The 51,718-nt window shown below is 40.9% G+C and overlaps 1 protein-coding gene across 7 annotated transcripts; it reads left to right on the top strand.

Moving 5' to 3' along the window:
* Positions 1-6,500: 6,500 nt before the first annotated feature.
* ppfia1 (PTPRF interacting protein alpha 1) lies at positions 6,501-51,434 on the top strand. Of its 7 annotated transcripts, none has more exons than XM_087842616.1 (31): positions 6,501-7,545; positions 8,766-9,035; positions 22,850-22,951; positions 23,324-23,488; positions 23,602-23,676; positions 26,636-26,737; positions 27,694-27,927; positions 28,262-28,408; positions 29,022-29,156; positions 30,950-31,033; positions 31,126-31,257; positions 31,435-31,497; positions 31,660-31,739; positions 34,658-34,808; positions 35,249-35,472; positions 35,554-35,785; positions 38,168-38,197; positions 40,175-40,299; positions 40,403-40,575; positions 40,683-40,776; positions 41,835-41,916; positions 42,018-42,218; positions 42,526-42,588; positions 43,324-43,350; positions 46,852-47,027; positions 47,242-47,339; positions 47,432-47,607; positions 49,009-49,077; positions 49,188-49,356; positions 49,521-49,585; positions 49,846-51,434. In XM_087842616.1, the coding sequence occupies exons 2-30, from the start codon at positions 8,766-8,768 to the stop codon at positions 49,574-49,576; spliced, it is 3,735 nt and encodes a 1,244-aa protein (XP_087698742.1). In that variant the 5' UTR covers positions 6,501-7,545; the 3' UTR covers positions 49,577-49,585; positions 49,846-51,434. The 7 variants fall into 7 exon arrangements, with proteins under 7 accessions (XP_087698742.1, XP_006808291.2, XP_087698736.1 ...); XM_006808228.3 differs by having other exon boundaries at positions 49,824-51,434; XM_087842610.1 differs by lacking the exon at positions 49,521-49,585.
* The last annotated feature ends 284 nt before the right edge of the window (positions 51,435-51,718 follow it).

Below are 51,718 nucleotides of genomic sequence, written 5' to 3'. Positions count from 1 at the left end.
CCGCCTAGTGTCATGGCTATAGTTTTAGATATAGTTTTAAATAAGTGCTGCTGAAGATTTTACCATGTCTTTTGATAAGGCCGAGGCCTATCAGCTTCTCATTTGTGATGATGATGTGATGACTACAATTGGTAGTTTTTCTTTGGTAGCATAGTTCTTGACAGTGAATACGTTACAATCTAAGAGTTATGTAATGAGTGGAAGAAACTTTAGCAACAAGCTCAACACAAATCTCTCCAGATCTGTGGCGCTACCAGAGGTGGCGTGCATTACGGTAACCTATGCCGCCTGAGATGTGCCTCTAACCACGACCTGGCGTTTTTGGCCCAGATGGCATTATTAAATGTTAGGTCGTTGATGAACAAGACATTTATCGTGAATGACTTTTTTACCACTACAGGTCTGAATTTACTCCTCCTGATGGAAACCTGGATTCGTCCTGGTGAGTCCAGTTTCCTTTTTCTGAGCTCCTTCCCCCAGACTGTGCTTTTTTCAGGTTTTCTCTCAAGGATTGGACATTTGTGTCAAGGACACTAGCAACACTGGGATCTCTGATCACTTTCCAGTCATTTTTGATGCTGATCTATGCAAAACTGATCTGAAGCTTGGAGGCCCTCGATGCCTTGTGCATATCATTGATTATGGGACTGCGGCTGAATTCTCGTGTCTTTCTCAGAATCTGTCCTCCCTGATACAGATGGCATCACACAGTCTTTATTTGATGATTTTGCCAACTGCTTACTTACTTGCACCCCGATACTGGATACTCGCCTATAAAAGTGAAACGTCCTAGAAGCTGTTCCCGACCTTGGTTAAATGACTCTACACGAGCCCTACGCCGTACCTGCCGTCAAGCCGAGAGGTGGTGGAAAAAGGATAGGCTCCAGGTGTCCCTTAATATTTTATGCAGGATGCCCTTCCAATTCCAGAAATCTGCTAAGATAGCCAAAGCTGTTTTTCTGTCGGCTATCGTTACAAATAAGTCATAATCCACGTATTTTATTCAATATTTTTAATTCCCTGGTTAACCCTTATCCTGAAGCATCGAGGCTGGCTTCTTCGGCCATTTGTGAGGAGTTTTTAAATCACTTCACTGATAAAACTGCTACCTTAAGAGCCTTAAAAGCTCCGGTGATGAGCCAAGCCCCTGCTTTACACTGCTCTATGACACTTACTCCGTTTGAAGCAGTGCCACTTCCTACCCTTAAGGGAATTATTGACCATTTAAAAAATTCAAGTTCTGTTCATAACATTCTCCAATCTCACATTATTAAGGAAGGATTTAATGTAATTGGGCCTTGTATATAGGCAGCACGGTGGCACGGTGGTTAGCATTGTTGCCGCACAGCAAGAAGGTCCTGAGTTCAATTCCACCATCAGGCCGGGGTCTTTCTGTGTGGAGTTTGCATGTTCTCCCCGTGTTTGCGTGGGTTCCCTCCAGGAACTCCGGCTTCCTCCCACCGTCCAAAGACATGCAGCTTGTGGGGATAGGTTAATTGGATAATCCAAATTGCCACTAGGTGTGACTATGTGAGTGCGAATGGTTGTCTGTCCTTGTGTGTTGGCCCTGCGACAGACTGGCGACCTGTCCAGGGTGTACCCCGCCTCTCGCCCTATGACAGCTGGGATAGGCTCCAGCACCCCCCGCGACCCTGAAAAGGATAAGCGGATGCGAATGGATGGATGGATGGATGGGCCTTGTATATTATCACTAATCAATCTTTCTTTGTCACTGGGTTGTGTTCGGGCTGCCTTTAAACATGCTGTAGTGAAACCTGTTCTTAAAAAGCGTTCCCTTGATCACTCTAACCTCGCTAATTACAGACCTATCTCGCATCTTCCGTTCCTGTCAAAAATCCTCGAGAAGATAGGTCTGAAGTTGTGATAGGACTATCTGAATACGAATAACATCTGGGATAAATTCCAATCTGGGTTTAAACTGCGCCATAGTACAGAAACGGCACTTTTGGGGGTCTTCAATGATCTTCTTTTAATTACTGACTCTGGGTGCCCTGTGGTCTTAGTTTTGTTGGACCTGTCCTCTACTTTTGATCTGGTGGACCATAATATCCTCTTAATGAGGCTTGAACATCTGGTTGGCATTACGGGTATGGCTTTTAGTTGGTTTAAATCCTACTGATCGGAGAGATCCTTCTCTGTCAACATGGGTACCTACTCCTCTTCCATTGCCCCCGTTATCTGTGGTGTTCCTCAGGGGTCTGTGCTGGGTCCTATGCCGTTTTCTCTATATATGTTACCCCTTGGTCGTATTATTGAAAAGTACAAACTCTCTTATCATTGCTACGCAGATGACATTCAAATTTATTTTTTCTTTCCGATTCCGCAAGTAATTTGGATGTTTACCTGGACGAGTCCTTTAAGTTTGAGAAGCACGTGTCCTCTGTTATTAAATCTTGTTTCTATCAACTTTGTTTAATTTCTAAGGCCAAGCCATACTTACCACATGAGGATCTAGAAAAGCTTATCCATGCCTTTGTCACATCCAGGTTAGACTATTGCAACTTCCTGTTCACTGGGCTTCATTCTGCCCTTCAGATTGCAACTCGTCCAAAACGCCGTGGCTCCCCTTCTAACTGGTACTGTAAGGTTTGAGTCTATCACCCCAATTCTCACTGGCCTCCACTGGCTTCCAATTAAATACAGCATTGATTTCAAAATTCTACTGCTTACCTACAAAATCCTAAATAATATCACACCTAGCTACCTTATTGATCTCCTCAGCGTGTATATTCCCAGTAGAACACTGTGATCGTCTGACCAATTGCTCTTGGTGCAACCTAGGTCACAGCTGAAAACCAGAGGTGACCGTGCCTTCGCTTCAGTCGCACCTAACCTCTGGAATAACTTCCCTCATGCTATTCGCGCGTCTGACTCGATCCAGACCTTCAAGTCTCAATTGAAAACCCACCTTTTTAGTCTATCCTTCCAGGCTTCCTAGACCATGCCTTTTAAGTCTACTTTCTTGCCCTCCCCTTTTCCTCCCTTTGCTTATATTGTTTTATCAATTTTATCTTTAAGTCTTACTTGCTTATCTGCGTACTTGTATGCTTGGTTAATCAATGCCTCCCACCTGCTAGCTTATCTGCCTTTGTACTTTACTACTGTTTTTGTCACGGCGAGTGAGAAGAGCCGTGTGGAAAAGGAAAAAGAGGATCCAAACGCAGGCAGTCGTGAAGGTGTGAAGGTGATTTATTGAACACAAAATATAGAGAGGCAAACGGCAAAACGGAAAACTAAACTATACTGGGACAACTAAACTACAGAGCATGAACAAGAACACGAACCTGAACATAAAGGAAGGAAGACAATGGTACATGATGGTGACGGCAGGGAACACACAGATAAAACATGGTGGAAACACAGACGGACCAGCAACTACAATGACAGAGGACACGACTTAAATACACACAGAGAAACACGGGAATTACACACAGGTGGTGGACACAGCTGGGAATAATCAACAAGACGAGACAGAGGGAAAACTGAACACACTCACATGAGACGCAAACCTTCACAATAAAACAGGAAACGAGAACGAGAAACTAAACGTGAGATACAACCGAGAACAAATCCTTAACATGAATAAACAGAAACATAGAATTCTAATAATAATCATCATTATAATAATAATAATAATACTCATAGTGCCCAAAACCACGACAATTATTCAAAAATAAACTAACAATCAAAACTCAAAATACTGGGTCAAAACTGACCCAGAACCGTGACAGTTTTATTGGATTATGTGAAGTACTTTGGCTACCTCTGGTTTTAAATGTGCTATACAAATAAAGTTGTATTGTATTGTATTGATCAATACAGGTGTAATCAGATCAATACTTTAGTTTCGGGGGGGGGGGGGGGGGGGGGGGGGTTCTGTATGTACTGCTGTGGTCATCATAGAGGCAGTCTGGTCTGCTACTGCATTCAAGTATCATAGCACAGAAGAGCCACAGTATGCTCCTCCTCTCCTCTTGTGCTGTGATGTTGTACTATCACGTGACTCAGAAGCACTAGGCAAGCAAGTAAGCATGCTCACACTGAAACATGTTATTTAAATAAAAACATTTACTGGAATTGATACAAATATACCAAATATAATATGTTTCAGATTTGATTGAATATAACTACCCTTTTGTGTTAATTGTGAAAGGGATACTCCGTGATTACCATATTTAAACTACAAGTAGATGTTCTACAGACTTGATAATTTTATTGTTTCTGTTCTGGGTTTTAACTAATTAATTCAGATTAAGCCATTTGATGATGAATCCACCTTTATTATTAAAAAGTATGGTATCGTATTGGTATCTGCCCTGTATTTACTGGATCAGTACCAAATCTTGCAGTCATTGCTACTGACTAGCTTAGCGGGTTCTAACCCTAACTTTTCCAGTGGTGCATCGGTAGTGGACAAATCCCCACAATTTGGAAGACATCCACTATCATACCTATTCCTAAATATTGAACGAATTAGCTGATTTCAGAGCAGTTGCAATTACATCACTTGTAATCAAAACCTTTGAAAAGATCTTAAAAAGTATGATTATGTCCTCCAATAATAACAAACTTGATTCTTTGCAATTTGCTTTTCAGTCAAGTAAAACTCTTTAAAAACAAAACAAAAAAAACACAGTTTAATTTTTGAGGTGCTTTTAGAAGCACCTCAAAAAACCTAGTTCTCATGCATCCTCATATTCTGTGGGAGAGACTGGCCTCCCAGACCAGTTCCCGATTTTAAACTTTCTTACTCTAAGGGTCCAACAGGTCCTCGTTAGTGGACAAATCCTGTAGGATTGTGTTGAGCTCTGATTCACTCCAGTGATGTGCTCTGTCACAACTTATTTTTATTATGTACACAAACAGCTGCAGGACTTCTTATGAGAACAGATTTAGTCAAGTTCTCTGATGACACTGTCCTCTTGTCCTTGCTTTATGACCCTGTTTTACCTGAATTTGTGAAGTGACGTGATGATAACTATTTGAATTTAAATGTCCATCCATCCATCCATTTTCTTTGTTTGGGAATAGTGTGCTATGGTTTTTGGTGTCCCTGGTATACTTTTCCCCATATATACTTTTAGTACACAAGGAACCAGCAGTCACCCACACTTTGAAAACATCTACAACACCGACAGAAGGAAGATTTGGGAACCAGCTTTACCTATACAGTGTCAGCAGAGACTGGTGGGGTCTCTGAACCATCTTTGTTCTCAGCCTATAAGGGACACAAGTGGTCAAATGAACTGCATCACATTTTAATTGGGTTTGATTCATTATCTGCCCCCCTCCCAAGTTGCTGCTACTGCTACAGCCACCACTACCCCTTCTCCACCTCAGCACGTCTTCACACTCCCAGTTCATTTCCACCCTGTTTCTAACATGTTTCTGACTCTAATGCCCAAGAGGCTCTGCAAGACTGCCACCAAAACACTAGGTGGAGGTAGGGAGTATATAGCATTGTTGGCCAATCTTTACTTCTTATTTGTACTTCCTGTGTTTATTTTAACACCTTACTGATGTTCTTGTACCCCATTCCAACCTTGTACAGGCCTGGAATGGAACAGATTGATTCTGTGGTGTGCAATGAAAATCTCTACATCTCCAGCTCTGCCAACTCCAATTAAGCCTCATGTCTTTTTGTCAGTTGCACCTGTCTCCCTCTTATTCACACACGTATTCTGTCTTGCATTTACCTGTCAAACTATACATCACAAAAGGACTCACTGCCATGTTTTAAACCTCAGACCTTTCAAATTGTCCATTATTTATTAAAATGCATTAAAGTTATAACCCAAACATTTTCTAGTGAACTTCTGTAAAAAATAAATTCTCAAAATATCACATCAAAATTTACAAAATAAATGAATACAAAACTTGTGTTGATCCGTCACAAGAGGGCGTAAATGTTCTCTTTATTGCAAGAGCTTGGTTTACCAGTGACAACTGAATGTGGGCCAAAGAGTGAACTAAAGAAATTATTTGGAAAAAAACAAAAACGTTTGGCTCTTCGATACCTTCTTCCACAAGTTTCATTATAAATTATAATGGCTGAATTCGGTTAAGATTACCTCGGGCCTTTTAAATCAAACTGTTAAATGTTCCTCTTAATCATAGTTAAGTTTTATTATTGTTATTATTGTTATTATTGTTATTATTATTATTACTGGTTCTACAAGCAAAACATAGCCAAAATACAATATAAAATGTTAAATGTATGTTACATGTGTATTTAAAACGTATCAGAATACAAACTATGGTAAAATAGCCTGTTTGATATTGAGAACCTTCACAGACATACAGATATTGTAACCTGTAAATTTAAAGAAATAACGGGTATTGTTGATGGAAAAGTCGTGCTTTGTCTCTGTCTTTTCAATACACAAGTGTAAGCTTATATCCCTACAGGAACTGGACGTACTGCTACTTCTCCACTTCCTCCTGTTGCCAACCTGGGAAGCGCTCTCTTCCCGTAGACTGGCAGGCTAAGTGCAAGCGACACTTAGCCCACCATTGGCTGTCCCGACTGCCGAAGGTGGCAGGCAGTGGCGACAGGGAAGGACCGGACCAACGGACCTTTTTGGTGGAAATACCGACATAACGCCGGGAAATCGGGCGGAAACAAAGGGAATATATGTTTTTATAAACGGTCTGGATTTCCTAAACAGACTGAAACGCTGCTAACGTTGAATGTTAGCTGGAAGTTTCCTAGCGGGTGCCGTGATGTGGTGACGCGACTCCACGGAATCGACGGGAAGCTAACGTTAGCTGATGCTAACGCTACTTGATAAATGAATAATTTTTAACAGAGCTTTTAAGACTCATTTCAGGATTTTAGCATTTTAGATAGTGTGAGAAACTTTTATGATAGATTTTATCATGTTGTGTACTTTTATGTTAATGCTTCAATGACTGCCTGATGTTTTTAAGCTAAAATAGAGCAGCAAACATTAGCTTCCTAGCTGGCTAGTAGCTAACATTGGCTAGTTGTCGACTTTAAACTGTCTTTAAGCCAAAGAATCCTGTTTCAAATGAGCTAAACCGACTACGGCTGCTTATTTTTTTCACGTCACTTAACTGTATCAGTTAATGTTCACTAGTTATATATAAGTCAAACTTTATATCTGAGGATGGTCGTTCGTTTTGAGATGCAAAAATGAACGCTTCGTTCCAGAATCCAGATATGCAATCACCGAATCACCAGCTTACTTAGTGCTTGGTGGCTAGCGCAGAGTTAGCCAGTCAAACTTGGAATACTGCCCCCTGCTCACTTTATGCGAGTGTCGCTTTGAGGCCTTTTCTGAAATGATCTTTTTTCTTTTTTTTTCCACCAAGAGGACCCTTTCACTGCCTTAATGCATCCCTGCCTCCGAATGGAATTTCTGTTTTGAATGACTCTGGATACTTGTAAAGCTTGACAAGGCTCTAATCCACAGTTGGAGTTAGCTGGACTTGTTGACGTTTACTTCGTCATAGCATAACCTGGATTTACGAAGGAACTTGGAGTAATAATATTCTTTGAAGGTGAGAAAGAACTTTAACACGAAAATACTTGAGAAAACAATTGTAGGGTTTAACCTAACTCCCAGACGTATCTGATAGCATTACAATGGGCAAGCACTATACTGTCGATGCATTTCGGCTTCCAGTCATCCTCTTGATGGGGATCTAGTTCTTCATTAAAAATAATCATTTAAAAAATGCTAAATACAAAAATACTTTGAATAGATTTGTAATTACTTTGACAATTGGTGGCCCCCTTAATCGTTTGCTATACCTCATTTACTACCCAGCTAGCCCTTATCTTCACCTCTGCAAAAAAGAAAAAGCCTCGAGAATCGCTCCTCTGTAAGTCAGCCAAAGTCCTCTACTTCCACTTGTCATCCTGTAGTTTTTGATGCATGGTGCAGTAGGTATCGGTAGTGCCCCCCGCCATCTGTCACTACCTTTACAAAGATCCTCAATGTGACCATCCCCCTCTTAAACATGGTTTATCCAGAGGGGCTTGACCTCAATAAAAAGCCTTAGTTTGGATTTTGCGTTTCGCTTTGCAGGGGTCTAGTAGGTAGATTTGTTCTAAATAATTGCCATGTATCAAGAATGGTTCCCCTCAGTTATAGGAAAGTGCAGTTGACTGTTTTTGAGATTTTGGTGTACCTAGCTGCTACTTGTTCCCTATTGGAAGTTGTTGTTCCTTTTAGGTTGGTTAAATCCAGCTCACATGATTCCTGGTTTTCTGTCCAGGAGCCTGTCTACAGGACTTGAGCCGCTTGATATGGAGAGCGGCCTTATTACCCAGACCTTCTCAGCTTTTTAGTAAATTTAACTAGAATGGGTTAACGTAATTGTTTTTCTATAGAGTACTATCAGCACAAACTAGTTAACCATTACAGTAAGTCAACTAGATTGAATTGATTTTGGTCTTTGTCCCTTTTGTTAGTCAAAAAGCTACTGTGAGGGTTAATTTAAACTATGGAGATTAAATTACCCCTCATGAGGACTTTCAGACTTGCCCACTGTCTAATCTTATATGTCAGTTTGTTAATAATTTTGTTAATATAGGATCTGTGTGTGTGTGTTTTGTTTTTTGTTTGTTTTTTTGTTTTTTCTTTGGTGTTCTTCAAAGTGGTTTTGGTATTCTGTTTTAACACGTTAATATGCTTTTTGACTTTTTTTGCTTTATTGACGTGACAGTGACGGAGGTCCTTGTTTCTCCTGTTTTCTCCTGTGCTTTATTGTTGCAGATGATGTGCGAGGTGATGCCCACCATCAGTGAGGCCGAAGGCCCTGGTGGTGGAAATGGCGGAGGCCGTCGAGGTTCCGGTTCACCACTTCAATCTGACTCAGAGGGTCACTTTGAGTCGTTGATGGTGTCTATGCTGGAAGAGCGAGATCGTCTTCTTGAGACCCTGAGAGAGACTCAAGAGAATCTGGGCCTGACCCAGAGCAAACTGCATGAAGTTAGCCATGAAAGGGACTCGCTACAGAGACAGCTGAACACTGCTTTGCCACAGGTAAGTGAGAGAGACTTTTTTTCTTAAAGGAAAATCCTATTCTTAGTCCAGGTAGATTAATTCTTAAAGAAATTCAGTGTTTGCCATTCTACAGTTTTTACCTGAGACTAAGCCTTTACTGGAAGAAATAGTACAGAGAATGGTTTGGTTTGGGGAATTGTATGGCTTCTGGATTGTATGTTACAATGGGGTTTAAACTATCAATGCACCAATATTTGGATTGGCTTTCTGCCAGATGGTAACTTGAAAAGCTGGATTGGATATCAATAACAATGAGCCTATGGCCAGTTAATTCAGCTCAGGTGTATGCCGCTTACTAAACCACTTTGGCAGCAGAAGGCAGGTTGCTAGAGGAGGAACTTACATTGTGTAGAGGAATCGAATAGTTTTTATTTTTTGCAGTAGTTTATAATGTAATCACAAATAGTCAAGTAAGAAGACACAACTGAAAAGCTGACAAAGTTGCTCTCTTTCTCTCTTGCTCTCACTGTTATGTTCGGTGTATTACTACTTTGGAAGATTTTACTACAGCCTAACATGTTTCAGCATCCACAAGTCTAATAGGGTCCGTGTGGATGTCCATGTGCCTACCTGTATTTTGAGACCAGGTAGTCTTGTTCACAGTGAATTTACATTATAATGCACCAACTACACATGCGCTCCAAACAATAGGTGTCAATTGGACTTCAAAGAAGTATAACAGGAATGATCGTTTGGCTATGCGGTTTTCAGCTGTCTGTCTGTGACACCTAGGAGTGAGAGGGTAAAAACTAGTGGTCTTACTGCACAGCGTCCTAATAACTCAAACTGAGTGCAAACAAATTGGGCGAACAGCAAGAATATATTTATTTGATTGTAGTTATTATTGTCCTGTTGACCTATTGTCCAGCTTTTTTTTTTCTCTTCCTTAAAGCGTCACACTGCCTCCAACAGCTTGCCTTCTTTCCTGATGCCAGGTGTATTTTTTTCCACACACGGACAGTAGAGAACAGAGATGTCAAACTCATTTTACAATTTGGGCCACATACAGCCCACTTAAGGGGGCCAGACCAGTGAAACCCCCTTTCTGTCAGTGTAAAGAAGTGACATGTTTAACTGTTCACTACATGATAAAGTAAAAGCTGCTTTGACAAAGAAAGAAATCTGTTAGTACGACTCTTTGGACTGAAATGTGTAAAATTATAGAAAGGTTCTGGAAGCTTATTGTCCACTGTCCAGTTTTGTTTTGTTTTTGTTTTGTTACTGTAGTTGTAAAAAACAAAAAAACAACCCATTGTTATAGTAGAAAGTGAAAAATGGAAACATTTCTATCATTTCATTGTTTATTGCTTAATTACTTTGTAGTATAAATGGTCATAACGGAGTATTTTAAGCAGTAGGAAATATGCAGTCATTATAGGATACCCCTCCTTGCATGTTCCTCAGAAGCATTTATCTCATTCCGCCAATCCTGATTGACTGATGATCATGACAACCATGTCGCGTAGAGCCGCCCACCCTTGCACTTTTACATAGTCGTTATTCAAAAACCTCTTCTCGCAGCGATATCTCTGCATATCTAAACCTTCGTAGGCTAGCTAGCTTAACTGTCCACAGACGGGAGTGTTAGCTTTTCCCCCCCAACGGGCACTAGCTACCTCTCGTCTCTCCTGAACCCAGGTCTTCACCGTAGATTGGACGTCATACCACTTACCTCCGGTAAGGCGGTCTTGTCTGCACGATTTAGCACACCAGCTAACACCACTCTTCTTCGGACGAGACTAGCAAACCAACTAACTTGTATCCCTCTCCGTTAGCATCCCAGCTAGCAAAAAATCTTTTTGGTTTTTGGACAAAGTTTGTGTTTTCCATTGTTTAAGCACCGGTTCCAACCAAAGGAGGTATGTTGTATCAACAGAAAAGGCTAACTTGGTTATTACTTTGCAGAAAAAAAGAGTGCTAAAAATAAAAACATAAGAGGTTTTTGGACAAAGTTTGTGTTCTCCATTCTTTAAGCACCGGTTCGAGCACCGGTTTGAGCACCGTTTAAGCACCGGCACCGTTTCAAAAGTACCGGTTTGGCACCGGTATCGGATAAAACCTAAACAATACCCATTCTTATTCAGGTCATCAAACAAATTTTAATATCAGTCAACGACGATCCTTTTATATAAAAAATTTAGTCTTTACCCCTCAGGCAGAAAAGGTTGATGGGGTAGTGTCGTCCATCCGCGGGGCGGAAATTAAGGTTGGGCGACTGGACGAATATATTGACTATCGACGATAGCCTGAGCCTCTCACCAATTGTTTTTACCGAGCGATTTATCTGTTTATTAGCCCATCAGTAAGTTTTGTAATAATGTTGGTTGAAGCTTAAAAAAAAAGCAGTCAGCGGGAAAAAACATAATAGCGCTGTTTTATTGCCTATGTTCAGAAAAAAACAAAAACATTTTATTTTAATTAAAAAACCCGCAATGGTAGGGAGGGAAACAAAGAGAAACTGGCTTCTTTTTTCCACTATAACCGTGTTTATAGGCTGTTCCAAACAACAAATGCAAAATTAAACAAGAAGTAAGTTAAACATCAAAATGTTTCTTCCACTGAACATTAAAAAAAAAAATCTCAGACGTAATGTTAAGTCTTTTGTGTGATTTGGCGCATCTCATATAAATGAATGACTAATCCAAAAAGTAGCTATATTAATACTGAAACAAACAAGAAAAGAAGGTAAAATATTCCCTCCAAACAAAACTTATAAAATCAAAATGTGCAAATCAGTCCTTGCATGATTACATTGCTCCGCCCATCAAAAAGTCACCTGCGCAAATATATCGCCTATCGTCGTTTGTTGGACTGACGAATGTCGGTTGAATGTTGGGCAGTGTGGACATCCAAATTTGTGAACATGAGAACGAGGCGACGTAGGATTGTGATACCACAGGTACATCTACGAAAAGTCTCAAACAAGTTTGAATCTCAGTGGCCTCGACCTCAAGGTCAGAGGTAAAGTTTTCTTTAGATTTAAAAATCTTGTGAACACAATTTCAAATGTATACCATCGGTGTGTTTCCTAGGAGGCTGAGGGGTAGCACTGGCATCCACCAGTATTTTGAAATGATGATTTTGTCTATTAAGGGGGAAGAAACCTAGCCAAACGTTTCCAAAAAGATGACCTTAATTTCCCTAACCACACTCAGGCCTGATTACACCCAGACTACAAGCTACTGTTAGTAACAGACTGATGAACCTGCCCAGGGTGTAGCCCAACTCTCGCCCTATGGTAGCTGGAATAAGCTCCAGCCCCAGGCTACTCTGATAAGGATAAGTGGGAGAAAATGGATGGATGGTTAAAAAAACGAAATAATGTTTTCATTTAGCACATGTCAAATTTTGTGCTTATTGTTAGGCTTCATCCATCTCTTTGAAATCATAACATCCATGGTGATATTGTGCTTCCTGTTTTTAAAAGACCAGTGACCAAATTTTCTGTTCTGGTCAGTGCTACAAAGGCATGAATTGAGAGTGCACAGTAGTAAGACACAGAGACAAAGGCTGGCTTGTTGCACATAGTGACAAGAAAGTGACAGAGTGCAAGTGTTGCTTTTGGCCAAATGTGAGCTGAATTAATAGATTAAAACGAAACGGACACGAATGGAGAAGAGTGCTTTTTTATGTAGTTTAGTTTTAAAGGCCAGTTGCTTTATTCTTAAAGCTTTACCAGCCTATTTATATTAATTATCTAGAATGGTTTTTTGCTGTTGTTGTTTTAAATGGATATTGCTTTACATACATGCATACATTTGGTATGTTTTGTAGGTTTTTGTAGGCAATACTGGTTTCAAATTCCTCTACATTTAAATGGATTCAAATATTTCATTCCATTTTTTCTTATTCAGCCATTTCTCAGTGTGCTTAAGATCATTATCCTGTTGAAAGGTCCAACTCTGGTTAATATTCAACTGTTGAATAGATGGCTTCTTTTTTGCTTCACATTCTTAAACTCTCTTGAAACTCTTTCATGTGATTCTTCTGTAGGTTGCAGAGGTGGTTTGTTGTGCTGGTGCCCAGTTTGCAGGATCATTTGGACAGTAGTTTTCTGGTCCATATCAGACTTTGTTACAGAGGTGTAGCTCCTCATTTTGGAGCAAATGCCTCAAGTTTTTTTAGCTGGTCCTTCTGGGTTGCCATGGTGACTACTGCAAATAGCAATGAAAGAATATTTCAATAAGAAGTGTATTTTGCGCAGCACAAAATAAGCAATAGACTACAATATAATTTGATAGACATTTTAATATTGTCATTCCTTATGTTTTGTGATATTGGACCAACCCTAAAGGAATTTATTATAAACATTTGGTTTATGCTCCATTTTTAGTGTTTTTTAAATGTGTTAAGAAGATTTTAAATGAGATGCACTTCTCTACAGCGTCATGTGAGTAAACCTGTTCTTTAGCTCATCTTTTTGTTTAAATCTATTTGCAAACACATGGAATGTGTAAATTTAATAAAATGACTTTTCACCCATGGTGTTCACTAGTGCGGAACTGATTCCTTGAGGAATTCAATTGTAGAAAATTGTTGACACAAATGTTTTTGCTTCGTTTTAAACAAGTCTCTGCAATGCGCCACTGTTACCATGGACACTCAAGAGTTTCACCCTCGTTTATAACACAGAACTGTAATAGAAAGGTACTTTGGTGCGGTGTGTGAATAAAAAAAATTTGGGAGCATTAACTGACGCAGCCCCAGTTTTTCAACAAAAAGATTGATAATACATCAGCATCAGTGAAGATAAACGCTGGCTTGGAAACCCTCCAATGCGGCTGAATTACAACAGTTCTGCAAAGATGAGTGGACCAAAATTCCTCCACAGTGCTATTGCCAGTTATCGCAAATGCTTGATTGCTGTTGTTGCTACCAAGGCTTGTTGTTGCTTTTTATTTCAAGACTTACCTAACATTTTTCAGATTTAAAGTAAAATACAAGCAATCACGGTACACTTAAACTCGCAGAAACAAACACATACAAACGAAAACACACCAAACCTGCGTCATCCAGGAGATAAAATACTGTCCCAAAGTATTGAGTGTTTGTATATATTTGCATTTAAGAAAATAATTTCTTTTAAAAAAGTGAATTTAATATGGCACATAAATACATTCAAATGTTTTTTTTTTCTGTTTTGTTTTTTTGTTTTTTCTCGTTTTAACAGACGTTGTCTGCAGTTGAACTTTAAAGCATTGCAGTTTTGAAAAAGGAAACCAATGAGCAGTTCATTTAGAAAAACCTGGGTATTTTTCCCTTCTTTTGAATATTTTATTACGGTTAATAATTAAATCACACAAAAAAGAAAGAAATGGATGGTACCTTTATAACTGAGCAGACAGCACTTTATTTTGTTATTAATCATTCCAGCCCCTGTATTTCAAAAAGCCAGAACAACTGCAGTATCTACACCTATTGCACACAAGTATTGTTTAAGTGCTTTTCCAAACTGCTGCTAGCACTTGTATTCTATAGATCTAGTTCATTTTGTAGTTCTCCTGTGAAGAATTTATAGCTGAGTCTTTTCCTATAGACCTGTTGAAGCAACAACTGAGCAATTGCTGACATCAATAATAGGTGCCATAGCAATTTTTTAGGAAAAAGCCATAAAATGGTGCAGTGCAGCACCAGTACATGTAATTTTGGCAATTGGGTGGGCAGTGGAAGCATTTAAAAAAACAGACAAAAAAAAATTAAAATTAAAATGCATTAGAAGGAAGCAGGAAAAATATAGCACATTTAAATAATGCATTCACAATTTTATTAATATACCCTTATTAAATAAATCTATAATTGTTCAAGAATCTTTGCATGTACTTGTACCACAAATGTAACATAAAAGAAGAGTAAAAATAAGAATTTTCTCCTTCTTTTAATTAATTGAGTTCTTCTCTATTGATGTGGGTTTTTGTCTGTTTGTTTTGTTTTGTTTTTTGGTAGCAGGCTTAGCAACTCTGTACAGAGCTATTGTGGTGTCTAATTAGGTTTGATGGTGGGTCCCCGTTTAGGAGAACAGATGCCCGGTGCACAGTGTCACATTTCAGCACCTATAAGCTTTTAAGAGCAGCTAAAGTCATTATGTAGAAGGCAGGCCTGTTCTGATCAGTCTCAAGAGCATCAGTCTGCTGACTGTACAGAAAAAAAATGTAGCAATTATTGTCATGCACTGTGGGCTCTTAAAAAGTGTAAGGTTGTTATGAAAGTTTAAAATGAGTACCTGTGTGTAGCTTAGAATAGCTGCAGTTAGACTGTCTTTGTTGTATAAAACAGCCTCTAGGGACGATAGAAGACTTCACAATTTAGACATGGCCTTGTCTCCATGCTTTGTCCAGTTGAAGAGAGCAATAAAAAAAACAAAACATGGGCTGTCTCCAAGTACTAGACAGAGAGGATAGCTGTTCCTATCATAGCCTATACAAGAATACACCACATTTGAAGACACAAATCAAATAGTTTAAGCTAGTTTATAACAATTCATGTCAGCCTCGAAAGTGTACTGTTATTGTATGAAACATGGCATCGGCGGATGGGAGCGGGTGAAAGGTTGATTTTCTACATGTTAAAGCTAGTTGAACAGGTGGTCTGATAAACTGTTTTTGTCCTTTAATGCAAATGTTTTGATTGTGCTGAAAATAACAGGAGTCATTGTTATTACGTTATCTTTTCACTTTACATTGACTATCTCCAACATGGGGTCTCTTATTTCTTGTCTGGTGTATATTTGTTAGCCTTAAATAGAGCACTGGCTGCAGCTTACCACAGAATGTTAGTTCACTCGCCCCTACAATTTACCTAAATCTATTTTTATTTGTTTCTAATGGAAGTACTGACCTCTTCCAAGAGCAAGAAGTTAACAAGTGTGATAGATAACATAATTACATCTTGCTGGTGACTTAACCCTTTAAGACCTACCATAGAACCAAGTCCGCCAGAGCTTATATTATATTTTTACATGTTGTAGTGCCATTTTCGGGAGCATTTCAAGTTGCTGTACATCAATACAACCATTACAGCCTAAATTTTAATAATATGTCTGCATTAAGTGCATAGTAATTACATAAATTGCAAAAAAAGTGCAATAAACTACAAAAAAGTTGAAAATTGTTTTTGTTTTTTAACATATATTTCTAGTTAGAGAAATTTAAGAGGCTTATCCTTCAACACTACATTTCCGCGAAAATGACGTCACTTCCGGTTTCGGGCAGGTCATGGAGGACATGCGATAGTTCGTGCTGATGGCCGTAGGAAGTGTTATGAACAGCTGATTGGATCGGCAAAGCGTGTTTCTGGAATATTATGTTTTTGTTGCTGCAAGTGCTTTTTATGCAGTTTTTGCAAAGCCATATGTGGAAGGAAACTGTGACCGAGGACAAGCTGATGGCATAAGATGTAAGTACAACTCCTCCGGTTTCATATGCAAAAAAAATTATTGCGCTAGCTCACGTGGTTGCAGTGCTAAGGGGATTTAAAAATAGTTATGCAAAACGGAGCGTGCTGCTCTGACTGGTTTTAAAGGGTTAAAGGAGTGATGTATTCTAGCTACATAAACATTTGATGGGTAAATTATATCTAGGAGTGAACTGTTAAATGTATCGGAGGAGCGGACCTATACTGAGATTTAAGTTTGGTGGAGTGATCATCTTTGGATACCTAATGGTAGCAACACTGGTTGTCTAGGTTCTTATTTGTGCTGACCCGTTTGCAACTGGTACCAGTTTAAAACAATCCTCAGTGCCCAGCCCTACTTATAACTTGCATTGTCATTATACTTTAGGCACCCGATGTACTATTTCTTATAGAGTACCCTTTTGTTCTACTTGAGCGCTCAAAGCGCTTTATACGGCATGTCTTATTGACCCATTCGTTCATTCACCCCCCAGTTTTCATTTCACAAAATGAAGCACGCGACTTGATGGATTACGTTATCATCACATTTGCTAACCTGTTGCTCTTGGAACATTGCTGCATTTCCTATGGTTTGTCAAAATTATGTGCATATTAAACTTCTCTCTCATGTATATGCTAATACAATTTTTATTAGTGTAGTACTGACTGTAGCTAAAAATTATTGAAAAGTGACATTTATTTTAAATTTTCAAACATGCTGGTTCTATAGTTGCTAGAGTTATACACTTGCATTGAGAGATGTACGACAATAACATTTAGTTGACTGCAGTCGTGAATCTATTGACCTCTAGTGGTGAAATTTTACACAAAGTAACATTAAAGACCGGAAATAGCACTATCCAAATGCTCGATTCTGTACAGTCAGTGTATAAAAACAATTTTCTGTCACCAAACAGAAAATCCTCATGTCATTGGACAGAAGCAATGCTTCACTAACCAATGTTGGAGCACAAAGTTATACAGCTTCCTTCAGGCTTCTTTGCAGCAGCCATGTTAACAGCTGAGGTGAACAGCAGTCTGACAGGTCCGGGATGCTGCAGTTGAGTTTTACTGACTTTTTAAATAAAAATTTAAATTTCCTATTTAGTGTGTTTATTATTTACTTATGTTAACATGTAGTGTGTACAAAAATGGTTTCCTACACCGTTGTAGAAACTTGCTGGCTTGCAGTTGCAATGCCCTGACTTTTGGCTATGTATTATACGCGTGTCTGCTTTGTCAACAAGCTGTGGACGGTCAGCTAGGACACTTGTACTTGACTTGACACGAAGGGCCTTTGCTAACTGGTGGGACTGCCATTATGACAGCTAGGCAGTCCGCCTATGTGAAGCTGTGTGTGGGGAAACAATACCAAGGTGTTATGGTACTATTTTCAGTGGCAGGTTATTGCAGTATCATTCTAGTATAGCATGAAACATAGTGCCCACAAAATTCCTGTTTGCTTTATCATGTGTTCTGTCACATAGTGTGCTGTGCATTCTTGTCTTTGGTATTGACATAACTGTGTGTCACTGTTTCCTGATCTTCTTCCTTTGTGCAGTGATGCCAGAGCTACATTCGCAGTTAGAGAGCATGAACACTGAGAAATTAAAAGATTTAATGTTAAAAATATACTTGATACTCTCCAAGTTGACACCTTGGACACATTTTGGTCCGCTATAATGTTTTTTTTAGTATCTTGAATTTTATGTCACTAAGCCACACAAAAAGAATATTTACTATATACTGTTGGTGGAATTTTTCTGTGGGAGAGCTTACTAAGAATAATGAAATACTAATCCAAATAAAAGGGATAAACATAAATGCATAATGTTAATGCTGAAAATTATGTTTTGTTTTTCTTAAGAAAAACATTTTTCTCAAATCATTTTTTAAATCTCTGTGTCTGAATCAACCAAATCTTTAATTGTATTATAATCCAAACATGACTCTTTCTCACAATGGCGTTTAACCCTTTAAGACCTACCATAGAACCAAGTCCACCAGAGCTTATATTATATTTTTACATGCTGTGGAGCCATTTTTGGGAGCATTTCAAGTTGTTATACATCAATACAACCATTATAGCCCAGATTTTAATAATATGTCTGCATTAAGTGCATAGTAATTACACAAATTGCAAAAAAGTGCAATAAACTACAAAAAAATTGAAAATCGTTTTTGCTTTTTCAACATATATTTCTAGTTAGAGAAATTTAAGAGGCTTATCCCTCAAAACTGTAAATACAAAAAAGTTGCACAAAATAGTTTCCCACCACAGGAAATTTATTTTGAGTGTCTTCATAGTTTTATTTTTGAAATACACCAATTTTTATATACTGCAGGAAAAACGAAAATAAATATTATAGTGCAAATTTGCAAAAAAGCAGCATATGCATCAAAATAAACTATTTCCAGCAGTGCAATATGAGTCCTAAGCATCCCAGAAACGACACAGAAAGTCATAAAGTCAAACATAACTTTTAAAAACACCAGTATAGGCTCATGAGGCCTTGATGGTAAAAAAAAAACTACATTTCCGCGAAAATTACATCACTTCCGGTTTTGGGCAGGTCATGGCGGACATGCGAAAGTTCGCTCTGACGTCTATTCCAACGTAGGAAGTGTTACGAACAGCTGATTGGATCGGCAAAGCGTGTTTCTGGAATATTATGTTTTTGTTGCTGCAAGTGCTTTTTATGCAGTTTTTGCAAAGCTATATGTGGAAGGAAACTGTGACCGAGGACAAGCTGATGGCATAAGATGTAAGTACAACTCCTCCAGTTTCATATGCAAAAAAAATTATTGCGCTAGCTCACGTGGTTGCAGAGCTACCGGGATTTAAAAATAGTTACGCAAAACAGAGCGTGCCTGCTCCGACCGGCTTTAAAGGGTTAAGTGGAGAGTGTGGTGCAGAGCAATGTTCCCTCTAAGCTGAGCGCATGAGCAATCGCGCACTGCTCACATGGTCTCCCCACACAGAAATTCTGCGCTGCGCACAAAAAAAAAAAATCCAGTCTGAATTGGAATTAAAGTAAATACATGTATTTATTTTATTTTGCTGATTTTCTGTGCGCGGAGACTGTGTTAGCAGTGCGCGATCGCTCACGTGCTCGGCTTAGAGGGAACAGTGGTGCAGAGTATGGTTTTCCCTGAAAAGCTTGTGTTAGGTACACTATTTCTAAATTGAAGAACATGCACCATGCTTAAACCTGAGTATATTTATATTTATCGTCAAGCCTGTTTGGGGACATCCCTGCCCCTTCAAGCGCATGCATGGAAAGCCTAACACAGGAAGGGCTCACATCCCTGCCCACATGCATAAATGGCCAGCCAAAATACAGGAAGCAACAAAAACACCTTGAAGAACAGAGAATACATTAGTGACAGTAGACATGACATTGGTGAGAGATGGCAGGAATAGCAAAAATGATGAGTTGCAGAGTAATTTGCAGAAGGGGCAAGATAGAAATCACATTAGATTTGCCAATAGGATGTACGCAAGAGCATCAGAGTCAAAGCTGATCTAGGGTGGTGTTGAAATCAACTGATATGCTCAGATTGATGTGCTTGTTGAGAAGCATAAAACTTACCCATATACTATTTTTTTGTTTATTTATTTATGTGTGTGTTTTAAAGGTTCCAGCCTACGTCAGATTTCAGGGTGTTTGGATATTTTTTGTTTTCCTTTTTTGTTTTGTTGCATGATAGGTTCAGGCTCCCTGTACCTTAGTGAGTTACACTGTGACTCTGTCATGTATCAGAGTCAATATGTTGTTTATTTATTTATGTTGTGTATAAATGAGTTAAAGAATGTTATGGGTAAGGGGTAATACATGATAAATTAAGACATAGGTTATACGCAACCTTGATATTTCTCTAACTTCAGCCTCTGCTGTGGAATGTAGGAAATAAGCAACTCTGTAATTACCCCTGAGCCTGCCTTTCAGTCTCTTATTGGCCAGCAGAAAGTGAAGACCCTGGTTCTAGCCAATAGGAAACTAACCCTTTGAGCAAAATCTGTGCCAAGTGCTGGAAAAGCTCAGAGGCTGGAATGAAGGGAAGGGAGAATAGTTGTGGTAGTGACTGAAAAGAACCATCAGTTCCAGCAGCCCTCCTACCCCCCACCCCCCACCTTCCTACCCTCAGAAGCATTGCAAGAAGGTCTTACTACTCAGGGTGCTTGTGCTACAGGGCAAAAAATCAGGATGGCAAATTCTTTAGCCGTCCAACCATGCATGTAATCCTTACAAGCTCTGTGTGTTTGTGTATATCTGTGGATGTGTCTGTGTGAGTGGATATTTGTTGGAAGAGAACCACAGAAAGATGGAAGATTAAAAAAAAGCTCCATTCTGCATTCTGCAATTACATATACTGAGGCGTTTGACTGTCCATTCATTTTCTTCTCATACCAAAAAGATCTATAAAGGATAGATACTCTTGTCAGCAGACAGAGGTTTCTAATAAAACATTTTGGCGCAGATTTAAAAAATAAGTGTGAAGCCGTTAAGATAACTTGTGGAAACTAGGGGGTTACCAACTGTGGCTCTTTTCAAAGCCGTAAACATGGCTGTCTGCTTGTCGGCACCGGCAAGGAAAGAAAGGAATGCGCTTGGTATGCAGTCATGGCGCTGGCTTCAAAACAAACCGTCATCACAGAAGAAAGTGTGTTAAACTGACATCTTAACACTAGCAATGAACAAATACACCAGAGAGGAGCAGTATTAGTTTTAGAGTCTGATGATCTGCTGTGGAACATATACAATGACATATTAATTTGCTGTAAATGGACAGGATTTGATTAGGTATATAGCATAAATAGATATCTATTACTTACATAGGAATAGTAGTGGTAGAATAGCTAAATTTATGTCTTGCATATTTCCACAACCATATCCATAATCACATACCGTGTATGCAACCGTTGTATATAGTGTATTATCTTACTTATTTTCTATTTGTTTGTATTTTATTTGTATTTTTTTGTATTTTCCTTCTGCTATCTGTACCTGAGCTGAGGTAATGCAAGAATTTCCCTGCCGTGGGATTATTAAAGTCTTATCTCATCTTATATGTGTAGTGTATGGTCCAGGTTGTTACTGGGTCAAATGAACGTGTGTCTGAAACACTGAGGTGATGTCATGTTGAAACTAAAAAAAGCTAAGAGATGTTCCGTGCATCTCTTAGAAACTAGAAACTACTGCCATTATAAGATGTTGACTATTCTACACATAGGAATGTGTTTGTGTTTATACGTGTCTTTGTATATGTGAAGTGCAAACACATACATGGTAATAGGGCTGTGCAATATGACCAAAATCTCATATCCCGATATAAAACATCTATCGTTCGATAAGAATATAAATCACAAAAATGTAACTTTTTCTGTAAATTCTGTGAATCTCGGGCAGCTGAAGTGTTTCCAGCTGGGCGTCGTGTATCTGGAGTCGAGTGTTTTACCGATGCATGAAACTACACATTTTTAGACATAGGTTGTAACGGCCGCTGTTTTCTTTGCGGCGTGCTGCGGGGAAAAGCCTGTTCTAATGTTTGAGTCTAAGGTTTATTTTTTAGCACCTGACGGCTCTTTTTTGCTTCTCATCGGTAAATACTATGCATACTATTTCACGTGATTCAGTTTATTTTGAAAAGTCTCAACAGGATCTTGAGCTTTATTGTGAAAGGTTTATGTGGAAAATAAACAAGCGGACACGTGATGGTGTTACCGTTGTTGTTGCTAACGACAACGCATAAAAACAGACTCTTGTCCGTCCATAGTGTGGTTATATTAAATATAAGAGAAAGAGAGAACTTTAAGAAATTAATATAGCCACAACAGTGACCATCAAAACCATGAAAAAAAATTGCCATAAACAGTTTATTTTGCGACACCACGAAACAAACGATAGCGTAAAATAAAACGACAGACGTTTTTATATCGTCATCCGATATATATCGTTATATCGTACAGCCCTACATGGTAATAATTTACTTATATTAACTGTGTTGTACTATTTTGAATAAGAAGGTGTTTTTAGTTTGTTTATTTTTAATTATAATATTATTAATCATGCTACTGTATGTGAACATGTCTATGTGCAGTTCTTTGATCCAAGTGATGGGGAGAGTGAGAGAGAGCAGGTCATGACAGACTGCGTATTATCAGATTATGATGTGTAGCATAAAAACATCAATAAAAAGAAGTTGATCTAAAAACCTTCACCTACTTTTAGAAAATGATATGAAATTGCTGCAGCGACACTTTATTTTACCCATGATCAAAGTTTTAACTTTGAATGTGCAATTTCCCTCCTTCCCTGCCACCAATGTTTGGTGGCCTTCAAAAAAAAAAGGCCTCGTAAGTAGTTGTTACATGTTACTGAATTTATCCATTCCTATTTTAGGAATTTGCTGCACTAACAAAGGAGCTGAACGTGTGCCGAGAGCAGCTTCTGGAAAAGGAGGAGGAGATTGCAGAACTAAAGGCCGAGAGAAACAACACACGGGTTAGTAGATCGTCCTGCACACACATTCACAGAGGATCAGCTGTCAATAAGAAGCATTTAGTTGGGCCTGCACACTCTACCTGGAAATACTTGTCAGATTTCCGTCTGTTTCTATTATGAGAAAAGATGGTTGTCATAGCACCGACAGAACAGACAGTGTCTGTTGTCACAGCTTAGGGCATTGCAAATTGCTTAGTCGTCACAATATTTCAGCTACAAATGATAAAAAGCAAGTGCAGCAGCAGTTAGTGCTGACTTTTATCTTTCTTATCTTGACTGGTTTTGCATTTGTTTACTTAAAAGGTTTTTCAGATGCGAGTCGATGATGAGAAATGATTTGGACTGTTTTTTTCTTTGTAACTGTGTATCCAGCTCCTGCTAGAACACTTGGAGTGCCTGGTGTCTCGCCATGAGCGCAGTCTGAGGATGACTGTGGTGAAGCGGCAGGCTCAATCTCCAGCAGGCGTCTCAAGTGAAGTGGAGGTCCTCAAAGCCCTGAAGTCACTTTTTGAACACCATAAAGCCCTCGACGAAAAGGTACAATTCTGTTAAACCGTTTTTCTTGCAGTATTGGTGCATGTCGACATGTGAACCATTGTTCATCATTTTTGGAGTTACATGTTGCTTTATGTTCATTTCATATTTTCAAGGTTAGGGAGCGACTTCGTGTCGCTTTGGAACGATGCAGCGCATTGGAGGAACAGCTCACCTTTTCACACAAAGAAGTAAGAAAACATAATATATTAAGAATTACTACAGAGACGTTTACTTAGGTTTGTTTTGTGTGTGCAGTTTGCATGTTCTCCTCCATGGGTTTTCTCCAGATGCTCTGACTTCCTCCCACAGTCCAAAGACGTGCAGTTACTGGGGTTAGGTTAACTGATCATTCTAAATTGCCCATAGGTGTGAATGGTAGTGGTGAGTTAGAAGGTAAAGTTATGTGTGTTGTATTTAAAATGGAAGTGTTAACTAGTGATGCGCGAATCATGAACGAATCGTTCAATACTCGAGAATCACTTTACTGACTCATGAATCATGATTCACAAGCCCAACTGACTCACTGACTCATCCCTGTTGCTGTTAGCAGCAATGTATCTAGCTTATAATTAAAATTGTGGAGAAAAACACAACATCCAGTATCTTAACAAAAAAAATCCTGCTCTGAACTGGAAGAAAAAACCCTGAGTAGAAGCTCACATCAAGACAATAGCTCCTCGGTTCACAGTAGCATCGCTCTGCTAACATGCTAACAGCACATTTGAGCTACTCACCCCCTCCCTCCTGTGCTGAATCATAGAGCATCACTCACTCACTCACCCCCTCCCTCCTGGCTCACAGCTGCTTCTTCTTCTTGGTTGGCGACCAATGTTAAGGCGCATTACCGCCCCCAGGCTCACATTTCAGTGGACATTTAGATGAGAAAATATATATTTAACACATTTAAAGAAAATACTAATAAAATAAAAATAAACAAAATAAATGTTTATTAAGCAATTTTGATAGGAAATTGCTTAATTTTAGAAATGTTTTTGCTCTTTTTTGCTCTATGAAATAGTTGTTTTTTTAGAATCATTCATCTTAGCAGTAGGATTTACATGAAAAGAGAAACAAATTAAGTTTGAGTGAAAATGTAAATTTTTTGCACTCTCCGGTCAACTGACTCAGTTGAGTCAACTGACTCAGTGAATCAAATGACTCAAAAATCCGATTCACTTTGGTGAGTGACTCATTAAAATTCGATTCAATAAAAAGAATCAAATTTACCATTACTAGTGTTAACTACCCATCTAGTCTACTTTTATCTTTATATTTGGTTTATGCTCTCACTAAACTTGTATTGGGATTCTGCTGCTGCTGCCACCTTAATAGTTTAATTATTTATATAGCAACGCCCCTGTTGTAGCAATTACAACAGGGGCGTTGACCAAAGTGCTGTACAAGAATTCAACATGCCTAATAAAATAACTTAGAGTATTGATAGCAAACACCAAATATGAATTAACAAATAACTCTCATGCTGTATTGAAAGCCAGTAAATAAAAATGCGTTTTAAGATAAGATTTAAAAAGATTGACAGTGGGAGCCTGTCTGATGTATACGGGTAAATTACTCCACAGCTTAGGCGCTACGGCTGCAAATGCTCGATCGCCTCTATGAACCAGCCTCGACCTTGGTACAGCTAAAAGCAAAAGATCACTTGAGCTAAGAGATCTAAGGGGGGTATAAGTCTGCAAGAGGTCAGACATATACCCGGGAGCCTGTCCATTCAGGGCTTTGTAAGTCAACAATAAAATTTTAAAATTAATTCTGAAGCAGACAGGGAGCCAATGGAGAGAGGCGAGCACCGGGGAAATGTGCTCGCATCTTTTAGTACGTGTCAGAAGACGAGCTGCAGCATTCTGGACTAACTGCAGCCTTGCCAGGCCGCTCTGGCTAACTCCAGCATATAAGGAGTTACAATAGTCCAGCTGGGATATAATGAAAGCATGAATCGCCCGTTCAAAGTTTTTAAAAGATAAAAATGATCTCACCTCAGATAAAAGTCTTAGTTTGAAGAAAGACCGCTGTACGACTGAGCTCATTTGTTTTTCAAAGGTGAAATTGCTGTCAAATATACCCCCAAAGTTTTGGGATGCGATTTGACAAAAGGCTCAAGACTGTGCAGGCTAAAATTAGAGGTGCTGGGATTGCCGCTTGGTCCAAAAATTATCACTAGCCTTCATTCTCACCAATAAGCCACTGCGTTTCCCACTGCGTTTCCCACGGCGTCTGCGGCGCCCTCTCAGTTGAGGTAGCGCCGGAACACAACGGAGACAAGCTGGAACTCCTGACAGGAGCGGTGGGGAGAAGGTTCCCTGATATCCACGATTGCAATAAAGAGTTTTTAACTGAGAGGATCTTAAAGCCAGCAGCATTTGGCGATCATATACAAGCAGAGAGTTAGCATGTTTTAAAACAAAGTAAAAATAAAACACTAGTACAAACAGAGTCAGACGGCAGGCCGTACACACTGGCGCCATCTTGACACGAGAAGACCATGTTTCACACTTCAAATGACAAAGTGTCCTCGGTGACAGCCGATGAAAAGACTCGTTGATTTAGACTTATAAATGCTGCTGCCTGTAAGCTACAAGCATCAGGAAAACATTGCTTAATGTTTTTTTATATCAGAATAATAATGTTAACAATTATAGTATCCTGTCTCTATCTGTGCTGCGGAGTCTGAAAAATAAATTTATATTCAAAGCTCATGTGTAAAAGGTACGAAGAATCCGGAGTCTTCTGTTTACTGAATGGGATTAAAATTGACTAAAGGCCCAGAGGATCTCAGGGAGGTGTCCTAGATTTCCTCTCTGCTTCACGCTACAGTGCTACAGTCATCTTTTGTTCCTGGAAGTCAAACTGGGACCACACACATGCCTGCATGCCATTGCACATAAAATCAAACACCTGCCTCATTTGATAAGAAACTTAACTTCCTAAGACAAGACCTCTTTCTTCGCTTTTGGTTCTGTGAGGCGTTTGTGTGAACATTTAAATATGCACTTGCTTAAAATATGTTACAAGATGAAAGGAAGTCTTAAAGAATTGTGCACTTTGTTTATTGGTTAACGTTATAGTTGTTTAGTTCAACAAATGAATGAATGACTTGGCAGGGTGCTAACAAACTGGTCTTTTCCTTAGCTGGCTTACCTCAGGGAACAGAACAGTCAGAAGAGAGGGTTGGCCGATGGAACCAGCGAGGTTAACCACAACTCTGAAAACACACCAAGCACTAATGGCAAGGTGAGCTTACTCAACAGCATATAAGACGTGGCATGTTTGTGAGAACCAAAGGGCAACAAAGTTGCTCATGTTTTACAAATGTCTAGAGGATTAAATAGTTTAATTTGCTGTTATATTGTAATGTAGTGAACATGATCAGGTAGAATTGTTCTGTTCTTATCAGCTTTAAGAATGAGAACAATTACAAGTATACAAATAATCCTGGGTGTTACAGTTTCAAAATACATGTGTGTTATTTTAATTTTACATTTTCATTCCCTTTAACTGATTAAAATGATGAAATAGAATGTGCTACACTGTGTCATACAAACAAACAAATTACAAAAATTAGAAAGCAGGTAAAAGCGGGTATCCTGCAGTTTTCTCTGCAGCTTGTCATTGTCTGAGGACAATCAACTCTCAGGAGTTCAAATCCATTCCAAGTCCTGTCTTGCAGGCAAGGCAAGGCAAGTTTATTTGTATAGCACAATTCAACAACAAGGTGATTCAAAGTGCTTTACAGAGACATTAGAAACAAAAACAAATAAAAAGCATGATTTAAAATTGATTTAAACAAGCAAACAAACAAACTAACTAATTAACAAACAAACAAACAAACAAACAAAACAGTATATAAAATCAAAACAGATAAAATCAGAACAGTAGATAAAATCAGTAGTTAAAATATAAGTTTTGAAATTTAAGCTTAAGTGCGGATTTGGTGCTTTATTTAAATGCAGCTGAGAATAAGTGAGTCTTCAACCTGGATTTAAATAAACTGTGTGTTTCAGCTGATCTGAGGCAGTGATCATTTGACTTTTCAGTGCAAGATGTTTGCATTTTTCTCATCACAAGTCTTTAATTTACTCAAACTTTTTGATTATCAAATAGCCAACAATAACAGCACAACGCTCATCCAGGAAAAAAACACTATATTCTGTATATACATCTTAAAGCCGATGTCGATCTGCCCACAGCGGTCATCGGACGGTTCGTCGAGCCAGGAAGACGAGTCTGCACCTGGATTCGGTAAGGTTGGCGAGCTCCAGGAGGTAATGGACCGTCAGATGGCCGATTTGGGCCAAATGAAGGAGCGCATGGCTGCTATGGCATCACGCATCACTGAGCTGGAGGAGGACCTGGACACAGCCCGAAAGGACCTTATTAAGTCTGAAGACATGAACACAAGACTACAGAGAGACCTCAGAGAGGTAAAGAGGACACGATCGGTTTGTAACGAAGAGATGTATTGAAATATGAGGTTGCGACTTTGTACATGTGTGCATTGTTCACAGTTTTTATAAATTTTAACAGCTGAGTGCTTCAAAAGATCCACTGCTCTATAAACATGATAACATGACATTAAACATTGCACTGCAGGACAGTATAAGCAGCGTTAACATGTTTGCTGCAGAATTCTCCAAAAGGAGTACCAGGATTCTTGTAGTGCCTCGTCTTCTTCTCATATTTGTGTAAAGATGCCCAATCAGAAGGATTCCTGTCACAAAGGCTGAGAACTCTAAAGCAATATGTTTATGCATACAGTCTATGGCTCAGAAGGAAGACATGGAGGAGAGGATCACCACTCTAGAGAAGCGCTACCTGGCAGCTCAGCGAGAGGCTACCTCTGTCCACGACCTCAACGACAAGCTGGAGAATGAAGTGGCCAATAAAGACTCCCTCTACAGACAAGTAGGTCCCGTGCTGTTTGTTTAAGACTTTATAAAGCCACCACAACTCAGATAATCAGTTAATTGTGTGTTTGGCATTAGAGAGAATTGGATCAGTTTGTTTGTAATTTGCAGTCATTTCATCATATTGCTATTGTCTGCAAGCGCCCACACACTTTAATCTGGTATGCAGACAAGTGAGGAATTTATTGTTTGAGTCTCAGAGCTGGCTGCCAGCAGGAATTGCCTGCAGTTGTCAGACTCCGATTGAGGAATTCTTGCTGTATTCACACACTGAGCAGCGCAGCAGGCTCTTAATGGGACGCCTTGAAGACACTGGCTTGTTTCTTTACATGTACTCAGTGGAGATGGAGATGTCTTTCTCCTCCTTTCTTGGTTTTTGTTTGTCTATGTGTCATTTTGATTGTTCTGTCACTCGCTTCCTGCTCTTCCCACCCTCGTGCATCCCTTGACCCCATCTCCCTTTCGTCTTTCTTTTTCTGTGCTGAAGTGTGTTTTCTGGTACTCTCTGCTCCTCGTGGATCTGAAAGCCATCTTTGAGACTGGAATGAAGGGACAAAACAGTCTTAAACGTATTTGCTCATGACTGTTTGGGTTTGATTTGTTTGTCATAGACTGAAGAGAGAAACCGGCAACTTCAGGAAAAGCTGGAACTGGCTGAGCAGAAGCTGCAGCAGACCATCCGGAAGGCAGAGACGCTGCCAGAGGTGGAAGCCGAGTTAGCCCAGAGGGTCGCTGCTCTCACAAAGGTATCAGCATCAGCACCTTTTTAAAACTACTGTTCATTAGTAATTGCATTTCTGTGTATATATGTATTTATTTATTTATTTAAAATTGCATCACCTCATAATACCTGAATAAAGGTACAAGTTTGCGTAATGTCACCAGATATGTTAAAGAAGTTCGTTTACAGCAACTCTGCATGGAAGCTGCTGAGGAAGCCATTATTTATGTTCCTCCAAATATTCACAGTGACCTATTTTTAGAAACTCAGCTCCTGTTCTTATCCATTTATAGTTAGAATCTTTATTTTGGACGAAACATCTGCTGCATAACTGCACTGCAACAGCATCGTATCACCTTATTAGTATTTTGTCTGGCTCTCTGCACATTTTTGAATGTAGTGTTTTTCATTGGTCTACTCATCTGAACCTTTTAATGTTTATCAGAAAGTGAGTAGAATCCACAAAGTCATCTCTTTCTCTCGTCTCTGTCCGCCCCTTCTGTTTCTTTGTTAATTTAGTGTCATTCATTTCATTTATTTACGCCTGTTTAAAGACACAGAAACAAACAGAGAAAAGAAGCAGACTGCCGTGTCTCATCCCTGCATTTTTAATGGCAATGATTTTCATTTCCTCTTTGAGTGGTGCTTAAACCGCACACTTAATATACAGAATGCAGCAGAGACACAGACACACTTAGAAACGACTGCCCTGGTTTCTTATGTTATTTCATTTGTGCAACTTGCAACACAGGCTTTCTCCCTTCAGCAACTAATTTAAATTGTGCTCAGTCTCTTGAAATGTTTGCATTATTATCATGTTCTCATTTGTCTGTCATGCTGTCTTTGTGTGTTCTTCATGCTGTTCCTACCACCTCCATCTTTAGTGTGTTCTGTGTGGCTCTAAAGGCACTAAGATATTGAAAAAGGTAGACCAGCTTTACCCAGATGGCTAAACCAATCCTTTTTGCTTACTGGGAGGTTCACGATCCCTTGTTGCTGAATTTAACCAGACCAATAGCAAATCTAGTGTGTTTAGATTTTCAGATGAAATCAAGCCAAAATAATCAAATGTACCTGAAGTCTGTGAAACAAAGAATACATTCCTGGTTAAGTGCAGTTTCAAAGTTGATCAAAATACTCTGTCAAACCTGAATCCTAGCTGTGATCTGGCTTTATCTGTACAGCTTCTGTGTTTGTGCTTCATGTGCTAGTAAGCGGTGTTGATAGTTCGTGGTGATACCCTCTCCTCTGAAACACAAGGCACCTAGTTTTTGGTGTCTTGACACAAACAGGAAGTTCCAGCTGATTTGCTCAAAGACTTATGGAGACCCCACCTATAAGAGCTACAAGAAAACTAGATCAGGCTGTGTTGGCTGTTGGCTTTTGCATAAATCTAAATGTTTTAGGAACCGGTAACCTTCATAACCCAGGTGTGTAGTCAGTGGTGATACTTTGATAAGGCTGCCATACGGTAGATCTGCATTTTGGGATGCACGAGCTGCTTTATTATCTTACAGTGCATGTTTTTGGCTTTTTGTTCCTTTTAAAATATGTAAATGTTGGTGACTTCATCCTTTCGAAGGACCTGTTCTCATAATGTCAAACACAGGAAAAAAAGTATGTTGAACCTTGAAGCAGTACAAAAAGACTACACTGGGTCTTTTTTAGCAAGGTCCTTCTCCAGGATGGATGGTAGAGGGTTTGGGATAGTAAGGTCTGGCTTTAGAGATTTTCAGCCCTGCGTGGATTAAATACATGAAATCAGAGAAACATATTTGTACAGATTTGTAGTTTTTTCTCATTAACCTTTGTTTTCAGGCTGAGGAACGCCATGGCAATGTTGAAGAGAGACTGAGGCAGCTGGAGGCCCAGCTGGAGGAAAAAAACCAGGAGCTGCTCAGGGTGAGAACAAGGGGAAATGTTCTTACTGGAAGCTTGATTCTCATTGCATTGCTACAACTGTGCGTTGTGTAAAAATGTTTCTATTTTCGTAGGCACGGCAACGTGAGAAGATGAATGAGGAGCACAACAAGCGTCTGTCTGAGACGGTGGATAAGCTCCTCTCAGAGTCCAACGAAAGACTTCAGCTTCACCTCAAAGAGAGGATGTCTGCCTTGGAGGATAAGGTAGAGCACTTCTCTAGTGCCAAATTCTAAAGTTAGGCTGATGAACAAAGACGTCGGCAAGCTGAGGACACAGTATTCATAACTAACTAACTAAAATATTTGTTGTTCCTGTTAAATCTGTGTCGCATCACTCGTCATGGGTCATGTTAAGCATTTCGTATCATTCCTGTTTCTCAGAATTCCCTGATTCGAGAACTCGAGCACACCAAAAAATTAATTGAGGAGTCCCACCACGAGAAAGTAAGGAAATAAAAATCAAGAATTCCTCCTTTTTGTGTGTTTTTATATTTTGGGTTGTTTTCTCTAAATTGTTCTATAGCAGTGGTGTTTTTTCTCTTCATGGCTACAGATTTTGTTCATCAGTAGGTAACAAGAATATCTGTAACATGCTCTCTCTCATAGGAGCAGCTCTTAATCCAAATTGAGACTATGAGGGCAGAGAATGAGCAGGGAAGGAGCAGGAGCAACTCGCTACTGCATGGGTAAGCTAGTGAAATGATTGGACTTTTATATCTCGCTGGGAAACTATGAGGAACTCAGGTGGTTGCTTAACACTTTGTCCAGTGTTATGTCAAAATGTCAAAAAAGTTTCACATGTCATTGGTGATGGCAGTATGCTATACATGTAATGGCCACTTTATTGGGCGATATCTAGTGTTAAGGTCAGAAGTGTACATACACTAATTCTGGATAACGTGATGAGGTTTCACCCCAGCCAGACACCTTTGGCATCCATCAACAGACTTGTAGCATAACTGTGGATTCATATTTAACTACTTTTCTTGGTAGAGTTGATTTTAATTGTTTGGTTTCCTGCCACAGACTTTTTAAGCAGAGTCCATAAATTTTCCGCAGGGTTAAGGTCGGATGTTTGATTGATGGGTGTTATCCATCCAAAACAGGTTTGAGTATGTGTTTGGTATCACTGTCCCAAACACACAGTGATCCTAACTGTGTCCAAATTTCAATTGTCCAGCTGTTGATTTAAAGTAAAGTTGAAGAATTTAGAGGTACGGTGTCGTCTTCACTATTCCATTTAGTTTGTTCAATGTGCCAATACCACTGACGGTAAACCAGCTTTGAAGCACAATGCTATCGCCACCATGCTTGAGAGTTATTGTGCACAAATATCAATCTTTCTCATCCGACTAGAGCAGGGCGATATGACCAAAAATATTTATCACGATATACAATTGAAAATTTGCGATAACGATATAACTGACAATATAATTGACACTAGACAAAATACTTTACAACTCCTCAACTTTATTAGTGCAAAACGGGATTAGAAGGGGGAGAAGGGAGCCGGAGAGCGACAGACGGATTGGTGCGGCGGACGCTGCACCGGTCCGTCGTGGTGAAGAGGGAGCTGAGTGTAAAAGCGAAGCTCTCAATTTACCGGTCGATCTACGTCCCTACCCTCACCTATGGCCACGAGCTGTGGGTAGTGACCGAAAGAACGAGATCGCGGATACAAGCGGCGGAAATGAGCTTCCTCCGAAGGGTGGCTGGCATCTCCCTTAGAGATAGGGTGAGAAGTTCGGCCATCCGGGAGGGGCTCAGAGTAGAGCCGCTGCTGCTCCACATCGAAAGGAGCCAGCTGAGGTGGTTCAGGCATCTGACAAGGATGCCTCCTGGGCGCCTCCTGGGTGAGGTGTTCCAGGCATGTCCCACCAGGAGGCCCCGGGGCAGACCCAGGACACGCTGGAGAGATTATATCTCTCAGCTGGCCTGGGAACGCCTTGGTGTTCCCCCGGATAAGCTGGAGGAGGTGGCTGGGGAGAGGGGGGTCAGGGCCTCTTTGCTTAGGCTGCTGCCCCCGCGACCCGGCCTCGGATAAAGCGGATGAAGATGGATGGATGGATGGGATTAGAAGGGGCTCTGTCGACTTTCAGAAAAATCAAAGGATGATTTTAAGTGTGCCGTATTTTCCAAACAACACAGTAATAACGACGGCCCGCTAGCATGCGCTACCAAAAATGGTGCTTTGTTGTGTATCTGACGAAAGCTAAACCAGTTCCACCACTGAAGCTGCAGCATTTTTACAAACCAGTTCTGGTTCATTCGTTTCATTCAACGATCCACTTTCGCTCTTCTCATTCTGCATCGCCGCCATGTGCGTATGTAAACAAAGGCACTGTGCATGCGCGTTTTACCCATATTCTATCGCAATATTTCATTTTCCTATCGTTGCCCAACATTATACCGGTATTAATGTGAACGGTATGATACGGCCCAGCCCTACATCCGACTATAAAACCTTTCTCCAGAAGACGGCACAGTGACACGGTGGTTAGCACTGTTTTCACAGCAAGGTCTTGGGTTCAAATCCACCTGTTTGGGTTGTCTTTGGATGCTCATGCTGTTTGAAAATGCCTCATTAAGGTCAGAGCAGAAAGAACAGTTTGCTTTAAAATGAAAGTAGGAAAAGAGTAACACAACCAAGTGACAGAGAAGAACATCAAGAACACCCAGAATGTTGGACCCTGAAGCAGTGCAGCTAAAAGACCACACATGGTCTGATGACTCTTGATTTCTGCTGCAGCATTCAGATAGTAGGGTCACAAAGTAGCTTAAAAACATGAAAGCATGGATCCATCCGGCCTTAGAGCTATCCTGTTCAGACTGATGGTGGCCTAATGATGTTGGGAGTATTTTTTTGGGCGTAGTTTGGACTTCTTAGTACCAGCTGAACATTGTGTAAACAGCACAGCCTACCTGAGTATTGTTGGTGACCATATCCCCTTTATAACCACAGTGTAGCCAACTTCAGCACAAAACACATCATGTCACAAAGCTCAAAAACGTCACTGGCCTCCAGTGGCTTTAACGGTCACCAGAGCTCAATCCAGCAGTGTGTAATGCTATAAATAAATAAAGTATCAGGGGACAGTTTCCAGCATGTTGTTGTAAAAAGTTCTGGAGGTAAAATGTGCTCCAACCTGGTTCTAGACATGTGTAACTAACAAAGTGGCCAGTAATTGTATTTCTACCATAAAGCTTCATTTTATTTACTTAAATGTTTATTTTTATGTAGCATAAAATACATGCTTTGCCTATGACGATGGTGTAGCCTCTTGAACTGAACGTCACATAAAGCAGGTCATTTTTATCGAGGCTAATATAACAACCATAGTAATGGCCATTTCGTTCTGCACCAAGTTGCAGCTGCACGACTGCAACCTAATGTTCTCCAAAATCAATACAGTACAGTGTTGATATTAACAGACCGACCACAGACGCTGCAGGAACTGTTGTTTTCCCGTCTAATTTGTCAAAATGTCAGATGGCCTACAGATGTGTTCAGTCATTGACTGAAAATATACACTTGATGTAACCTCTCACTTAGTTTCCTATTCATTCATGAATGACTTTCTTTGGTGTGACTGTGTTTTTCAAGGCGGTCTCAGCTGGGCAGCACCCCAGATTTCAGATATCCAGTGTCAGCCTCTTCGATGATGGACAGTAACTCGGACCATTACGGCAGCGCTCTCGTCCTGAGACGGCCTCAGAAGGGACGCGTGGCAGCGCTACGGGATGAACCTTCCAAAGTGAGCTCACACCTGCAGACATAAAGCAGTTAAACGACAGATCTGGTTATTCATGTTTAATGAAGCCACTATTTGAGAACATCTCTTAGCTGTTTGCCTTGTACGGCTTTTTCTTTCTTTCCTGTTTCAGTCTAATGTTTGAGTTTTCTGACGCTTTTCTTCTTCTCCCCCGCTTCTTTGTTTGCTACTATTACGGACAATCAGCGACATGTAAGTCAGTGTGCCTGAGATAACAGTGACGGTGTCTGTGTGCTGCATCAATGACAAACACCCTAGGATCTAACTATGTATTGCTCTGTTGCCTGACATCCTCTCACATGCCTGCTGCCTGCTTTCTCCAACCCTTTTATTGTTTTCTCCATACTGTCTTCTTTCCTGGTATCTTTCTTTCCTTCTCTCCATTCTCATCCCCTGTTTTATACCTATGTGTATAAATGTAGGTGCAGACTTTAAATGAGCAGGAGTGGGAGCGCATGCAACAGGCTAATGTGCTGGCAAATGTGGCACAGGCCTTTGAGAGCGACATGGACGCCTCAGACCTGGAGGAGGATCGAGAGACGGTTTTCAGCTCGGTGGACCTGCTGTCCCCTGCTGGCCAGGCTGATGCACAGACCCTTGCCCTGATGTTGCAGGAGCAGCTGGATGCTATCAACAATGAAATCAGGTACCACTATAACAAGCACACACTTGTGCATGTAACCCCATTTCCATGTAAACATTGCCATATTTTCACCTTCCTTTGCAGAATGATCCAAGAGGAGAAGGAGAGCACCGCTATCCGGGCAGAGGAGATAGAGTGCCGGGTAGGCAGTGGCGATAGCCTTGGAGGACATTTCCGCTCCATGAGCTCCATCCCTCCGTCGCTATATGCTGGCTCGTCATTGGGCGGTTCTCCACCCGGCTCTGGCCACTCCACTCCGAGGCGCATTCCCCGCAGCCCCAACAGAGAGCTGGATCGAATGGGTGTCATGACCTTGGTAACTTTTCTTTTACCTTCCTGTAATGAGTATCACAATTTCCTAAACATACATTTTTTAAAAAGCCCTTTTGAGTTATACATCAGTGTAAGACTAATATTAATTTCTCTGATTACAATTCCTGATATTTTAAAGCTGTTGTCTTAATTTGCTGTCTTTGTTTTTTAGGATTATTATATAATTAAAACAAGACCGGCCATCAATGTTGCTTTTATGTTTTATCAGTGTGATCGTCTGCTTCTATTTGTATGCATGACTTTGTAACAGTTTACATATATAACTGCGCCCTGCCTGTAGCAGTATTGCTATGACCCCTACGTCACCCAGAGCTCCCTCTCCCATCAGACAGTAACTTATCTGCCATATGGTACAACTGGCTTCAGTGCCCCACTTCCAGCCAATAACTTTGCACCATACTTCCAGGTACCTGCCCATCTCCCCACAGCTCCTTCATTCCCTTCTTGGGTGGGTGCAGTCTGCCACTTCCTGTCTTCTGATCCTTTTGCCAACTTCAGTACAAACAGGGAACTTTTTCTCTGTGTTAAAACCAAATCGTGGCTCTGGGGTTTTGTATTTGTTTTTTTGACTGCTTATAAAATCATCAAATGTAGACATGCTTGTAATATTTTGTGAAAACCAAGGATTAGGTTATTATGTTGCCTCAAAGCCTCAGTTAGCCTCTTTTTAGATTATTATTTGGGCATTTTAGTCTTTATATGACACTAGAGCAGTAAGGGGCGGGGGGGCAGGTCGGACTTGAAGCCAGGCTTGTTTTTTTCTTTTATTCTCACTCACACATCTGATTCATTGACTTGTGTAAACACAGAGTAACAAAAGACACAAAGCTGTGAGTGTGGATGTTCAGGCTTGTCCAGGTCTCCTGTCAGTATTCAGTATTCCTCAATAGGAAAATCATAACAAGCACACCTGAAATACTAAGCTGAACTCCATATATTTAAAACCAGCTAGTACTCTTTTTCAAAGTTTGCTTTATTTTTGGCAAAGTGTCTGTATTAGGCTGCCACTTAATATCTCTTTGGTTATTTTTTAACTTAAGAAACAAGGTTCAAGATCCTGATTACATTAAAGACACAGACAACTGACTCTGTGTGCCAGCTGATATGACAAGAGGTGCACATCTGTTTCTTTGTGGCTTCTCTCCCTGCATTCAGTTTTGTATTGGTTCTGTGGAACCGTAAAACCACTGGTTACCCTGTTAACTCTGCAGCTGGAGTTACTCTCAGTACTTGCATTTGTTTGGTTGTTCCAGATGTTTGAGTTGAGTGTCCCTTTAACGTTTGTTTGTTTCTTCAGTGTGTGTTGAACTTACTTATACTAATGAAGTCGCTTGATTGCAGAGCAGCAATTTACATCTGCCCTGCTTAAAATCAGGCATTTAAACAATTCAAGCAGTTTATTGAAGTAATGCTGTAATACATTAGACATGAAGGGAGTCTTTGTCTTTGAGTCTGGCAGATCATGTCGTCAGTTTTACATTTATAAATCTTACTTGGGTTAAACAAATCACAAGATTATCATTAATGCATAACTAGACACTCCAAGAGGAAAGAAAACAATTTGGGTAATTAAATTAATTTTCTGCTCACCCATCAATTTCCTCTTCCCGTTTTCCTTTTATAGCATACGCTCTTCCCTGCTTTGGCCCCTACAGGGCAAAGGAAATGAGTGATTAGATACTTTCTTCCTGGGGCAGGAAAATTCCTGCAGAAATGTGGCACAGTGATGGTTTATTTGCTCTGCTAATGCCAGGTCTATGTGGAATGCAGAGGGGTGGGGTGGGGGGTGGGGGGGTCTGTCCTCCACCACTATTGGTGCAGAGTGGAAAATATGACGAGAACAGCTGTGCTTCATAAATTCAGGTGCCGTACAGTTATTGTTACACACACACACACACACACACACACACACACTATAGCATCACCTGTGATTTCAAATGCTGTGTAGCATGAGTAGTCAGTAGCTGCTTGGCATCTTCATTGATTTATCAATGCAAACAAATGTTATAAAAGCTTTTATCCCACTGAAATATTGGTGGCGGTGTAATTGTGAGCTAGACTGCACCCAGCCTACCTTGACCCAACCTTCAGCCTGGTTTTTGCAGTGTCTCCTCCCTTGGGTGTGGTGGTACTCCTGCAGACTTTAATTTCCCAAGAACTACCTTTCTTAATTGCACAATAAAAACAACAGCTTCTCTGAGTCTGCGTATGTGTCTCTGCCTGTGTGTGCGCACACGGACAACTGTTCTGTGTGTCTTCATGTGATTTTCTGCTCTTGTCTCTTTGTGCATGGCTTGATTCCACCGCTGATCTGTTGTGTATTACTAACTGCTTCTCTCCTCTCTCCCTTTTTGCCACACTTCAGCCTAGTGACCTGCGCAAGCACCGCAGGAAGGTAAACTAGAGACCTGCTTTCCCGAGCTCTGTGAGGGACCTGTTTGCTATGTAACATCTCCCACCCCCCAAGTTTAATCCCTAATGTTTACTTTCAGTTTCTCCATCCCATCCTTAAATCCTCCATCCGTTGGAAATATGCAGTCCTGCATGAAATCTAAAATCCCGTTCTTAAACCTCTAGAAGTTTTTAAATGCCTCAATTGTTTGTTTTTTTTTGTTTTTTTTTTTGGGGGGGGGGTGTAACAGTGCTGCAAATAATACGTTTCCTTTCTTTATATTGAGTTTTAAGTAATGTATTTTCTATTATTAAATCAAACACACGTCTGTTGCAGGCAATCTCCAGCATAACATTTTTGCACTCCTGGGCCTCCAGGCCAGCACCTCAGACTTTTATTGCACTTTAGTGTCATTTCTTTTACTTATTTTAACACTGCTGTGGTGCTTCACCTGTAATAATCAATCATAATTTATTAGTATGTAAGAGACTCATTCTTTAGAATGCGTCTGGTGGAATAAATGCTTTCTCTGACTAAAATAAAATCACCCCTGCATATTGCAGCCATCACAGCAACAGACAAGGATGGAGGCTCCTGCCAACCTGCAGCAAAGTTTACAAAAAGTTGATGGTGTACAAAACAAGTTTGTTTGCATCAAAACAGCTAGAGTTTTCACTTGTTCTCCTTTGAGTTTTTCTGTCTGTGTGAAAAACGGCGAAGGGATAATTTTCCAGCAAGTAGTCTCTAATGTGTGTAAATTAGTGTTACCCTCTAACTTACACACAATATAAAAACTTCTACAAGGGTTTGAGCTGTCAGTTGAGAAAGGATCATGACAAAAAACAAAATAAATCAGTTAAATTTGAGAAAAAGAATTGTTGATGCTTACAGAGGATGAAAATACAAAATTATTACAGTATTTTCAAGTTTCAAGAACTGGTGTGAGAAGTATCATCAACAATCAGAGACCTAGAACAACTACCAAGACATTAGTGAGTGACTTAGCCTAGTAGGAAATCTCAAAGCAGACGATGACTAGAACGCTGCATGGGAATGGACAGAGGTTGAAGACTAAGGAAAACTTGATTTTCTACAGAAGAGACACCTTTGAGCCAAATTGAAGGATGCTGAAAACAACCTGGAGAACGATTATGTATGCTGGAAGGGCCTCTTTTGGTCAGATGAGCTCTTTGCTTATGATTTGAGAAAGAAGGGCGAGGCGTGTGACCCAAAGAACACCCCCCCAGTAGTGAAACACGATAATGGGAATATTATGCTGTGAGGATGCTTGAGTGTGTCTAGAACTGGGAATCTCGTCAAAGTGGGAGAAATCATTACGGAAAGGTGTGACGATTTTGAACGAAAACCTCAAGTAGTCAACTAGTCTTCCAGTGTCTTCCAATACAACAATGACCCAAAAATATTTGGCTCCAGGTCAAGACCATCAAATCTGAAGAAGCTTCAGACATATAACAGGAGATCTTGGTTAGCTTTTAGTTTACGTTGTACAAAATACACTAAAGAAATATTTACTTACCTGGTGAACTGTTTAAGAAGTGCTAATAGCAGGTTCCAGGTTTAATTTTGAGGCAGGACTTTTCCCATGGATCCCTCCTATATGTTAATACCACAATTAGAATCCAGGATCTGTCAATCATTCTTCATTTTCCCTCCACATTAAAAACACTCGTAGCAACTTTGGTTTCTTTTTTGTTTGTTTTGCAGTGTTCATCACTTCGAAGTTCGTTCTCTTTTGGAGACTGAGTTTCATTCTCCTTTTTGCCTTTGTGAAATTACACTGCACACAGTATTCCCACTAAATAATTGATTGTTCACAGTCCTGTATCTGTTACCGATATCCAGTCTGTATGGATTGTTCATAGTCCACATACAGTGTAGCCTCTTGGTGTGTGTTATGTACAGTAGGGTTTTTTTCATTGTTGTTTTTTTGTTCCATTAATGTTTCTCTGTGTCATGCAGTCTGCTCAAGATGATAAGGCTACTATTCATTGTGAGACGTCACCCCCCACTACTCCACGTTCCATCCGACTGAATAGGGAGGTGGGCCACGCCGCTAGTCACGAGGACATCCGAGACATCCGAGGGTAAGACGTGCATTTTTATCCAGGAAAGATAGTTTTTGTGTTTCTGGGATTTTAAACATTTTTCTTCTTTGTCTATCTAATAACTTAACCCTTGTTTGTGTAGGCTGAGCAGCCTGCAGGATGGACAGGGCAGTAACCCAAGCAGTAGCAACAGCAGCCAAGACTCTCTCAACAAAGCAGCCAAGAAGAAAAGTATCAAGTCATCCATTGGACGCCTGTTTGGGAAGAAGGAGAAAGGTCGGCCCAGCCTTCCTGGCAAGGATCCTGCCAGCCAAGGTCAGACACTAGCAGCAGTGCTAAGCTGATGTTCTGGACATGTATGCTACTAATAGTGATCAGTTTATGATATAAGTTAGATCTCTGAGCTCAATGTTATGTTCTAGCTGGCACTCCCGAGGCAGAGAGCTCTCCGAAGGATGGCTTGGGTGTGGGCACCCTTGGTGGTCCTGCAGAGAAAAACAGGAAGCTACAGAAGAAGTAAGTGTCTGTATGACAGTCCCATCCCGTCCAATGTTTATGCAGAGTAACAAAGCGAATATAGAGGATAAAAGACATCAGTCTGTGTTGTCGTGCTGCATCCTCCTGCAGCCTCACAAGCTCTTTCTGGCTCATGTGCACAGCCTTTCGTTCCCACGGCATTTCCATCGCAGTCATCTCTCACATCTCCTGTTTGTTTTTTTTTGACACTTTCATTCTTAGTTTCGTTCAAGCAAATTGCAAACACCATAAATGTTTTGCTGTCACATGGCCCTTCAATAATCATCAGTTCATTCTTTCTCTTTATTTTTTTCCTCCTTTTTCACATTTTGTGCCGCCCCCACTCTCTCTCATTCCATCTGTAGTCCAAAGACTGGGTAAGTTGGCTCATGTTGCTTTTTGCCTTGCCCGATCTTCTCGCATTTGGCTTCACATTGACCTCACCAGTAACCCTGCAGACCCCGACCAAGTATCTCTTTGAATGTCTGATAGATTTTCCATGCTGCTTTTTATCCTGCTTTCCATAGTGGAGCATAACTAACAGGAATGTGTGTGCGCTGATTGTAGTGAGTGCAGGATTTTCCTATCGCAGTTTTCCTTTTGGAGCATGACGTTATGCACTACAGCCATAGGAAAAATGGAAGTTGGCTCTTTGCGTGTGTTCTTGTCCATAAAATAAACATTAGCATAGTTATTTTTTTTGTTCCTACTCTCCTTTATTTACGTAAAACTGAATTGTTACTTAATAACGTGCTTTTGGGCATTTCTGCCAACTCTTTAAAATGAATCTGCTAAACAGATGTGAGCTTGTTGATGGTGTGGCACACAGCTACATCTAGTGGAGCACTGAGTCTTTCTTGGGTTCAGGTCCTGTGTTTGTCCCCTCCCCCTTTCCCCTTTCTCTCTCTTTCACTCAGTATGCATGTCAGCTCATGTCTTGGGGTTTGTGTGTGCATATTGGGATTTTGTGACGAACATTTGGATCTGTGGCTGTGAATATTTTGGTCCTTGAGCAAGTGAACCACCAAGTTGGCTTTCACATGTATTGCATCTTCCAGGCATGAGTTACTAGAAGAGGCTCGCAGGCAAGGCCTCCCGTTTGCCCAGTGGGACGGACCAACTGTTGTGGTTTGGCTGGAGGTACGAGACCAACACAATTCATTTTAAAAGCAGTAAACTCAGTAGCATGTCTAAATCATTAATCCTGTTTAACTGTTGCTAATCTGTCCCCTTCTGGCCAGCTGTGGGTGGGCATGCCAGCCTGGTACGTGGCTGCGTGCCGTGCCAACGTGAAGAGTGGAGCCATCATGTCAGCACTATCAGACACAGAGATCCAGCGGGAGATTGGAATCAGCAACCCACTGCATCGTCTGAAGCTGCGTTTGGCCATCCAGGAAATCATGTCTCTCACCAGCCCTTCAGCCCCACCCACCTCCAGAACGGTACCCGTCAGTGCATTCATACCTGCAGCCGGACCACTGTGCAGATTTAACACGGATCAAGTCTTGATGATACTTTTAAGCACTGTCACATTCATATCATCTCATGAGCACGACACTTTTAATACATTAACATTTTGACTGCTTACATACTTAACATGTACTAATGCTTGAATCAAATTTCTACTTTCGTTTGCTAACAATGAATGAAACAAATGCTTCATAGTTTTTTCTCCATTTGGCTCTCTTTCTGTCCTTCACCACTCTTCCCGCTTGGTGCATTTCTGATTGGTTGGTGTCAAATGATCAGACCACAGGAAACGTTTGGGTCACACATGAAGAAATGGAAAGTTTGGCAGCCACGCCTCCCACGGTTAGTCTACCCTGATTGGCTGGGCACTGGTGGCTTCTCACATCTATGGTTGTGGTTGAGCTTTGTTTCAAGTTGTCTTCAGTATTGCCAGACTTCACTTATTATATTGGATGCGTCCAGTATGAATTTGGCTGCGTGCACGATCACTGAGTGTCTTGAAACAAAGCCTTTTTCGTTCCCCTAGTGGGCGACTTGTTTGTTGTTCTTGGATTGGGCTCATGCTCTTCTTTAGTCCTTGTACAGTATATGTATGTTTCACCTTTTATATAGCTTTCACCTTACATGGACATAGATGGAATACACATGAAGAACTACCTCCCACTACCAAAGTTAGATTGGGCTGTTTATGAAACATTGCCACTCATTAGTGGGTGATGTATAGCCAAAAGAATCAGACATTACACACACAGAAATGCTTCTGAACAAACTGTAATAGCTTCTCTTTAATAGATCTGGTTGGTCAAACCTTTTGAGGACAATTTAATGTCCTCAAAAGGTTTATAGGTTAATGTTTTATTCATATTTATATATACCTCTGATCACCCAGCGTTTGTATTTCCTGTTTGATGCCTTACCATTTGTTTGTCTGTTATTTTCCTGCTATTTTTACTGACTTGTTATTTTGTTTATTACTTTATACTTTCCACTTGAAGCTTCTCTAACCCCAGCACTGCACACTAACCCCTCACCTTTCTGTTCTTCTCACCATGCTCACTCTAACCATGCTAACACCAGGAGGATGACGAGGGTAGCTGGGCCCAGGTTTGCATACGTTCTCCAAAACCCACCTATTCTCACCTGTGATTGTTTGTTTGTTTGTTTGTTTGTTTGTTTGCTTGTTTGTTTTGTTTTTTTAAATTCAGTTATGATTGCCTTGTACTCCTTTATTCACAACAAGCACATTCTAGCACAGTTTAATTTGGAGCTTCTCTGCATACAGTTGCTACTATAGAGGTTTGCTCTTAGAGCGAAAGCAAAGTGCTCCAAAAAACTCCAGCTGAATGTTTATGTATCCAGTTTAGTTGAGCAAACACATGATCATATAATAATGAAACAGTTCACTATCTGCACAACAGCTGCTAAGAGGCGGTGCTGTAGTTCAAAGGAAAATAACAGTAAAATGAAACAGAGTAACCTTACACAATGATTTCATGCATACTAAAGAGCCTCTTTTAAATCTGTAGCGAGTTCATCAAATATATATATATTTATTTATAATTATTTTAAACGACTTTCAAAGATAAATCTATAAACATGAATAAATGGCTTTGATTATCTGCCAAATCAGATCTGATGCATTAAACTAATAAGCTGTACTTCAACATCAGGCACGACTAGGGCTACGTCCACACGTACCCGGGTATTTTTTGAAAACGCAGGTTTTTCTATGCGTTTGCACCTTTCGTCCACACGTAAACGGCGTTTTCGGTCACTGAAAACGGAGATTTTTAAAAACGCCGGCTAGGGTGGATATTTTTGAAAACTCAGTTTTTGCATTTACGAGTGGACGAGAAAAACGGAGAAAACGCAGCGTCAAAGGTGTGCACATTTTTTGACGTCACACTGTGCGCCACGTTATTGTTTCGGTGAAATGAATTTCTACAATACTGTTACTGTTAATTGTCTCTGCAGTGTTTAAATGCTTACATATACATACACAGTTACTGTCCCTCCACACATACGACTCGGTTCTGCTTCTATGCCCCAGCTTTGTTTACTTTTTCCCACAGAGGCTTCTAGACTTCTGATTGGCCAACATTTCTGCACGGTTAGGAATATAGCGCCACCTGCTGCTTTGGCATGTTCCTACCAGCGTTTTCCTTCATTTCTGCCTTTACGTGTGGACGGGATTATTTTTTAAAACGAAAACAGAAAATCTCAGTTTTCAAAAATACCCGTGTACGTGTGGACGTAGACTTAATTGTTACTTTCCTCATGTTCAATGCAAATAAATCATCCAAGAATATGCTTAATTAATATTTATCCATCCATCCATCTTCATCCGCTTTATCCGAGGCCGGGTCGCGGGGGCAGCAGCCTAAGCAAAGAGGCCCAGACCTCCCTCTCCCCAGCCACCTCCTCCAGCTCATCCGGGGGAACACCAAGGCGTTCCCAGGCCAGCCGAGAGATATAATCTCTCCAGTGTGTCCTGGGTCTACCCCGGGGCCTCCTCCCGGTGGGACATGCCTGGAACACCTCACCCAGGAGGCGCCCAGGGGGCATCCTTACCAGATGCCCAAACCACCTCAGCTGCTCCTTTCGATGTGGAGCAGCAGCGGCTCTACTCTGAGCCCCTCCCGGATGGCCGAACTTCTCACCCTATCTCTAAGGGAGATGCCAGCCACCCTTCGGAGGAAGCTCATTTCCGCCGCTTGTATCCGCGATCTCGTCCTTTCGGTCACTACCCACAGCTCGTGGCCATAGGTGAGGGTAGGGACGTAGATCGACCGTAAATTGAGAGCTTCGCTTTTACACTCAGCTCCCTCTTCACCACGACGGACCGGTGCAGCGTCTGCATTACTGCAGCTGCAGCACCAATCCGTCTGTCGATCTCCGGCTCCCTTCTCCCATCACTCGCGAACAAGACCCCGAGATACTTGAACTCCTCCACTTGGGGCAGGACCTCATCCCCGACCCGGAGTGGGCACTCCACCCTTTTCCGGCTGAGAACCATGGCCTCAGATTTGGAGGTGCTGATCCTCATTCCCGCTGCTTCACACTCGGCTGCGAACCGCTCCAGTGCGAGCTGGAGGCCCTCACCCGATGAAGCCAACAGAACCACATCATCCGCAAAGATCAGAGATGAGATCCTGAGGCCACCAAAGCGAAAGCCCTCCGCCACTTGGCTGCGCCTAGAAATCCTGTCCATAAAAATTATGAACAGAACCGGTGACAAAGGGCAGCCCTGGCGGAGCCCATCACCCACCGGGAACGAGTCCGACTTATTGCCGGCAATGCGAACCAAGCTCTTACAACGGTTGTATAGGGATCGAATGGCCCGTAACAATGGGCCAGACACCCCATACTCCCGCAACACCTCCCACAGGACACCCCGAGGGACACGGTCGAATGCCTTCTCCAAGTCCACAAAACACATGTAGACTGGTTGGGCAAACTCCCATGCACCCTCAAGTATCCTCGAGAGGATGAAGAGCTGGTCCAGTGTTCCGCGACCAGGACGAAAACCGCATTGTTCCTCCTGCATCAGAGGTTCGACTAGCGGACAAACTCTCCTTTCCAGCACCCTGGCATAGACTTTCCCGGGGAGGCTAATTAATATTTAGTATAAACCAAAACTTAGATCCTAATTCATTTTCGTGGTAAGAAACGAAACTTTCAGGATTTTATGTTATAGTTTTTGAAATATTCATGTTCAACAGTTGCCTCATGAAAGATGAAAGAACAACACATTTTATTAATTGTAAATTAAATATGAATTTCATGTTTCTTCATTAAATGTTCATTCAAGTTTTGGGCAAATCTGAGACAGCTGAGCAGAACAGTCGATTTGAGCTGGAATGATCGGTTTGTTAGTAAAATAAGTAATGACAAGGGGCGAGAGGTTTTTGTTTCGTTTTAGTTTTTTAAACATGTGTCTGAGAGGAGACGGGTCAAAAAAAATGAAGTCCACTAAAAGTTTACCAACCAAGGTGACACGTGACGAAAGAGCCAACAGTCAAAGCAATGTTGGAGCTTTTCAGTTGACCACAGTTTGCAGCAAAGTCAAAAATAAATACAAAGAAAAGCTGTGGGTGTATGTGTTAGCTTCCTTCACTCTATGTCAGCTTTCCTGAAACCGGTGCCACTGATGTGTGGAGTCTTTTCACAGACAACTTACTTCATGTTGCTTTGTGAATCAGGATTAGTCGACCTGATTATTTACATCCTCAGTGCATACACACACGTTTGTTTTGTCTTCCTTTGTCGCTACACAATAAAGAAAAAATGTAAAACATCCCTTCTTGGACTTATTCACTGTTGCCGGGCGACTCACTGGGTTCATCTAGTTGCTCAGCTGCAGAGTTGTCTCCCACCTTTTACGTTCTTAGACTTTCTTAGATATTTTCTATAAACTAGTCATTAAACAGGTGGAAACGTTGTTGATTATCATTCGAATATTTTCTTTTTTTTAATATATACATTTTTAATCAGTTTGCTGTTAAATGGTTAATATACACCTGCTGTAATTAGCCTCCACCACGCCTCCATCTTTTTAGCCCACTCTCTCAAACACCAGCTCAGTCTCCTCTTCTCTGACTGTAGACTTTGGCGTACGGAGACATGAACCACGAGTGGATCGGTAACGAGTGGCTACCCAGCCTGGGTTTGCCACAGTACCGCTCCTACTTCATGGAGTCGCTGGTGGATGCCCGCATGCTTGACCATCTAACCAAGAAGGATCTTAGGGGACAGCTCAAGATGGTGGACAGCTTCCACAGGTGAGACACAGATTCATTTTTATTAGCAGCAGTGAATATCTTGAAGAAACCACAGCCTACTACAATCATGCCACACATACATGCAACTTTGTCCTTTCTGCCACTAGTCAAAAAGAAATAAAACAGCTTACTTTGGGGAAAAAGACGAGCACATCGTGGCAGATTAACAACTAAGAGGCTCCACAGTGAACGAGTGTTTGTGTTTGTGCTACAGGAACAGCTTTCAGTGTGGTGTGATGTGTCTGCGGAGGCTCAACTATGACAGAAAGGAGCTGGAGAGGAGGAGGGAGGAGTCCATGCTGGAGTTTAAAGGTAACACATGCTTTTTTCTTTCCTCATTAAAACAACTTGGTGTTATCGTGCGTCTTTTAAAAATGGCACTCATCTCTGTTTTGTGCTTTCAGATGTGCTGGTGTGGAGTAATGAGCGTGTCATCAGTTGGGTTCACGCCATTGGTCTCAAAGAGTACAGCAGCAACCTTTGTGAGAGTGGCGTCCATGGTGCATTGCTCGCCTTGGATGATGCCTTTGATCACAACGCCCTGGCCCTGCTGCTGCAGATCCCCACTCAGAACACACAGGTGCACAAACACCAAATGTTTATGATGTTTCACCATCCAGCTGTTGCTTCTCATATTTGAAGGCCCAAACATGGTCACTTTTCTCACATGAGAATCAGTTAGTCCAAAAAATCCTTTGCTAGAACTGCAAGTGCATTCTCACTACTGTTTATTCGGTTGCCTGTGTGGTCTATTTTCACAGCTGGCATGTTAAAAACAAGTGTAATTAGACTGCATCACACACGTTTGTTCTTGTCTAAATGTTTCCAGATGTGCAAATGTACAGACCAGTTTAAATAAAAGTCCCGATCCATAGAAAAATAGAACTTCTGCAACCACCTCCTATAAAATAACTGAGATCTACCAGGTGCTTCAATTCAATTCAATTTTATTTATATAGCGCCAAATCCCAACAAAAGTCGCCTCAAGGCGCTTCATAGATACAGAGAAAAACCCAACAATCATATGACCCCCTATGAGCAGCACTTTGGCGACAGTGGGAAGGAAAAACTCCCTTTTAACAGGAAGAAACCTCCGGCAGAACCAGGCTCAGGGAGGGGCGGGGCCATCTGCTGTGATTGGTTGGGGTGAGAGAAGGAAGACAGGATAAAGACATGCTGTGGAAGAGAGACAGAGGTTAATAACAGATATGATTCAATACAGAGAGGTCTGTTAACACATAGTGAGTGAGAAAGGTGACTGGAAAGGAAAAACTCAATGCATCATGGGAATCCCCCGGCAGCCTACATCTATTGCAGCATAACTAAGGGAGGATTCAGGGTCACCTGGTCCAGCCCTAACTATATGCTTTAGCAAAAAGGAAAGTTTGAAGCCTAATCTTAAAAGTAGAGATAGTGTCTGTCTCCTGAATCCAAACTGGAAGCTGGTTCCACAGAAGAGGGGCCTGAAAACTGAAGGCTCTGCCTCCCATTCTACTTTTAAATACTCTAGGAACAACAAGTTCCTAGAGTGTGTTTAAGGTGCTTAAAGGTACCTGTTAGTTACTCATTGCTTGCTTGGGCCAATGGGCTCTTCCCAAAGACCTTAAGCTTTGAGTTTGGTGCAGCGCCCGGGACATACAAAGGAAAGTGATCTACATTTATATACATTTAAATTTTACTTGCAAAATGGGGTTTTTGTGTTTTTTGTCAAACCATTGAGATAAGTGGCACTGTGCTCCATGTGTAAATGCAGTGCTGGTGTCAGCCTGACATGAGTGACCTGTGGGTTACATCTGAAAGCGCATAATTATATAGGAAGTTGCATGAAAACGGGAACTGCACGAAATGGGTTTTGATGACAGAAACGAGAGATTTAGTGTGGACCAAAGTTCATTTCAGATCAGCTGCTCAGCAGACAGGAGGAGGAGGACAGTGCAGGTCTTCTGTTAATCTCATTCTTCTTCTTTTCCTTCCTCTGTAGGCCCGGGCCACTCTTGAGCGTGAATACAGCAGTCTGCTGGCGATGGGCACAGACAGGAGAATGGAAGAGGTGACAAACACGGACATTTGTTGACTCCGCTAAGTAACAATAAGAATATCTGTGGACTAAAAACGTCTTCTGTCTTTCCCCCCTTTTCTCTTTACCTCATCATATTTGAGGATGATGATAAGAACTTCCGCCGTGCTCCCTCATGGAGAAAGAAGTTCAGGCCCAAAGACATGAGGGGGATGTCATTGGGTGCATCAGATACCCTGCCTGCCAACTTCCGAGTTACCAGCAGTAGTGCGGCATCTCCCTCGACTCAGCCAAAGAGGAGCCCGATGGATGGTAAGCAGAGAGAGCGGCGTCAGTGTGCGCATGGTGTGTGTGAGACGCTCTGTCGATGCTTAACATCTCCTCACGTGCACTCGCTTCTTTTTGGTTGGCTTTGTGATGATGCTGTGACTAACGGCATGTCTTTGCATGTGATTTCTGCCTACGTGGAAATACAGGAAGTCAGTCTATACAGAGGCTGGACACTGCCACAGTCAGGACCTACTCTTGTTAACACACAACGGTAAGACCGCACATGTCTTAATGATGAAATCCTCAAATCAGAGACGTGTATGGCTATTTCTTCACTGCTGAACTGCTCCTCTGTGCAAGCAGAAGCAGCTTTCTCGTACTGGAGGTCTCTGCTCTAACGCACGTTTTGCGCATCTCTTTCCTGTTTCTCCCCCATCTCAACCCATCCACCCACCTCTCGGCTTCTGCTTCCCTCTCACGTCCGGTGATCTCTCGCATTCCCTTCTCAGTTTATCCTCATTATTTCTATAGGTAACCGCTGGTCAGAGGATGAAGGGGAATTCCCTGCATTCAAGACCAGGATGATGAACTGAAATAACTTGCAAGGACCCTACAAAGATATTTTGCTTCTTGCTGACATCACAGAAAGACTTTACTCACTAATTTCAGTATCCCTAGAAGAGCTTTTCTAGATTTATCTACATTTGTTATTATATATTTATGTAAACCAATGGGATTGTTGATTTTAGAATTTCTATGTAACCCCTTTTTGCCTCTCCTCTTAATCACCCCCCACCTTTTTTTGTTTTTAATAAAAGCAACATTTCTCCACTGTGCCCGCATTAAGCTCAACTCTCAGATGTATGTAACTGAATATTTCAACAATCTGGAGTTTGTATATTTCTACCAACAGACATTTCATCTAATCTTTTTTTATAATTCTGATTCAATTGAACAGATGTATGTTTTTGTCTCTCATGTTTGATTTGAATTCTAATCAATGAATTAATTCTCAAGTGACTTGGATACGTGATATAACTTAATTCATATCTTTGCCCTTTTTAACTGTTGTAATATTAGTAGCTTATTACTTGTGATTTTGTGTAAATGCAGCTCGTAGGTCAGTGGATGTGTGAATATCAGAGAAATTGCTGGAGTCGTCAAACCGTTTCACAAACTGCTCAACACTGTGAGTCCTCCATCGGTATTCAAATAACTGCTGGCAAGCCCAGGCGATGGTGACAACACATATCATGTGAAACGCAATATATTTCTCTCTTGTCTGTTTATTTTCCATACCTGTGATACCAAAATGAAACTCTTAAAGAATTAAAGCCATATAATTGTAGCAAGAATAAAAACTACAGAGGGCTACATTTGGATGCAAGTTAAAAAAAAACAGATTTCCAGGTTCTCTGCAGTTTACCTTGCATGCAGAATCCACTCCGCTTATATGCACGCTTGCCACCCAATTTATCCCTTTAATGAAATCTTCCTCACCTCTGGAGAAATGCTCACTCGTGCAGAAGAACTTTAAACAAATGTGTGGATGACTCCAAAGTGTGGAAACTCCTTCAACGGACCAACTTCACTGAGGCCTCAGTCGATCCCCACTGTCACCAGAACCCCCTGATGGTGGTGCAGTCCACCAGCAGCCCTTTTTTAAAAACACTCTGTACAAAGATTTTATATCAAGCCTTACTGTTTAACTCCTCGCTGTCGTCTCTTCTTATTTATTATTACTCATTCGTGTTTTGTGGCGTCAGTAATGCTTCCAGAGCTACGTCTGAATGTTGCAGTGCTACTTATGTTTTTCCGTCTACACTCACAACACGGGTTCCAGCATAAGCCTTTGTGGCAAATGAGTCGGAACCGGAGACTTTTCTTTTCACTCTACATGTAGTTGAAGCTGACATTAGAAATGTTTTTTTGTTTGTGATTTAGCCATTTATGCACAATGCAAATCATGTTGCTGTTTTTATTCCTGCTCTTCCTGATGAATCTTCTGATCTTGTAACAATGATGTACAGTCTGAGTACTTATAAACTATTTTTATCACAGTATTATTTATTGCTTACTTTCAATAAAATACTGAAACCTATTTTCCACTGCAAATAAAAGACTGAAGAGTTGTCTTTTCTGCTCCTCCTGTGGTGGACAGACGGTGTCCTTTAACAAAAGTATCCACGAGACTTAGTAATGTCTTTTTTATTATTATTATTGGATTGATACATTTCCAAAACCTTTCTGCCATCCATCTTCTCCCACATTTCTGGGGCCAGGCTGCGAGGGCAGCAGCCTTAACAGCCCATAACACTTTCTCCCCGGCCACCACTTCCAGCTTGTCCGGGGGAACACCAAGGCGTTTCCAGGCCAGCTGAGAGATACAATCTCTCCAGCATGT

Source organism: Neolamprologus brichardi, chromosome 1 (assembly GCF_056152115.1).
Source record: "Neolamprologus brichardi isolate AB-2024 chromosome 1, ASM5615211v1, whole genome shotgun sequence".
In the NCBI taxonomy this organism is placed as follows: Eukaryota; Metazoa; Chordata; class Actinopteri; order Cichliformes; family Cichlidae; genus Neolamprologus; species Neolamprologus brichardi.
The sequence above is the reverse complement of the archived record's forward strand: the minus strand, read 5'-3'. Positions and strand labels throughout refer to the sequence as shown.

Excerpts from the sequence above, each read along its gene's own strand:
- ppfia1 (XM_087842610.1), top strand. The coding sequence starts at position 8,766 with ATGATGTGCGAGGTGATGCCCACCATCAGTGAGGCCGAAGGCCCTGGT. Across the intron at positions 28,409-29,021 it reads AAGACTCCCTCTACAGACAA|ACTGAAGAGAGAAACCGGCA; the intron begins GTAGGTCCCGTG and ends TGTTTGTCATAG. Across the intron at positions 34,809-35,248 it reads TACGGGATGAACCTTCCAAA|GTGCAGACTTTAAATGAGCA; the intron begins GTGAGCTCACAC and ends GTATAAATGTAG.